Source organism: Lolium perenne, chromosome 3, assembly GCF_019359855.2.
Source record: "Lolium perenne isolate Kyuss_39 chromosome 3, Kyuss_2.0, whole genome shotgun sequence".
In the NCBI taxonomy this organism is placed as follows: domain Eukaryota; kingdom Viridiplantae; phylum Streptophyta; class Magnoliopsida; order Poales; family Poaceae; genus Lolium; species Lolium perenne.
In genome coordinates, this window is record NC_067246.2 from 10,307,802 (window position 1) to 10,379,890 (window position 72,089).

Here is a 72,089-nt window from a genome sequence, read left to right on the forward strand (position 1 = left end):
TCCTTGCCCGTCACCAGCTGGCTGTTCAGGGCACGTATCTCGGCCAGGTCAGTCTTCAGTTGAGCTTTAAGGCCTTTGGCTTCCTCTTGGGAGCGTGCAATATGGGCTTCCTTATCATGGATGAGCTGTTTGGTTGCCCGGACCCTCTCTTCAAGCTCCTCCAACTCCTTTCGCAAGGCCTCAAGTTCAGCAGTACTGACAGTAATGTCAGTTTTGACGTCCAAGGCTGCCTTTTTCTCATTGAGCCGCTGACATTTGTCTGCAATATCGGCTTTCAACGGAAGCTGGGCGCTGATGACCCACAAGTATAGGGGGTGTATCGTAGTATCTTCGATAAGTAAGAATGTCGATCCCAACAAGGAGCAGAAGGTGTTGACAAGCAGTTTCGATGAAGGATTCACTGTAAATGCTCACAGACAAGTATTCAGGGGGTTTTGATGTAACAGATGAATAAAGTACGAGTAAGTAAAGTGCGAGAGTAACAATTGCAGCGAGTGGCCCAATCCTTTTTAACACAAAGGACAAGCCGGTTTGTTTATTTATAATAACCAAACGCTTCCTTACAATCATCATCAAAAACAAAAGGTACATCTTTCTGAAGAAGATTAGTAAGAGGCTTTGAAATCTTGGAGAAGTCTTTAATAAACCTCCTATAAAACCCAGCATGACCGAGAACACTACGAATACCTTTAACATCCCTAGGATAGGGCATCTTCTCAATTGCTTCAACTTTAGCTCTATCAACTTCAATACCTCTCTCGGAAATTTTATGTCCCAATACAACTCCTTCATTAACCATAAAGTGGCATTTCTCCCAATTAAGAACAAGGTTAGTTTCTTCACATCTCTGCAAAACTTTATCAAGGTTCCGCAAGCAATTATCAAAAGAATTTCCATAGACAGAAAAATCATCCATGAATACCTCTACAATACTCTCACAAAAGCCATGAAAAATAGCAGACATGCATCTTTGAAAAGTAGCAGGAGCATTACATAAACCAAAAGGCATGCGTCTATAAGCATAAGTTCCATAGGGACAAGTGAAAGTGGTTTTCTCTTGATCCTTAGTTTTAACAGCAATTTGTGAAAACCCAGAATAACCATCAAGAAAGCAAAAATGAGTATTTTTGGATAACCTTTCTAACATTTGATCAATAAAAGGCAAAGGATAATGATCTTTCTTAGTAACTTTATTAACTTCACGATAATCAATGCACATTCTATACCCTACAACTACTCTTTGAGGTATGAGCTCATCATTATCATTAGGCACAACAGTCATTCCTCCTTTCTTAGGAACACAATGCACAGGACTAACCCATCTACTATCAGCAATAGGATATATAATACCAGCTTCAAGAAGTCTTAATACCTCATTTCTTACCACATCCTTCATCTTAGGAATTAAACGACGCTGAGGTTCAACAACAGGCTTTGCATCATCTTCCATATTAATGGCGTGTTGGCAAATAGAGGGAGAAATCCCCTTCAAGTCATCAAGAGTGTAGCCAATAGCACCTCGGTGTTTCTTCAATATTTCCAATAACCTTTCTTCTTCAAACTCTGTAAGCTTAGAACTAATAATAACAGGATATATTTTCTTATCATCAATATGAGTATATTTAAGATTATCAGGTAATGGTTTTAAATCAAAGACAGGATATTCCTTTGGTGGCGGTGTTGTACCCAGATCTTCTACCGGTAAATCATGCTTAAGAATAGGTTGATGGAGAAAAATTTCATCAAGCTCATTTCTTTCTTCCCTAAAAACTTCACTCTCACTATTCTCCAAATGTTGCTGCAAAGGATTATTAGGAGCAAGAGCAATAGATGCACACTGTTCAAATTTAAAATCATTATTAGGCGGATCAATTTTATAAGGAGTTTTGGCAAATTTAGAGAAGTTAAACTCATAAGATTCACCAGCAAATTTAGTCAAAATTTTCTCTTTCTTGCAATCTATAATAGCTCCACAAGTATTTAGAAAAGGTCTACCAAAAATGATAGGACAATATTTACTAGCAGCAGAACCAAGTACCAAAAAGTCAGCAGGATATTTAATCTTACCGCATAGAACTTCCACATCTCGAACAATACCAATTGGAGAGATAGTCTCTCTATTAGCCAGCCGAATTACCACATCAATATCTTCAAGTTCACAAGAACCAATTTCATGCATAATCTCCGTGTAAAGCTCATAAGGAATAGCACTAATGCTTGCACCAATATCACATAAACCATAATAACAATGATCTCCAATTCTAACAGATAGCATAGGAACACTAGCTTTCTTAGACTTATTAGGATGTGAAACAATATTAGAAGCATCTTCACAATGATCTCCACATTTTCAGTCACAAGATCTTTAACTATTGCAACAGCAGGTTCAACTTTTATTTGTTCTTCAGGTTCTATAGGTTTCTTTTCACTTTTATGAACCGCACTATTTATAACAGAGTACTCCTTCATTTTAGCAGGGAAAGGAGTTTTTTCAATATAAGCTTCAGGAATAACATGATCAACAGTTTCAACTACAGCACATTTATTTATAGATGAATCAATTTTATCTTTATATGGTTCATGATACTTATCAAAATTCTTCCTAGGTAATTCATAATGAGAGGCAAAAGCTTTATAAAGATTTGCAGCAACTTGAGAATCAAGACCATAAGTAGCACTCATATTACGAAATTTATCAGTATCCATAAAAGCTTCAATGCATTTGTAATCATAATTTATACTTGATTCTCTATCTTTGTCGTTCTCCCATCCTTCAGTATTCTCCTGGATTCGATTAAGAAGGTCCCTTTTAAACTCTTCTTTGTTGCGTGTAAATGATCCAGAACAAGAAGTATCCAGCAAGGTCTTGTCTTCAAAAGAAAGTCTTGCATAGAAATTATCAATAATAACATTACTAGGAAGCTCATGAATGGGGCATTTGAGCATTAAAGACTTCAATCTCCCCCACGCTTGGGCAATACTCTCTCCATCATGAGGCCAAAAATTATATATGCGGTTCCGATCCTTGTGAATTTTACTTGGAGGATAGAACTTAGAATAAAACCGGGGCACAATATCATTCCATTCAAGAGAATCCCCATTATCCAGTAATTTATACCAATGCGCCGCTTTACCAGACAGCGATATAGAGAATAGTTTCTTCCTCACTTCATCCATAGCAATACCTGCACACTTGAATAAACTGCATAATTCATGTAAGAACAGTAAATGATCTCCAGGGTGGACAGTTCCATCTCCTGTATAACGGTTATCCACTACACGTTCAATAATTTTCATAGGTATTTTGTATGGTATCTCTTCCTCACCTGGCGCCTCATCCACTACCTTTGCAGTAGTAGTAGATTTCCCAAATAAACACTCAAGAGAAGATCTCTCCATAATGAATTATGGCAGCAGGCAGAAATAAAATCAGCACAAACAGTAGAAATTTCCCTTACCAATTCCACTTACCAATAGCGCTTCACTCCCCGGCAACGGCGCCAGAAAATAGTCTTGATGACCCACAAGTATAGGGGGTGTATCGTAGTATCTTCGATAAGTAAGAATGTCGATCCCAACGAGGAGCAGAAGGTGTTGACAAGCAGTTTCGATGAAGGATTCACTGTAAATGCTCACAGACAAGTATTCAGGGGGTTTTGATCTAACAGATGAATAAAGTACGAGTAAGTAAAGTGCGAGAGTAACAATTGCAGCGAGTGGCCCAATCCTTTTTAACACAAAGGACAAGCCGGTTTGTTTACTTATAATAACCAAACGTTCCTGAGGACACACAGGATTTCAGTCTAGTGCTTTCGCTACATACGGCTAATTAATCTTCATTGTTTTGATAAGTGTTGTGTGGGTGAACCTATGCTAATGTACCGCCCTTCCTAGGACTAATACATACTTGTGATTATACCCCTTGCAAGCATCCGCAACTACAAGAGAGTAATTAAGATAAATCTAACCACAGCCTTAAACTCTGAGATCCTGCTATCCCTCCTGCATCGATATACCAACGGGGGCTCAGGTTTCTGTCACTCCGGCAACCCCGCAATTGGCAAACGAGTACAAGATGCATTCCCCTAGGCCCATAAAGGTGAAGTATCGTGTAGTCGACGTTCACACGACACCACTAGAAGAATAACACCACAACTTAAATATCATAACATTGAATATTACTCAACCATACTTCACTACTAACATTTAGACTTCACCCATGTCCTCAAGAACTAAACGAACTAATCACGAGACATCATATGGAACATGATCAGAGGTGATATGATGATGAATAACAATCTGAACATAAACCTTGGTTCAACGGTTTCACCCAATAGCATTAATAACAAGTAGAAATCAACACCGGGAGAGTTTCCCCTATCAAACAATCAAGATCAAACCCAAATTGCTACAGCGGTGGCGATGTGCAGCGGTGGAGATGGCGGTGATGATGATGAAGATGATGATGATGGTGATGGAGATGATGTCCAGCTCGATGACGGTGACGATGGCGTCGATTTCCCCCTCCGGGAGGGAATTTCCCCGGCGGATCTCAGCCTGCCGGAGAGCTCTTTTCTCTCTGGTGTTCTCCGCCTCGCAGAGGCGGCTGTGACTCCTCGCGACTATTTCCCTGGGGCTTAGGTTTTCGGGACGAAGGAGTACGCGAAGAAAAGGAGGCGAGAGGGGGCTGTGGGCCCCCTCCTCACAGGGCGGCGCGGCCAGGCCTTGGGCCGCGCCGGCCTATGAGGTGGGCCCACCTCGGGTCCCCTCGGCTCCCCCTTCTGGCTCCCTTCGTCTTCTGGAAAAATAGGATTTTTCATATAATTTCCATCGACTGTTGATCTTCCGAAATATTGCATTCTAATGGCGCTTTTTCCAGCAGAATCCTGACTCTGGTGCGCGATCCTCCAATAATCATGAATCATGCAAAATAGATGAAATAACATAAGTATCATCTCCAAATATGAAATATATCAATGAATAACAGCAAATTATGATATAAAATAGTGATGCAAATTGGACGTATCAGGCGCGGCGTAGGTCGATTCGCTGACGAGCCAACTTCACCCTAGACTTGAAGGCTGACAGAGTAACAACTGACCAGAGTTTCACCTGCAACGTCACCGGGAGATGGGGCTGGTTGTCTTCGAGTATGCTTTTCACTTCCTCGGGGTTTTCAACCAATGCCTCAATTGAGGAGGAGAGCAGGACCTTGAGACGCTGGAGTTGACCATGGGTAGCGCTGGGCCCCGACTCTTCACTTGCCCTTGAAGTAGCTGGATCGATGGATTCAGGGTCGAACGTTAGCAAGCTTGAGAGGTCATAACCCTGACAAACAACAAGAACAGCGTTAGTATGCAGCAAAGGAGAAGGGTAGAGCCAAGGGGAAGGAGTGTACCTCTCCTAAGACCAGAGGGACAGCCGATGGTGAGGTGATCGGCTCCTGCGTTTCCGCTGAAGGCTTAGCCAAGCTGGCAACCTGGTCAGCTACGCTCTTAGAGGTTGCTAGATCCAAGGTGGCGGGTGGCATCAGTATCTCCTCAACCTCCCCACTAGAGGTGTCATCAGTCTGCAAAAGGAATGGTTAGCCAATGCGAGCAGTGATAGGTCAGCATAAAATATGAGCCAAGGGAGGTATGAAGAGTAATTACATTTGAAGCCTCTTGATTTGATGAAAGGGCTTGCGGCTCCTTTCGAGCCCTCTTGATACATCGGCTCTTCATGCGTCCACCACCCTGCCCCACTTGGGTGAGAGTTTGGGAGACAGCAGGTTCAGGGACTGGTCTTTTCTTGGAAGCCGATGGTGGCGAATATGGCTGACGTTGCCTGGTGATCCTCCCAGAGTGGCCCGAGCTTGAGTGCCCTCGGCTAGTTTGCGTTTCCTCGCTGGAGTTGTCATCAAGGGAGGTCTGTAAGAGAAGAGTTACGTGTGAGATAGATCAGTTTGCCCCCAACATATTTACAACCCATAAAATAGATCAGTCAGGGCATGAGCCGACTTACGTGTGAACTCTCCTGAATTGGAGTAGGGTTTTGGCGCTTCAGGGTCTTCCTGGCAGCTACTTTCCTCACTGCTGCTCTTGGGACTCGGGGGGCCGCCGGCTCGGAAGATACTCTGCTCTTGGAAGCCGATTTTGGTGAAATCGGCTGGCTCTGCATCACCACCTTTTTCAAGGATGGCGAGTTCTTGCAGAAGAGGACCACCGGAGCTGGTGGGAGAAATGTGAAGGGGGAGCCGTCATCATGTGTAGGATCTGGACCGTCCTGTTGCTGAAAAAGACAGGGTAAAGTTATGTAACCAATCTAGTTGCCTGGTATGGACTACTTCAATACAATTCACGGGTAGTGGTACCTGTTCTGCGGGGATACCATATTCAGCATCGAGTTGTTTCAGCAGTGGTCCCAGAGCTCTCCTAAAGGCATGAGTCCTCCACATTGACCACCAGGCCTCGAAACCATCAGCCGATGAGGTGAAAGAAAGGTTGTGAGGAACTGGGATGGCTAGAGCGTCAAAGAAGGAGTAACACCTCTGGCCAGTGAGGACATCAGGCAACTCAGCTCTGCTCTCCGTTAGGTGGTGGAGGAAGAGATGGGGAGACACTTGCCCAAGACCAAACTGCCGGGCTGCTATGAGCGGCTGGTAAGATTCGTAACCAGGTTTGATGACCCGGTTGGAGGAGCTCATGCCAACTGGAAGGAAGCAGGGACGGATCATGATGGAATACAACTGTCGGGTGCTGGCGTCATCGGCAAAGCTGTCTAGCCTAAAGGAGACTGGATTTTCAAAAATTTCAGACTCCCTGTAAGGGAAGAAGAGAGGGTTGTCCAAGCCTTGGTAAAACACTCTGAACCATTCTGCCGCTTCTTGGGGAATCAGTTTACTACCCGGAAGGCTATACAGAGCCTGGCCATAGCTGGTGCATCGAATTGGCTTCCCATTAGTATTTGGAAAGGAGCAGGTGGCCAAAGGTGGGAAGTTCGGGATGCGATTCTGGAAATACAGCTGAGCCCATAGCTGAATAAACCACCAGGGACCACCTTTTTGACTGTCTTTTGGGAGAATAAGTTGACAGACATCAGTTGGAGATATCGATAGACTTCTCCAAGGAACAGTTTGCCGATACCAAGCTGAGTGCCTCTGGCGAGTTCATAGGCCAAGGAAAGGTAATTCTTGGTTGGAGCAAGTGAAGGGCCACAGAATATGAAGTGTTCTAACCAGAAATTCAGAAAAGTTGTGTGCTCTTTCTCTGTTACGGGGCCTTTAGTTTTCATGTGGCGTCTAAGATAAGCACCCCAGTTTGTGCACTCTGTTTTGGAAGAGAGTTTGAAGGGGACCTTTGGCAGCCTAAAGGCAGAGGGGCTGGGGGATGCAATGTCTAGACCAGTGATCATGGCCACATCTAGTAGAGTTGGTGTCATGGGGCCGTGGCCGAACATGAAACAGTTCAGGGCATCAGACCAAAAGTAGCCGATGGTTTTCAGAAGGTTTTCATGTTTCTCAAGCGGAGACAGCGATAGAGATAAAGCATCGGCTATTCCTGTGGTTTCCCATTTGGCTTGTTGGGACTTAGATACCCTATTGTACCATGATACCCAATCTTCAGGAGGGTTAGGCCAGGCTCGTAAGCAGTCGGCCCAAGAAGTCAGATCTAGGTTTTGGCTCACAAAAGGGATCCTGTTGGTCTCGCAAGAGATTAGATCGGTAGGACTCTCGATGGAACAAGGGCCAAGACAGAGGAAGTTTGGAAGAGACGGATGCGGTAAAAGAATGTCTGACACCTAAGGATTAGTGGTGAAAATGGAGCATTAATTCAGGTGTTTTGCAATTAGTTCTAACTCTGTGCGGGCAGTTAAGGATTACCTTCAAACCAAAGACCGAGGCGTTGGCGTTGGATGATTCCGCCATCAGATTTACCGGCGGAAATGAGCTTGCGCGGTTTAGGATCTGGGATTTGCGGTGCCGCAAGTTGTATCTGCTTGGTGGGTAATTGGGGATCTGAGTTCGTTCACCGCTGGAAGGGCGCAGGTTACCGTTTGAATAGGCAACTGAGTTTGGCCTTATTAGCGTTTTATGGTAAGGGCCGATGCATTGCCATCGGCTGTTTGGGCGTTGACTTACTTTGACTATCGGCAAAATCAGTTGGAAGCAGTTTTCTTTGATAAAGGGGATTTTTTACAGTGAAGAGCCGATTGCTCGAGGAAAGGAAGAACAAAAGAAGAGCCGATTACTACTGCTAGTCCTATGCTAGTAGTCCCTAATCTAGGGGCCGTCGCTGTCTTCGTCGTCGCCGTCGTAGCTCTCGTCGGCGCTGCTGCCGGCGACGTCCTTGTCACTGCTGCCGAAGCCCTCGGCAGGGGCTCCGTATTCCTCTTCGTCATCATCATCGTCGTCGTCGTCCTCCGACCCGGCGCGGAAGCGCTTCGCCGGCGGGTAGTCCTCGAGGGAGTCGTCGTCCTCTTCTTCTTCCTCCTCGTAAGAGGAGGTGTAGTCTCCCAGGAGAAGCGGTCATCTTCGCTATCCGCCTCCATCTCCCCGTCGATGAGGAACTGGAGGTCTTCTTCTCCGTCTGTCAAGGACCTGTTGTCCTCAGACCAGATGGAGGAGTCGTGATCCTCCTTGTCCCACGTGGTTGGGGCGAGGAGATCGTGCACCGCCAGCGAGCCCCATTCTGGCGTCGGCTCACGGAAGGGAGAGGACTGGTAGGAGAGGCCAGAGGAAGCAGAGGAGGATGAGGAGGAGTCCATGGTGTAGAGGGGGTTTTTTGACGATGGCTAGTACGGAGCAAGGGGATGAAGAGGCGAACTGTTCGGCGCGGTTAAATAATGGGGATATAGTGGAGATTTGATGATACCGCGGTTTCCGAGGAAGTGGTGCCAAAAAACTGTCTAATCGTGCAGAGAAGTTGAGAAGGCGAGGCATCATGATGAAGGATACTGCGACGGTTCTGCCCTGCCACGACATGACCCTACAAAGAAAAACAGAGTGGTTTTGGAATTACCATTGCCAAAACCAGGGGGCATGTGTTATCACCAGATTTTAACCGGATCAAGAGGTGGGCCGTGATTTAAATGGGCTTGGAAGCTATGCACGTAAAACGGGCATGAATCGGCCTCGTGCAAGAATTTGGGCTAGATTGCCCGTGTATCTGTAAATTATAGTAGTTTCCGTGTCGGTTAGAGTTAAGGTAGAGTTTAGCTCGTACACGGTTGGGATTATTCCCAAGTTAGAAAGTCTACGGACTATAAATATGTATCTAGGGTTATTGAGAAGGAGGACGAACACGTTCATAACAAATCAATCTAGGCGCATCGCCACCCCTTGTTTCGAGGGTTTCTTCCGGGTAAGCGTCATGCTGCCTAGATCGCGTCTTGCGATCTAGGCAGTAGCTGTTTATTCGTTACCTAGTGTTGCTCGTGCTGAAGCGTTTTTGATGGCGAGCAACACCGTTATCGTAGATGTTTGAGGGCTGACGTGGATGCTTTTCTAATATACTTGCTTAGCTATGCCACCCTTCAACGTCTAGCTGCCTTTACACCTATCTTAGGTGTAGGGGTAGCATCTTGCTTAGTCTTCTCTTGGTAGATCTGATCTGTTATAGTTGCTCCTTGTTCTTCAAGGATTGGTTTGATATCTGCATGGTTAGGCCTTGCAAACGGGTTGAATGATCCGGTAGCGCGTAAGGTGTAGTTTTGCTGTTCCTAGAGGGATTGTTCCGGGGATCGACTTTATGTTGGTTTTTAGGCCTCTTTAGGGATAGTTTTTTCCTATTATCTTACGTATCTGCTAGGCTCAATTACGTGTAGGACGTTCCGGTTATGCGGTGAAAACCCTAAACTGTCGTAGATTGATTCATCTTGGTATCGATTAAGCAGGAGTCCCATGTTATTACAAATCTAACATGAACCATGGGACAATCGGCTCTTTGAGCCGATCCACAGAGCAACCTAAGAGCCGATCGGGGCTCGTATTTAATGTTTACGTGTTTACCATGCAGGAAGCTAATTGAAGCAATCCAACACCTTCCTGACCAGGTATAGGTCAGGTGGCACGCCCTTGCATTTAGCTGGGACGTGTGCCAGAGGCATTGCGGGCCGTCGCCCGAGGGACCAGGGCCAACCGTAGTTCTGGGAGCCTCCCGGCTCTACGGTGTTGATCGTCGCCAGCTCGCCGGTGGGTTTTGGCAGGCAACAGTGCGACCCTCTGAAAGTAATGACGGGCAGAAAAATCAATAGACCTGCTAATGTGGATACACTAGTGGAAAATGGGGCTTTTGCACCGGTTGGTAAGGGCCATATCCACCGGATGCCCAACCGGTGCAACGCATGCGGTGCAAAAGCCCCCCCCCCCCTTTGCTAAAGGGGACACCACGTGGCGGATGCCGGGCGCCCGATCGAGAGGACCTTTAGCACTGGTTCGTAATACGAACCGGTGCTAAAGGGTCTGCCGCTGCAGGAAAACGCCCCAAATCGCTGCCGCGGTAGAACCCCGCTACTGTAAAAAAAATCAAATTATTTTCCACTTCCTATTTTTTTCTTTTTCTCAGAATTTCTAATATTTTAGTTATTTCACAAGTTTAGTCTCTAACTACCCTTATCTCTAGTCCAATTACTTACTCGTGCTCAAACTTCCCGCTCGGTCACCCATCCTCCCACACTACTCTAGCACTAGCACGCTTAACTTCCAAGTTCCTTTCCGTCCCGCATCCAAGTGCTTCGCGCGCATGTATGTGATACTACTATCATATCAATCCTATTAACATGTCGGTCGACGTCATATTTCTTTATTATTTGAATTTCAAATAATTCTTTTCATAAACAAAAGTAATAATATAATAATAATCTTGAATAAATAAATAAACATTAACTTTATAATTTGTAATATTTTTAATTATTTTCAATTTTTAAATTTTTTAAATTTTTAAGTAATAGTAATCTTTATGCATGACCCATTTATTAATTTTAATTTTAAAAATAAAAAATATAAATCCTAAATTTCTAGCAAAAAACTAAAATCTTCCTTCTTTCATATTTAATTTGGAATTTTGAGAATCTAAAAATTGGCTAACCGGGTAAACTCGGGTGAAATCGGATGTAACTTTTTCCCACGATGATTTTGATATATTATACGTTTTCTCCCGACGTCGTATGCAAAAGTTAATGCGGTTTTACCATTTTTCAAACTATTTTTGCAAAAAAAGTGAAAATTTGAATTTCTTAATTTCACCGAATAGTAGGTTGCATAACATACAAGAATCTGAAAATAATTTATTTTCTGAATTTTCTATCATTTTCTTTTGTATTTTACAAAAGAAAATGATAGAAAATCTTTAGCACCGGTTCGCGGCTGACGCCAACCCTTTAGCACCGGTCCATGGCATGAACCGGTGCTAAAGGTCCCGCACGAACCGGTGCTAATGTCGTGGCTGGTCCCCTGGACGTCCAGACCGCACGAACCGATGCTAATGACCCCTTTAGCACCGGTTCGTGCCAAATCCGGTGCTAATGCTCTTTGGAGCAAAAAACAGATGGCCATCAAGCATGGAGGATCTCAAGCCAGAGTTAGAGGCCCTCCGCGCGGGTGATGATGTACACCGACCAGTGCGGTGCTCGCACAGCACCGCACACCTCTACAGGCGTGAGGTGGGTTGCTGGGTCGCGGCCCAACAGCATTAGGTAACTGATTTTCCTTTTTGTTTTTTTTATTTTCTGTTTTTTGTAGAATGTGAATACTTTTGGAGAAGAAAAAATTCCAAATTCTGAACATTTTTAACTTGGAACAATTTTGAAACTAAATGTTTTTTAAATTTGAATTTTTTTAAAATGATTTTTTAATTAATTTCAAAATTGTTCAAAATTTAAAATTTGTTCAAAATTCAAAATTCTTTCAAGATTAAAAATTTGTTCAAATTTTAAAAATTGTTCAAAATTTAAATATTTGTTCTGATTTTAAAATTCGTTCAAGATTAAAAATTTGTTCAAATTGCAAAATTCGTTCAAATATAAATTTATAAAATTTCAAAATTCGTTCAAGATTATAAATTTGTTCAAATTATAAAATTCATTCAAATTTAATAATTTTCGAAACAGAAAAAAGAACAAAAAGAAAAAGAAAACAGAAAACAAAAACAGGAAAATAAAACAAAAAAGGAGAAACAAAAAAAGAAAAGAAAAAACATAAAAAAGAGGAAGCCCGCATCTAACTGGGTCGGCCCTTACCGCGCGCGGGGTGTGCGGTGCGCGGTACGCACCGACCTGGTCGGTGTATAGGGTTTGTCCCTCCGTGCGAGAACTCCCAGCGACGCAGAGGCGCTGGAGCGGCGAGAACGGGCTAATTATCTCGGTCCGTAAGAGCCTTTTGCTTCGGCTAGGCAACCCGGACAACGGAGATGGCCCTTTTGTCCCGGCCCGCTTATCAGTCGGGACATATAGTTCACTACGTGGTTGCGATACAGGGTTTGGGCTGGAGGACATTTAGTCTCGTAAGTCTAATCTGGATAAAAGATTTTCTTTTTCTTTTTTCTATTTTTTATTGGGATTTCTAGTTTCGTGCCCCTGCTTCGTTAGTTGTACTCAGTTTTCCCCAGCTCGTTAGTTTTTCCTCAGTTTTCCCCTCCCTCTAGTTTGAAACCCCTCGAAGACGCGGGTTGCCGTCAGGTCAGAGGCCTTACCGTTACCGTGAGGTCAGTTCCTCGCTGACCGTCTCGTGCTGACGGGTGGATCCATCTACCGCTGACGCGTGGGCCGTTTTATTTCCTGATTGTATACGCGGTGCTGCCAATGACAAATGGGGCCGCTCTATGGGGCTGCCGCAGCCAATGACCAGTGGGTCGTCTATTTATTTATAGAAAATTATATATTGCCGCTCTGTGGGGCCTCCGCAGCCAATGACCGCTGTGGTCGTCTATTTTATTTAGAGAATATAATATAGAGCCGCTCTGTAGGGGTCGCCTCAGCCCATTTTCGCAGCTTAATCTAAAGTGACTCTTATGCTAAACATTGTGTATCCCGACGTTGACCTAGCAGTGGCGGCGAGCATAGCCGTTCTGACCATGCCGATATCGGTGGAATAATAGTGGAAATGCGATATTATTTTTTACATGCATAATATATAGAAAATAGCTAGATCTCTAAATCGATGCATATGAAGCTACATATATATTCTTGGTCATAATCCCCTTAATTATCTAAAGGGGATGGATGCATGGCTTCACGTCGTCGTCGCTTTCATCGTCAGTATCTTCGTCGTCTGAGTAGTAGTACCTCCTGCACATTGTTCCGTCGAACACCTTCACTGTGAGCACATCATCGCCTTCATATTTGAAGTGTACGAACCAGCCGAAATCCACACCGTGCGCGATGGCGAATTTCTCCCAGCCCTTGTCGAGGTACATCCGGCCTTGTCCGTCAAATAGGACCTCCACGGTCCGAGACGAGGACCATGATCAGCTGCTCGCAGATACACCTTAGCTGGCTCCTTGCCGTCAAGATAGTCCGCAAATTTTTTTGGGAGTTCCTGCAAAGAGATCGAGCGCCGATCGTTTGAAATTAGGGAACCCTTGAAATTAAAGGTTTTTTAGAACATGCCCATAATTAATCACATGCATCATATATGTGGGAACACGTACGTACCTTCTTGACCAAAGGGTCTTCATAGACGACGATGAAGAACTCCTCTATGATCAATGGCAGTGTTGACGGTGGTGGTGGCAATGATGATGATCCACTTCCCCTTCCCCTTCCGGTCCGCGTCCGAGACGTGGAAGCCATGGCAATGGATAAAGTGTATGTGAACGAAAAGAAGAGAGAGGCAGAACCTATTGACACAAGGGATGGCCGTGTGGGTGTTTATAAGGGAGAGATGACCGTTGTAGGGTTTACACAATAAAATAAGGAGGAGATGACCGTTGTGGGGGTTTATACACACTAAATTAAGGAGGAGTCGACCGTTGTGGGGGTATAGTTTATCATTTTACCGTGAAAAGTAATGCCTAAAAGGAAAGTAATGGCTAGAAGAAATCGGTGATGGTTTATCGTTTTTTGCGTGAAAAGTAATGGGTACAAGAAATGGGTGATGGTGTATCATTTTTTGCGTGAAAAGTAATGGCTACACGAAATGGGTGATGGTGTATCATTTTTGTGCGTGAAAAGTAATGGCTACAACAAATCGGTGATGGTTTATCATTTTTGTGCGTGAAAAGTAATGGCTACAACAAAATCGGTGATGGTTTATCATTTTTTGCGTGAAAAGTAATGGGTACACGAAATGGGTGATGGTGTATCATTTTTGTGCGTGAAAAGTAATGGCTACAACAAATCGGTGATGGTTTATCATTTTTGTGCGTGAAAAGTAATGGCTACAACAAAATCGGTGATGGTTTATCATTTTTTGCGTGAAAAGTAATGGGTACACGAAATGGGTGATGGTGTATCATTTTTGTGCGTGAAAAGTAATGGCTACAACAAATCGGTGATGGTTTATCATTTTTTGCGTGAAAAGTAATGCCTAAAAAGAGTTTATAATTTAGCTCGTGAAAAATAATGCAGAAAACCAAACTTTGCGTGAAGCTAACCGACGACAGAGAGAGAGAGGGTGGTGGCCCCGACCCGAGAGAGAGAGATAGGGGTTATCCTGCCCGTTAGATCATACGATCAACGGTCGTCGGGCACGATCCGCGTGACATGGGCTAGACCAATCAGGGCAATGTTGGGCGTCTGTGAGAGTTTGTGAAGGGAGAGGGCAAAACTGAGTAGTATCAAGAAACCAAGGGCAAGTGAGTAGTAAACAGACTAAGGGATTCAAATATGAGATTTAAAAAATGGAAAATGCGTGTTTTGTACAATGAAACCCATCTTGGCCTACCTCAAACTATTTGCAATACAAATCTACATGAGTGTGAAAATTATGGTCTCATTCAGACAAAGTATGTTTTGGGGAAAGCTGTTTTGGGTAGGGCTTATTATGGAAAACCATGCACCTTCATAGCTACTAGGTGATTTGAGAAGTGGCAATTTGTGGTGAAACTTGATTTATCTACGATTTATCTATGATTTGAGAAGTGGAAATTTGTGGTAAAGACTCCATGAGTAAGTGCCACTCCTTTTCGGAATTTTTTGCACATTAAATAACTCATTTAACTAGTTAATCCCATTTGTTGACTCTCTGTTGACCAGCCACTTGAGGGTAAAACTGAGTATATTGCACTAGCCAGTATTAGCACTCAAGGTGAAAACTGAGCATACAAAAAATGCTAGTATATGACTCGAGGGTATACATGAGTATATCTAAATTTCCAGGGTTAGACTCGAGGACGCGTGTTGCGGTGCAGAAGTGGAAGACGTGCCATTGTTGACGCGTGTCGCGGTGCAGACGTGGAAGACGTGCCATTGTTGACGCGGGTCGCATTTAGGACGCGTAAGCCCCTCTCTCCCTCCCTCTGCACACAGTACGTCTCATTATCCCATCAACTTCTCCAAAAAACCCCAACCGCCGTACGAGCCCTCCCCTGCCGGCGATGGAGAAGAAGAATGCGCCGGCGGCCATCGCCCCCGAGCCCGTCGCCTCCGAGCCCGTCGCCGCCGAGCCCGTCGCCGCCGAGCCCGTCGCCTCCGAGGGCGGCGCATCCGAGGGCGGCGCATCCAAGCGCGGCGCCTCCGTGAACTGGGCTGGTCTCACGGCTGACGGACCACTTCACAAGATCGGCGAATGCTTATTGGCGAAAGAGGAGTACGTGGACAGCTACTCTGCTATGAGGCAAGTCTGTAGAAATTGGCGCTCAGGTTTACCTGATCCCGACGTGCACCTGCACGAATGGATCATGCTACACCACGCCCTTCCACGCGCCGCTGAGTTCACCTTCCTCCATCTCGGCACATCCCGCTACGTCACCATAGATCTATCTACAGTTCGTGCAAGGTTCAAATTCCTCGGCTTTTCCCGTGGCGTCACCATAGATCTTATTTTCAATCTTAGTGCTGAATGTTATCTTTTCAATATATTTTAGATTCTACTTCGTCGGCTTTTCCCGTGGCGTCATCGTGCTTGCCCAGAAGAACCCGCCGCACAAGATACGGCTGCTGAACCCACTCACAAAGAAATCGAACACGATGTTTGAGGCGCAGATGCCATCTGTTTTTCTGAAATCAGTTGATGTTATCAAATCCCCGACTATGGTCTTCGTTGCCACACATTACCCGCCGGAAATTGGTTGGGTCGATGAGAGCACTCCAACTAAGGATATAAATGAAGATTGGGGAGTAGGAAGATTTTCGATCAAGAACCATTGTCTGCGTTGCATTACCCCGTTCAATGGTGAACTGTATGCAGTAGCTGCGGACAATTTTGAGATCGGAAGAATAGTGTGCACCAATATACAGTTGTAGCAGCGCACGAGCACTGTCAAGATGGAGACACTAATTTCATTTCCAGAACTTGGACGTCAGAAGTTCTACCTTGTGAAGTCGGATGGTGATCTGCTGCTTGTGTTGTTGGTCAGCGCGGCTTTGGCGGGCAAACCATTGGTGTACCGTGTGGACACTCAGAGCCGCTCTCTCCATCCGGTCACTAACATTGGCAGTAATGCCTTCTTCGTGAATTATATCCGGTGTATCTCCGTCGACACCAGAGTGTACCCGACACTTCAACCTGGCAGCATCTACTACACGGATTTGGGTTATATCAGAGCGTACTCTCATGATACAAATGCCTGGGATGAGTGGCCACTACGTGTGGATAGAATAGGACTCTACGGTTTGAGAAATGAACACAGGCCATACCGTTTGGAGGATGTATTGGCCTCACACTGCAGACGGAAGGAGTTCAATGAATATTTCCTTGGGGAATTGCACGAATGGGGCGACGGAGAAATATATGAGGAGGAATGAAGAACAAATTCATTCATCCTAATCTTCTTGTTGTCCATACATTGCGTGCGTGATCTTGTATATTTTTGCAGCTTAGTTTGTCGTGAACATTAACAATGTTATTGGCTGCTTTTGGCTGCTGTATGCAGTTTACCTATGTATTATACTTAGTTTTCTGATTATGCTGCTGTGAATTTATCATATAATAGCTTCTAGATTTGCTACTAGATTTGCTGCCATATTGGGCAAAAAATGAGGGCCAAAAGGCATAAATAACCCCAGAGATTTGCTACTAGATTTGCTGCCATATTGAAGAAAGACAGAAATAGAAGCTTCTCTAGATTTGATACTAATTTGGTGAAAAAGACAGAGAGAGAAAGAGGGGAAAAGGTGCTCTTAAAAATGCCAATTTGGGCCGAGAGAGACAAAACCCAGCTCCTGCTCACGTGCAACCAAACGCTTCTCGTCCTGTCCCACGCGGTCCCTTTCTACCAGCCCCACGCGACGCGGCCCCACACGACGCGGCCCTACAGACGACGCGGTGCAACACGTCAGCACAGAACGTCCAAATAAACGGATTCCTTCCGTCTGAGCTCCTTCTGCGGGTCTTCAGACAAAGGCTAGGGTAAAACTGAGGAAAAACTAAGGGGCTGGGGAAAACTGAGCACAACTAAGGAACCGAGGGCACGAAAATAGAAATCCCTTTTTTATTTGGTCACTTACCGGTCGATCACCAATCCCCACACTACTTCACCCTCAGCACGCTTAATTTTTTGGTTATTTCTTGCAGTGCTCCCACGAGTGAGATTGTACCTTGTTGTAAATACTACCACAAGATAATAATATCAAATTCCAATATGAGGAATTTGAATATTCATATCATGTGGCCAAATAATTAATATCTTTAAATGTGTAAACCATAATCGGACAAATAATATATGCATTACTATTAAAAAAATGTGAGGAATTTGAATATAAAATAATTTTGTTTTTATTCATTTATTATTATTATTATCAAATAATATATGCATTATTCATATAATATGGCCAAATAATTAACATCTTTAAATCTATAAACCGCAACTGGACAAATAATATAGGCATTACTATTAGAAAAATGTGAGGAATTTGAATATGAATTAATTTTGTTTTTATTAATTTTTATTAGTATTATCAAATAATATATGCATTATTCATATAATATGGCCAAATAATTAATATATTTAAATTTATAAACCGCAACTGGACAAATAATATAGGCATTACTATTAGAAAAATGTGAGAAATTAGAATATGAAATAATTTTGTTTTTATTATTATTATCAAACAATATATGCATTATTCATAATATGGCCAAATAATGTGGGGAATTTGGATACGACATAATTAATATGTGAGGAATCACTAAACCGCAATTAGAAAAATATGAGAAATTTAAATAACAATAGAAAGATTCGATATATTGAAACTATTCATAGTTCATGTAAATATAGAAGACACACACCATACCACACACCACACCACCATCTACTCATCATCTTTAAATATTGAGACGGTCAACATGGCTATTGTAGCCAACTAGCCTCCCAGCCATCTCTAAACGCAAGCGAGCGTCTAGAGCGGCATAGTACACTTGCTCGTAGCTCAATGAAACATTGGCCCATCCAAAAATAAGTTAATCTTCTTTTTCTTACGCGGCGTCCTTATTCTTGTACTTGTTCATCATCTTCTTCTCAAGGTTTGTCCCAATGGTAGAGTTTGCCAGATCATATAGACTCGAAGTGGGGTTGTTGGTGGGGCTCGGGAGTATCTTCTGGAGCTCGAACGTAGAAGTAATATTAATACCGTAGGGACTCAGCATTTTCACATATTTGTCGATAGCCACGCTGCAGGATCTGATGTTCTCATCCTGCAAGAACTCCTTGAGAACTTGTGGCACTTCATCATCCCAAAAAATTTGGAATACCAAAGTCTCGGTGGCGTTGAAGGATGGCGACAGGCTGATCACCCTTGCGAGGGTTGGTGAACTCACAGTCCAAGCTGATGCACTTGGTTGGTGCGGCATCGAGAAAGTCCATCTTGACGGTGCGGATCCACTTCTCCACTCTTGATGCACGGAGAGCGACCGTGACCTTGAAAGACATCCCTTCGGCCATGAGGTGCTATATCCGAGATCGAGGAGACGGGGCGCTCCATTGAGGCCGGAAAGTCGACGGGGAGAGAGCTTTTGTGGGAGAGACGATGGAGATGTGAGAAGATATGTGTGGAAATGGTAAGGAGATGTGAAGCATATATGAAGGTGAGGAAGGTGAAGATGAACATACCGGCCACCAGGTGATCAATTCTCGTGGCCGGCGCCGGCGGCCCAAATTCATGCGCGTCGATCGATTTATGTGCCAGTAATGGCGACGACGATCGGGTTCCGTGCGGGAACGAACCGTTCGACTTTATGTCCAGGCTCGTGTCACCAGCCAGGAGAAAAGGGCTACCAGCAGGCCGTAAAAAGCCTCAGACCTTTTTATCCCGATTTCAGGCTCCAATCGGGACAAAAGGTCCTTAAAGAACCAAGACAAAAGGCCTCATACCCTCTCGCGGGTTTCGGGGCGACGTGGCCTAACCATTTGTCCCGGCTCCAGACTGAGCCGGGACAAAAGGCCTGATACGTCTCAAACGTATCTATAATTTCTTATGTTCCATGCTAGTTTTATGACAATACTCACATGTTTATATACACTTTATATCATTTTGATGCATTTTCCGGCACTAACCTATTAACAAGATGCCGAAGCGCCAGTTCCTGTTTTCTGCTGTTTTTGGTTTCAGAAATCCTAAACCGGAAATATTCTCGGAATTGGACGAAACAAAAGCCCACGGTATTATTTTCCACGGAGCCTTCCAGAAGACCGAAGAGGAGACGAAGAGGGGCGACGAGGCGGCCACACCCTAGGGGAGCGCGGCCCCACCCCTGGTCGCGCCGCCCTATGGGGTGGGCCCCTCGAGCGTCCCCCGACTCTGCTCCTTCGCCTATTTATTCTCTTCGTCGCGAAAACCCTAGTACCGAGAGCCACGATACGAGAAAACATACTGTGACGCCGTCGCCGCCAATCCCATCTCGGGGGATTCAGGAGATCGCTTCCGGCACCCTGCCGGAGAGGGGAATCATCACCGGAGGGCTCTACACCACCATGCCCGCCTCCGGACTGATGCGTGAGTAGTTTATCCTTGGACTATGGGTCCATAGCAGTAGCTAGATGGTTGTCTTCTCCTCTTGTACTATCATGTTTAGATCTTGTGAGCTGCCTATCATGATCAAGATCATCTTATTGTAATGCTACATGTTGTGTTTGTTGGGATCTGATGAATATGGAATACTATGTCAAGTTGATTATCGATCTATCATATATGTGTCGTTTATGATCTTGCATGCTCTCCGTTGCTAGTAGAGGCTCTGGCCAAGTTGATACTTGTAACTCCAAGAGGGAGTATTTATGCTCGATAGTGGGTTCATGTCTCCATTGAATCTGGGGGAGTGACAGCAACCCCTAAGGTTGTGGATGTGCTGTTTCCACTAGGGATAAAACATCAATGCTTTGTCTAAGGATATTTGTATTGTTTACATTACGCACAGTACTTAATGCAATTGTCTGTTGTTTGCAACTCAATACTGGTAGGGGTGCGGATGCTAACCCGAAGGTGGACTTTTTAGGCATAGATGCATGCTGGATAGCGGTCTATGTTCTTTGTCGTAATTCCCTAAGTAAATCTCATATTAGTCATCATGATATGTATGTGCATTGTTATGCCCTCTCTATTTGTCAATTGCCCAACTGTAATTTGTACACCCAACATGCTATTTATCTTATTGGAGAGACACCACTAGTGAACTGTGGACCCCGGTTCATTCTTTTACATATGAAATACAATCTACTGCAATCATTGTTCTCTGATGTTCTTTGCAAACAAACATCATTCTCCACACCATACGTATAATCCTTTGTTTACAGCAAGCCGGTGAGATTGACAACCTCACTGTTAAGTTGGGGCAAAGTATTTTGATTGTGTTGTGCAGGTTCCACGTTGGCGCCGGAATCACTGGTGTTGCGCCGCACTACACTCCTCCACCAACAACCTTCACGTGGCCTTCATCTCCTAGTGGTTCGATAACCTTGGTTTCTTACTGAGGGAAAACTTGCTGCTGTACGCATCACACCTTCCTCTTGGGTTCTCAACGGATGTGTGCTTTACCGTCACAAGCAAGGCCTGGACGGAAGGTCCGTTTTCTACTAGTGGTGGTGACTAGACTCCGGCAAACGGTCGGCACACCACTCGGATACGCCTTCTAGCACGCACGTGATTGGGCCGGCAGCGGTTCCTCGCACTCAGCCGCACCGAGGCTGGGGGAGGTCATCAGAATCCCTCGCCTTGGCATCTGGCGCGCTGTCCTCCGCTCCTCGTGGTCGCGAGCTGCCGGCTTTGGAGAGAACCAACCTATACGCACTAAAGTTCAAATCACAGATTTAACACTTCGGTGTCTCATAAAGGTGGAATATTTTCATTGGGAGGCGACATTCCCGTCGACAGCGAGGCGTGTGTAGTGACTTCTTCAATATCAAGACCCGTCGGATCAGTTCTTCGTCGCAGTCTCTGGAGGTGCTCACAAGGGTAGGATGTACGTGCGTTCATAGAGGTCCTTGCCCAGTTGTTTCTACGTGAATCTGGGCCATCCAGACTGTTTTAACGAACAGGGTTGAACACAGAGGAGGATCATTTAGGTAAGAGAACCGCGAGCTTAAGGCTGATATCCTTGCTCGCATCCAGACTATCGATGGCGAGGCGGATGGGAGTGGTCTAGATGATGAGGGTTGGGCCCTTCGCTACCATCTGGAGGACCAACTCACCCACCTTTCTAAGGTGGAGGAGGAATATTGGCACCAACGTAGTAGGGTCACCTGGCTGACCAAAGGGGACGCTAACACCGCGTTCTTCCATGCCTTTGCCAATGGGAGACGCCGCAAGTGTGCCATTACCAGGCTCACCATGGATTCGGGAATCCTTGTCGAGCCTCTTGAGCTACAGGCGCATATCTACGATTTCTACCGTGCCCTTATGGGGTCTACAGGCGAGCCACCCCTGTTACACCTCTCCCCCTCCTTCTGGCACACGTCGGGGCAAGTGTCGGGAGGGGAGAATGATAGCCTCATGGTCGCCTTCTCGGGGGAAGAGATCGATGCGGTTCTTGCGAGTATGAAGGTGGACACTACCCCGGGACCAGACGGTTTCCCTGTGGCCTTCTTCAAACTTTTATGGCATCTGGTGAAGCCCTTCATCATGGACATCGCCAATGGCTTTGCTCTGGGGAGAGTTGACATTGCTACGCTCAATTTCGGGATCGTCTCGCTGATTCCTAAAGTCTCCGGGGCGGAGGACATCAAACAGTTTAGGCCGATTGCTTTGATTACTGTGATCTTCAAGTTTGTTGCCAAGGCCTATGCTACTAGACTATCCCCTATCGCTCATAGGACTATTAGCCGCTCGCAATCTGCGTTTATCAAAGGGCGGCACATTCATGAGGGAGTCATCTCCCTCCAAGAGATCATCCATGAAACCAAGTCGAGGAAACTTGTGGGAGTTTTCCTGAAATTGGACTGTGAGAAAGCATATGATCGGATGAACTGGCCCTTCCTCCGTGAGGTTCTTCTGGGCAAGGGATTTGAGCCCGCTTGGGTCCATAGGGCCTTGAGTTTGGTCTCGGGAGGCCAGACTGCCATCTCCATTAATGGACAGATAGGGAATTATTTCCGCAACGGGCGCGGGGTGCGCCAGGGTGACCCCCTATCCCCTATCCTCTTCGACTACGTCGTTGAGGCTCTTGCGTCCATCCTGGACAAAGCCAGAGGGGCGGCCCACATTGTAGGAATGATTCCCCACTTGATCCTTGGGGGGTCTCTCATTTGCAATACGCAGATGATACCATCATCATGTTCCAACCTGACGATTTGGCGGTGGCCAATCTTAAGTATATTCTACTTTGCTTTGAGAGCATGTCGGGACTGCAGATAAACTTCCATAAGAGTGAGGTCATGGTGATGGGTGTGGACCAGGTGGAAGGTCAACAGATAGCCCACATGCTCACTTGTAAGGAGGGTTATTTTCCGTTCTCCTACCTTGGGTTACCGATTAATAATCGAGCCCTTACCGCTACAGACTGGGGTCCGTTGACGGCTAAGGTGGGCAAGCGCACCGACCCCTGGATGGGGAAACTCATGTCCTCGGCAGCCAGGCTTATTCTCATCAACGCGTGCTTATCTAGCATTCCACTCCATGCCATGGCTGTGTGCATGCTCGGGGATGTGACACATGGTGATATGGATCGACATCGTGCCCGCTTCTATTGGGAAGCCAACAATGCTAAACACAAGTAACACTGGGTGAGGTGGTCGGCGATATGCAAGCCAAAAATCCTAGGGGGGCTGGGTATTGTCGACACGTGCCTTATGAACGCTTGCTTAATGGTCAAGTGGATTTGGAGGATCTACTCTGGTGACCAAGGCCTTTGGGCGGATATCCTGAGGAGTAAGTACCTCAGGGATAAGGACCTTATGTTGGATGTGCACCGTCCAGGATCTCAGTTCTGGAACTCCATCCAGAAACTTAAACACCTATTTCGCTTGGGAGCTAAACATCGTGTGTTCGACGGCAAGGCGACTGGGACTGGTGGCAGGGGTTGGGACCCATGTGCGAGCGATTCCCCCACGCTTTTCGCCCTTGCCGCTGACCAAGATATCTCGGTAGCTTCTGCACGCCATGGCGAGGCTTGGCACCTCCCGCTTCGCCGTGAGTTGGGGCTTGGTGATCGGGTGGCTTGGGTCAATCTTATGAGGGAGGTTGTGGTGCCTCAATCCTCGACCTTGCCAGATCAGGTGACTTGGGCCCTAGAATCCTCGGGGAGATTCTCTGTGCGCTCGCTTTACGTCAAGTTATGCCAGGGTACCCCCTCGAAATACTTTAGTGACCTATGGAAGCTCACGATCCCCATGAAGATTCGGATCTTCCTTTGGCAGCTGGCTAGGAAACGCCTGCCGTCTAATGATAATATCTGGCGGCGTAGGGGGCCTTCCTTATGTGGGGAGGTTGAAGGTAACAATCACATCTTCTTTGACTGTCCCCTATCTAGGTTCTTGTGGAGTGCAGTTAGGGAACTGCTCGGCCGCTCTTGGAACCCTTCTTGTTTCGCGGATGTCTTTAGGATCCTCCACGCTCAAGAGGGGCAATCCAAACGGGTTCTTAGGATGGCGTTTTCCGCTTTGCTTTGGACGCTGTGGAATCTTAGGAACAAGTTCTCTATTGACGGGGTTTTCCCTCGCCAACATGATGATGCTCTTTACAAAATGTCTATGTACTTACAGGTGTGGAAGCTAGTGGCTAGGAAGAAGGACCGCGAGGCTGTGGAGTGGGCGGTTAGCCGGATCCGCACTCTCCATTCGACCATCAGAGATAGCGACTAGCAGCCTTCCTCTTGTGGACATGTATCTCCGGTGTTAGGCTTCGGCGGTGTTGGGGCACCTTCCGGCCTTGGGGTGTGTTTTAGTTTGTGTTGATTGCTCGTATTTGTATGGCTGTTGTGATACCTTTCTTGTTTCTCTGTTGATGTTGGCTATGTATTCTACTGTTGGGGCTTTATTAATTTAAAGTTGGACTCCCTTCTGTCCATAAATTATTTGCACATAAGACCTTTGAAGTTTTCTGAATTGTGATCAAAGGTCCACTTTATCCCCAAGTCGGCTCTCTACCTGGAGATGCATTTGCAGATTGATCGTCGCTGCAGCCACAAATCTGTACCCGTGCTTGCATCCTCTAGAGCAACGCCCGCTGCTGCCTTTTGAGGAGATGCACCAGTTGTGGCTAGTTCTCACAACAGCAAGCGACATTATGTCTAGTTCTGTAGATCCCGTTTTGTGATGTACAAATGGACCACCCGTGCAGGTTTCCTGCATCTTCTGATTCGAACACCAATCTTCACAAAAAAAAAAAAAAAAAAAAAAAAAAAAAAGATTCGAACACCAAATAGTCTAGTTTGCGTCTTCTGATTTGACCATTTTTTTGGCATCTGAGCTCTGCATCGCATTTCTAAGAGTATTTGACAAAACCAGAGCTCGTCGGCCGTCGCATTCCGCTGGCGCCGCCACGAATGGGGGCTTCTCCAACACGGCCGCGCAATGGAGCTCCTCCAGCAAGGCGCTGACCATAGGACACGCCAGAGATCCTCATCCGCCTGGCCGCGAAGAGAAGCCAGCGAGCTGCACTTCGCCGGCGCGACAGGATGCTCTGCACTGCACGATGGGATTGGAAGAGCATCCAACCAAACCAGTTTTTCTTTGACTGCAGGGTGCCACGTAGGCAATACCAGTTTCAAATACCGCTTAAAATGGCTCCAGGGGGTCATCTGTCCGGTTTTACAAACTTGAGGGGTTATGTAAGCCACTTCTAACTTAGGGGGTCCTCTGTCCTTTTTCTAAAACTTGTGGGGGGTTATCTATACTTCTCTCAAACTAAAATCACAAATAAGATAAAAAATGTCTTCACGGCAGCCGCGCCAAAGAGACTAGTTGTCCGGTCACTGAGCGCTCTCGACCATGGTTTGGTCTAGTTGGCACTATGCCGGAGGACCCACGAAATTTGTCCAATGCCATGTTAGCGGCGGCGGCGATCTCAACCTAGAGGAGTTCTGGAGCGGAAAGAAAGATGATGTTAGAATAGTGATTTCTGTGTTGTAATTATTAGATTGTTAGATGTATATATATCTATATATTGTAGTTTTCTCATATGTTAGGGGGCTTCCTGCATATTTGCACATGTACATGTACTATATATCGTGGGCTTTGGCCCCCTGGTAATACAACAAGCATATTGCCCTAACATTGTATCAGAGAAAAATTTGGTCCTCTAGTCCGTACGGTCGCCATTGCTTGTTCCGGCCGCCGTCTTCCGGCCGTCGTCCGCACCTCCTCCGGCCGCCGCCGGCCTTCCTCCTCCGGCCGTCGCCGGCCTTCCTCCGCCCCGGCCCTCTTCCAGTGGATCGATGAGGATGCTTGTGCTGCTGCTGTTCTCACATCCAGTGTTCTGCCTCAGTATGCTGATGAGTTCATGGGTCTTCCCACTGCTGCGCTTAGTGGGATTTTCTTCGTCGGCGCTATCAGCCGTCTGGGGATGCTCTTTACCTGTCTGTGGTACGCCAGGACATGCCCTTCAACAGGGTGATTCTACTATTGATGAGTTCTACACTCAGAGTGCTGCTATTTGGCGTCAGCTTGATTCTATTCGTACAGTTGTGTGTGCCACATGTCCCTGTTGTCTGACTGTGCGCGCGGATCTGGAGTTTCAGCACGTTTTTGAGTTCTTGTCGCGGCTTCGTAAGGAGTTTGAGCCGCGCCGTGCACACAGCTGCCTGCCCGTGGTCGTGTTCCGCTCTCTGAGGTACTGGCTGAGCTTCGTGCTGAGGAGACTCGTCTTCGTGGTGCTGGTCTTCTTGAGGTTTCCTCTGTACTTGCTGCTCGTGGCCCTCCTGTGCCGTCTGCTCGTGGACCTCCTACGCCGCCGGCTTTGTTGCGGTCTCCAGCACCGTCGATACTCGCTACTCCTCCAGTCCAGGGCCAAAGTCAGCCTCAGCAGCCTCGCGGTACGACAGCACCTCCCTGCACCTACTGTGGCAGGTCTGGCCACACTGTCTCTAGCTGCTGGCAGAGGGATCCCAGCTTACGTCAGCGGCACTATACTCGTCGGCAGGGTGGTTCTTCCGGATCTTCTGCTGTTGCGCTCTCTGATCAGGACATTATCCGTGGTCTTCGTGGTCTACTCGCTGCTACAGGCTCTTCCTCGACGGGTACTGCTGGTTCTGTGCCTGGCTCATCTGGCACCGCGCGACCACCACCTTCTACACAGTCAGGTACGTCATCCCCGTGGTATCTGGATTCTGAAGCTTCTTTTCATATGACTTCTACGTCTTCTATTCTCTCTGCTCTTCTCTCTCTTGTTTCTCATGTCCATGTTATCACTTCTGATGGTACCTCTCTTCATGTTTCCAGTCGAGGCACCCTTTCTACTTCCTTTTTCTCTGTTTCTGATGTTTCTCATGTTCCTAGTCTTAAGATGAACCCGTTTTCTGCTAGTCAGCTTACTGATTCTGGTTATCGCGTCATTCTTGACGCTGATTCTTGTGTTGTTCAGGACTGCCGTACACGGGCCCTGGTTGGAGCTAGCCCTCACAGCCTTGAGTCCCCGGGGCTCTGGGAGTTAGACTGGCTTCGCGTTCCTCCTGCTGACACTTCATCTGCCAGCTCTTCGGCGGTTGTTGCTTCTGTCACTGGATCTTTTCAGTAGTGGCATCATCGGCTGGGTCACCTCTGTGGCTCACGTTTATCGTCATTAGTTCGTAGTGGTCTTCTGGGGTCTGTCTCAGTAGACGTGTCTTTGCATTCGTGTCAGGGTTGTAGGTTAGGCAAACAGATTCAGCTTCCCTATCCTACTAGTGCGTCTGTATCTCAACGACCTTTTGATTTAGTTCATTCAGATGTTTGGGGTCCGGCTCCCTTTCCTTCGAAAGGGGGTCGTCGATACTATATTTTGTTTATTGATGATTTTTCGCGGTACACCTGGTTGTTTCTTATGCACTCTCGCAGTGAGGTGCTCTCTATTTATCAGCGCTTTGCAGCCATGGTTCGTACTTAGTATTCCACGCCTATTCGTGTGTTTCGTGCTGATTCTGCAGGAGAGTATATCTCCCAACACCTGCGTGGTGTTCTTGCTGAGCAGGGCACCCTTGCTCAGTTCTCGTGTCCCGGCACCCATGCTCAAAATGGTGTCGTCGAGCGTAAGCATCGTCATATTCTTCAGACTACCCGTGATATGATGATTGCTTCCTCTCTTCCACCGCATTTCTGGATTGAGGTTGTCGCTACATCGACTTACCTCATTAACATTCAGCCTTCTGCTGCCCTTCAAGGTGGCATTCCTCTTGAGCGTCTTTCTGGTCGCTCTCCCGATTACTCGACTCTTCATTTATTTGGTTGCGTTTGCTATATATGTCCTTCTCCCTCCTCGCGAACGCACCAAGCTGGCCGCTCAGTCTGTTGAGTGTGTTTTTCTCGGATACAGTGATGAGCATAACGGCTATCGCTGTTGGGACACTATTGGTCGTCGGATGCGTATCTCTCGTGACGTCACGTTTGATGAGATGCGTCCCTTCTATCCTCGCCCCACCTCGGGTACTTACCCGGTGGATGATATCTCTTTTCTTCTTTTTCCGTATGCACCCCTGTTGTCCCTTCTCCTCCTCCTCCTCCTCCTAGTTCTGATGTGTCTCCTTCGGCTTCGGCGCCATCCTCTCCTCCGTCTAGTTCCCCTAGTACTTCCCGTTCTTCGGCTTCGGATCTTTCCGATGTTTTCCCTTCTTCCTCTTCTTCTGATTAGTTGTCTTCCGCCGATGAGCTCCCTCCTTCACGGCCTGTTCGTCAGCGTCGTGCTCCAGCCCATTACTCTCCCAGTAAGTATGGTCTCTCTGTCGTTTCTGAGCTGACTTCTTATCGGGATGGCGAGCGTCATCCTGAATGGCAGCTTGCCATGGCTGAGGAGATCGTTGCGCTTGAGCGCACTAGCACCTGGGATCTTGTTTCTCCCCCTTCTGGTATTCGTCCTATCACGTGTAAGTGGGTCTATAAAATTAAGACCCGCTCTGATGGATCTCTTGAGCGCTATAAAGGTCGTCTTGTGGCTCATGGCTTTCAGCAGGAGCACGGCCGTGACTATGACGAGACTTTGCCCCTGTGGCCCATATGACCATTGTGCGTACTCTTCTTGATGTTGCTTCTGTTCGACGCTGGTCTGTGTCCCAGCTTGATGTTCAGAACGCTTTTCTTAATGGCGAGTTGAGTGAGGAGGTTTACATGCAGCCTCCTCCTGGGTATTCTGTTCCCGATGGGATGGTTTGTCGTCTTCGACGTTCTCTCTATGGTATGAAATAGGCCCCTCGTGCCTGGTTTGAGCGTTTCGCCTCTGTGGTGACTGTTGTTGGTTTCTCTCCTACTTTTCATGATCCAGCACTTTTCGTTCACAGTTCTTCTCGTGGACGCACTCTTCTTCTTCTCTATGTTGATGATATGATCATTACTGGTGATGATTGATGGCGTGTAACACACACGTTCGTTGGGAACCCCAAGAGGAAGGTATGTTGCACACAGTAGCAAGTTTTCCCTCGGAAAGAAACCAAGGTTATCGAACCAGTAGGAGCCAAGAAGCACGTTGAAGGTTGATGGCGGCGAGATGTAGTGCGGCGCAACACCAGGGATTCCGGCGCCAACGTGGAACCTGCACAACACAACCAAAGTACTTTGCCCCAACGAAACAGTGAGGTTGTCAATCTCACCGGCTTGATGTAACAAAGGATTAGATGTATAGTGTGGATGATGATTGTTTGCAGAAAACAGTAGAAACAGTATTGCAGTAGATTGTATTCGATGTAAAAGAATGGACCGGGGTCCACAGTTCACTAGTGGTGTCTCTCCCATAAGAAATATAGCATATTGGGTAAACAAATTACAGTTGGGCAATTGACAAATAGAGAGGGCATGACAATTCACATACATGACATGATGAGTATTGTGAGATTCAATTGGGCATTACGACAAAGTACATAGACCGCTATCAAGCATGCATCTATGCCTAAAAAGTCCACTTTCAGGTTATCATCCGAACCCCTTCCGGTATTAAGTTGCAAGCAACAGACAATTGCATTAAGTATGGTGCGTAATGTAATCAATAACTACATCCTCGGACATAGCATGAATGTTTTATCCCTAGTGGCAACAGCACATCCACAACCTTAGAACTTTCTGTCACTGTCCCAGATTTAATGGAGGCATGAACCCACTATCGAGCATAAATACTCCCTCTTGGAGTTACTAGCAAAAACTTGGCCAGAGCCTCTACTAACAACGGAGAGCATGCAAGATCATAAACAACACATAGGTAATAGATTGATAATCAACATAACATAGTATTCTCTATTCATCGGATCCCAACAAACGCACATGTAGCTTTACAGATAGATGATCTTGATCATGATAGGCAGCTCACAAGATCAGACAATGATAGCACAATGAGGAGAAGACAACCATCTAGCTACTGCTATGGACCCATAGTCCAGGGGTGAACTACTCACACATCAATCCGGAGGCGACCATGGCGGTGTAGAGTCCTCCGGGAGATGATTCCCCTCTCCGGCAGGGTGCCGGAGGCGATCTCCTGAATCCCCCGAGATGGGATTGGCGGCGGCGGCGTCTTAGTATGTTTTCTCGTATCGTGGCTCTCGGTACTGGGGGTTTCTCGACGAAGGCTTTAAGTAGGCGGAAGGGCAACGCGGGGGGCCACACGAGGGCCCCACACGCCAGGGCCGCGCGGCCTAGGGCTTGGCCGCGCCGCCCTGTTGTGGCGGCGCCTCGTGGCCCCACTTCCTTTCCCCCTCGGTCTTCTGGAAGCTTCGTGCAAAAATAGGACCCTGGGCTTTGATTTCGTCCAATTCCGAGAATATTTCCTTACTAGGATTTTTGAAACCAAAAACAGCAGAAAACAGTAACTGGCTCTTCGGCATCTCGTTAATAGGTTAGTGCCGGAAAATGCATAATAATGACATATAATGTGTATAAAACATGTTAGTATCATCATAAAAGTAGCATGGAACATAAGAAATTATAGATACGTTTGAGACGTATCAAGCATCCCCAAGCTTAGTTCCTACTCGTCCCGAGTAGGTAAACGATAACAAAGATAATTTCTTAAGTGACAATGCTACCAACATAATCTTGATCAATACTATTGTAAGCACATGTAATGAATGCAGCAATCAAAACAATGGTAATGACATGAGTAAACAACTGAATCATAAAGCAAATACTTTTCATGAATAGTACTTAAAGACAAGCATCAATAAGTCTTGCATAGGAGTTAACTCATAAAGCAATAATTCGAAGTAAAGGTATTGAAGCAACACAAAGGAAGATGAAGTTTCAGCGGTTGCTTTCAACTTGTAACATGTATATCTCATGGATAGTTGTCAATGTAAAGTAATATAACAAGTGCAATATGCAAGTATGTAGGAATCAATGCACAGTTCACACAAGTGTTTGCTTCTTGAGGTGGAGAGAAATAGATGAACTGACTCAATCATAAAAGTAAAAGAATAGTCCTTCAAAGAGGAAAGCATCGATTGCTATATTTGTGCTAGAGCTTTTATTTTGAAAACAAGAAACAATTTTGTCAACGGTAGTAATAAAGCATATGAGTTATGTAAATTATATCCTACAAGTTGCAAGCCTCATGCATAGTATACCAATAGTGCCCGCACCTTGTCCTAATTAGCTTGGATTTACATGGATTATCATAGCATAGCACATGTTTCAACCAAGTGTCACAAAGGGGTACCTCTATGCACTTTGTACAAAGGTCTAAGGAGAAAGCTCGCATTGGATTTCTCGCTTTTGGTTATTCTCAACTTAGACATCCATACCGGGACAACATAGACAACAGATAATGGACTCCTCTTTAATGCATAAGCATTCAACAACAGATAATATTCTCATAAGAGAGTGAGGTTTGTTGTCCAAACTGAAACTTCCACCATGGATCATGGCTTTAGTTAGCGGCCCAATGTTCTTCTCTAACAATATGCATACTCAAACCATTTGATCATGATAAATCACTCTTACTTCAGACAAGACGAACATGCATAGCAACTCACATGATATTCAACAAAGAAATAGTTGATGGCGTCCCCAGAAACATGGTTATCGCACAACAAGCAACTTAATAAGAGATAAAGTGCATAAGTACATACTCAATACCACAATAGTTTTTAAGCTATTTGTCCCATGAGCTATATATTGCAAAGGTAAAGAATGGAAATTTTAAAGGTAGCACTCAAGCAATTTACTTTGGAATGCCGGAGAAATACCATATGGTAGGTAGGTATGGTGGACACAAATGGCATAGTGGTTGGCTCAAGGATTTTGGATGCATGAGAAGTATTCCCTCTCGATACAAGGTTTAGGCTAGCAAGGTTATTTGAAACAAACACAAGGATGAACCGGTACAGCAAAACTCACATAAAAGACATATTGTAAACATTATAAGACTCTATACCGTCTTCCTTGTTGTTCAAACTCAATACTAGAAATTATCTAGACCTTAGAGAGACCAAACATGCAAATCAGATTTTAGCATGCTCTATGTATTTCTTCATTAATAAGTGCAAAGTATATGATGCAAGAGCTTAAACATGAGCACAACAATTGCCAAGTATCACATTATCCAAGATGTTATACCAATTACCACATATATCATTTTCCAATTCCAACCATATAACAATTTAACGAAGAAGAAACTTTCGCCATGAATACTATGAGTAAAGCTAAGGACATATTTGTCCACATGCAACAGCGGAGCGTGTCTCTCTCCCACACAATGAATGCTAGGATCCATTTTATTCAAACAAAACAAAAACAAAAACAAACGGACGCTCCAAGCAAAGTACATAAGATGTGACGGAATAAAAATATAGTTTCAGGGGAGGAACCTTATAATGTTGTCGATGAAGAAGGGGATGCCTTGGGCATCCCCAAGCTTAGACGCTTGAGTCTTCTTGATATATGCAGGGGTGAACCACCGGGGCATCCCCAAGCTTAGAGCTTTCACTCTCCTTGATCATAGTGTATATCATCCTCCTCTCTTGATCCTTGAAAACTTCCTCCACACCAAACTCAAAGCAACTCATTAGAGGGTTAGTGCACAATTAAAATTCACATATTCAGAGGTGACACAATCATTATTTATACTTCTGGACATTGCACAAAGCTACTGAAAGTCAATGGAACAAAGAAATCCATCAAGCATGACAAAACAGGCAATGCAAAATAAAAGGCAGAATCTGTCAAAACAGAACAGTTCGTAAAGACGAATTTTTAACAGGCACCAGACTTGCTCAGATGAGAAAACTTAAAACTAATGAAAGTTGCGTACATATCTGAGAATCACTCACGTAAATTGGCATAATTTTCTGAGTTACCTACAGAGAATTAGACCCAAATTCGTGACAGCAAAGAAAACAGTTTCTGCGCAGTAATCCAAATCTAGTATCATACTTCTATTAGAGACTTTACTTGGCACAACAATGCAATAAAACTAAGATAAGGAGAGGTTGCTACAGTAGTAAACAACTTCCAAGACTCAAATATAAAACAAAATTACTGTAGTAAAAACATGGGTTGTCTCCCATAAGCGCTTTTCTTTAACGCCTTTCAGCTAGGCGCAGAAAGTGTATATCAAGTATTATCAAGAGATGAAGCATCAACATCATAATTTGTTCTAATAATAGAATCAAAAGGTAACTTCATTCTCTTTCTAGGGAACTGTTCCATACTTTTCTTGAGAGGAAATTGATATTTAATATTACCTTCCTTCATATCAATGGTAGCACCAACTTTTCGAAGAAAAGGTCTTCCCAATATAATGGGACAAGATGCATTGCATTCAATATCCAAGACAACAAAATCAACGGGGACAAGGTTATTGTTAACGGTAATGCGAACATTATCAACTCTCCCCAAAGGTTTCTTTATAGAGTTATCAGCAAGATTAACATCCAAATAACAATTTTTCAATGGTGGCAAGTCAAGCATATTATAGATTTTCTTAGGCATAACAGAAATACTTGCACCAAGATCACATAAAGCATTACAACCAAAGTCATTGACCTTCATCTTAATGATGGGCTCCCAACCATCCTCTAGCTTCCTAGGAATAGAAGTTTCGCGTTCTAATTTCTCTTCTCTAGCTTTTATGAGAGCATTTGTAATATGTTTTGTGAAAGCCAAATTTATAGCACTAGCATTAGGACTCTTAGCAAGTTTTTGTAAGAACTTTATAACTTCAGAGATATGACAATCATCAAAGTCTAAACCATTATAATCTAAAGCAATGGGGTCATTATCCCCAATGTTGGAAAAAATTTCAGCAGTTTTATCACAGGCAGTTTCAGCAGTTTTAGCAGTTTCAGGCAGTTTTTCGCGCTTTGCATTAGGAGTAGAAACATTGCCAACACCAATTATTTTACCATTGTTAGTAGGAGGTGCAGCAACATGTGGAGCATTAGCATTACTAGTGATGGTAATAGTCCAAACTTTAGCTACATTATTCTCTTTAGCTAGTTTTTTATTTTCTTCTCTTTCCCACCTAGCATGCAGTTCAGCCATTAATCTTATATTCTCATTAATTCTAACTTGGATGGCATTTGCTGTAGTAACAATTTTATTTTCATTATCCCTATTAGGCATAACTTTCAATTTCAAAAGATCAACATCAGCAGCAAGACTATCAACTTTAGAAGCAAGTATATCAATTTTCCCAAGCTTTTCTTCAACAAATTTGTTAAAAGCAGTTTGTGTACTAATAAATTCTTTAAGCATGGCTTCAAGTCCAGGGGGTGTATTCCTATTATTGTTGTAAGAATTCCCATAAGAATTACCATAGCCGTTGCCATTATTATACGGATATGGCCTATAGTTGTTACTAGAATTGTTCCGGTAAGCATTGTTGTTGAAATTATTATTTTTAATGTAGTTTACATCAACATGTTCTTCTTGTGCAACCAATGAAGCTAACGGAACATTATTAGGATCAATATTTGTCCTATCATTCACAAGCATAGACATAATAGCATCAATCTTATCACTCAAGGAAGAGGTTTCTTCGACAGAATTTACCTTCTTACCTTGTGGAGCTCTTTCCGTGTGCCATTCAGAGTAATTAATCATCATATTATCAAGAAGCTGTTGTCGTCAGAAACCCACCGGCGGGTAGCGGCAGGCAACACAGTAGAGCCGGGAACAACTTAGGGCTTCGGCTGGCCCTGGTCCCTCCGAGCGACGGCCCGCAAAGCTTTCTGGTCACACGTCCGATGCTGATGCTAGGGCGTGCCACCTGATCTATACCTGGTCAGGAAGGTGATGGAGATGCCTCGCTTAGTTTCCTGCATGGCATACACGTAAACATTAAATACGAGCCTCGATCGGCTCTCAGGTTATCCTGCGAATCGGCTCATGGGAGCCGATCCACCCATGATTCGTACGAGGTGCACGAATATATGGTGGTCCTGCTTGATCAAGATAAAGCTAATAAGATCTACGACGATTTGGGGTTTTCACCGCATAATCGGAACATCCTACTCAGGATTGGGCCTCGCGGCCACGCACGATGATCGTAAGCCGATCCTAGACGAGGCCTAAAAACCAACACGAGGTTGATCCCCGGAACATCCTGTCTAGGACTTGCGAACGACACCCTACGTGCCGCTGGATCCTCCAGCCCCTTATAAGGCCTAACTATTGCAGATATTAAACTAATCCTTGAAGAATCAAGGAGCAACCGTAACGGATCGAATCTACTAAATCATGATCAAGCGGGGTGCCGCCCCTACACCTAAGATAGGTGTAAGGGCGGCGAGATATGCTAGGGGTTGCACTACGCAAGCATATGATACGAAGAACTATGCTAACCCTAACACATCTATGATAACTACGTTGCTCGCCATCAAAAAGGCTTCAGTACGAGCAACGTATGAACAACGTGGAGCTTGTGCTGCCTAGATCGCAAGATGCGATCTAGGCAGCATGTCGCTTACCGGTAGAAACCCTCGAGACGAAGGAGTTGGCGATGCGCCGAGATTGATTTGTTGGTTGAACGTTGGTTGTTGTTTATTCCATAAACCCTAGATACATATTTATAGTCCGTAGACTTTCTAATCGTGGGAATAGTCCCAACCGGGCACGGGCCCAACTCTAACAAAATCGACACGTATCCTACTATGTTACAGATACAAAGGCAAACTAGCCCAAACTTGCTATTCAAGGCCGATTCACGTATATTCTTCAATACATAATCTTCAAGTCCACTTGGATCGCGGCCCACCTCTGACTTGGTCAAATTCGGGTGATAACACATGCCCCCCTGGTTTTGGAATTAATAATTCCAAAATCACTCTGTCCTTTCTTCGTCGGGTCATGTCGTAGCAGAGCAGTACCATCGCAGTGCCCTTCATCATGATGCCCTGCCTTCTCAACTTCTCCGCGTGACTTGGCAGTCTATTCTCTTTAGGCACTACCCCCTCGGGAACTGCTGTGGCATTGAATCTCCACCATATCCCCTTTATTTAACCGCTTCGAACAGTTCACCTTTTCATCCTCCTCGCACCAGTCTTCAAAAAGTCCTCTTGTGCCACCATGTCTTCTTCCTCCTCTTCCTCTTCCGATCTCTCCAATCGGTCTTCCTCCTCCCGCGAGACGCCACCGAACATACGCGCACCAGAAGAATGGGACCAGGAGGACCATGCCTCCTCCGTCTGGTCCGAGGATGATAAGTCCTTGACCAGCGGGGATGAAGACCTCCAATTCCTTGCCGATGGGGCACTGGAAACGGAAAGCGAGGATGACTTGTTCCCCTGGGACGGTTGTCCCTCTTCTGAAGAAGAGAAGGAGGAAGACGATGACGACTCCCTCGAGGGCTATCCGCCGGCGAAACGCCTCCGCATGTGGTGGGACGACGACGACAGCGATGATGACGAGGAGAATGAAGCTCCCGTAGAAGGCCACGGGAGCAGCGACGAGGAGCCCGTCGGCAGTAGTGCCGATGAGAGCTCCGAGAACGACGACGAGGGCGGCGACGGCCTGTAGATAGGATCTACTAGCGTAGGCATAGTAGTAGCATATTGGCCAACAGACCCTTCTTTTGTTCTTCCTCCTTTGAGCAATCGGCTCTTTATGTAAGAAATTTGGTTATCAATGGAGGACTCCCCTTTCGATTTGCTGATTTCCTTTCGTACTGACTTTGCCGCCTGCTTACTCAGTCAAGGCCCAATGAGCCGATAGCAACGCATCAGCTTTTCACAATCTATCCTTCGATTCTCCAAACGACTCTGGGTTCTGACGGTCAAACGTGGAAACCCCATACTTTTTAGGAGAACTCTAGGATCGTCGCTCGAAACTATTTGATGCTGAAGCCGATGTATCTACAGAACAGGTGTCCCTTGTTCGCCACCCTTCAGATTCCCTTCAGCAGCTCTGGTGATCTCCTCTTGCGACAAGGGACACCATAGCGGGCTAACCGATGAACTCTCAATTGCCCCCCGAGCCTCAATCAAGGCGAGAACAATGGCGAGTATGTTCAGATTATTGTGCCAAAGGTTGAAATTCCTTGAAGGAGAAATCCAGGCACCAAAATCAGCTCATGTGGTCGATCCTGTGTACTCTGTTCTAAAGTCGATGACTACGTATCGGCTCTGTTCCTTAGTTCTGATGTCGATGTCCGCATCGGCTGTATATATTTTTTTTTTACTGGCCGATTTGATATCGGCCCCCACATCTTACTGTCCATCATCCCACATGCTTGGGAAATACTTCTTGAGGTGTTGACCATTGACAGCTACAGGGAATTTCTCGCCGCTCAACTCTTCTAGCATGTATGCATTACCCTTCAAGGCTTGGACAATTTTGTACGGACCGTGCCAATTAGGAGACCATTTGCCATATGCCTTATCCCTGGTTCCCAACGGCAACACAGCTTCCCATACTAGATCACCAATTTGGAACTCTTTTGGTCTAACCTTTTTATTGTAGGCACGAGCCACCCTGGCTTTGTTCTCTTTAATCTTTTCCAACGACCAAAGCCTAAGCTCTGTTGCGTCCTCAATAGTGTCGCTCATCAAAGCTGCATATTCTTCAGCTGTCAGATCATTCTGAAACGTGACACGTCTTGATCCAGCCGTAATTTCCCAAGGCAATACGGCTTCCTGTCCATAGACGAGCTGGTACGGCGAAGTCTTTATAGCTCCATGGCATGACATGCGGTAGGCCCATAATGCTTCTGACAACTTCTCATGCCAATCCCTAGGGTTCTCGTCAATTTTCCTCTTGATCAGCTTGATTAGACTCTGATTGGACGCTTCAGCCTGCCCATTAGCTTGAGCATAGTATGGGGATGATCGGATCAGTTTAATCCCCATGTCATCGCAGAACTTCCTGAATTCTTTAGAAACAAAGACCGAACCTCCATCGGTCGTGATGGTTTGGGGAATCCCGAACCTATGAATGACGTGTTCTTTCACAAATTTGATCACATCTTCTGATTTCACCTTCTTCATAGGGACGGCTTCCACCCACTTGGTGAAGTAATCTGTGATAACCAAAATCCATTCGTGTTTTTTGCTCGATGCCGGATGGATTTTACCGATCATATCCATGCCCCACCCTCGAAACGGCCAAGGCTTGATGATAGGGTTCATCGCTGATGCTGGTACCATCTGAATCTTCCCGAACATCTGACACGCTTGGCACCCCTTGTAATAATTGAAGCAATCTTCAAGCATGGTGGGCCAATAAAACCCTGATCGTCTGATCAGCCACTTCATCTTATGAGCCGACTGATGCGTTCCACAGGCGCCTTCATGCACCTCATGCAAGAGCCGATTAGACTCAGTCGGTCCCAGGCATTTGAGTAGCAATCCTTCCAACGTCCTGTAGAACATGTCGTCTCCTATGAGGACATACTTCATGGCTTTGTATCTTATCCGCTTGGGTGCCCCCCGAGCCGAATCTTTTAAATAATTGAAGATTTCGGCTCTCCAATCATCCTGTTCCAGGAATTGTATCTGAACTTCTGACCCGTCGGCTGTATCTATGTAGCCTGACGCCATTTGTGCGAGACTATTGGCCTCGGTATTTTGGGATCTTGGGATCCAATTAAAGTTGATGTACCGAAACTGTGTCATCAACTCACGGCAGTCCGCCCAATATGGGAAAAGCGATTCACTTTCGCACTTATATTCGTCCGTGAGCTGGCTAATCACCAACTTTGAGTCCCCAAAAAGTTCTACTGCTTCTGCTCCGGCCTCCAGTAGCAACTCCATTCCCTTACGTATTGCCTCATATTCTGCTACATTGTTGGTGCAAGGGGTAGATAATCTGATGGAGAAGGAGTATTCTGCCCCCCGAGGCGATATGAGCAGAATGCCGATGCCGCAACCATCGTCACAAACCGATCCATCGAAGAACATAGCCCATGCACGTATAGATAGTGTTGCTATATTGGTACTGATCCGTTCAGCGATAAGATCGGCCAACGCTTGTCCCTTGACTGCTTTCGCAGGTTGATACCGGAGATCGAACTCTGACAACGCAAACATCCACTTACCAAGCCGGCCTTTCAGAACAGGGGCCGACAACATGTGCTTGACAACATCTGACTTGCATATAACGATGATCTCTGCCGTCGAAAGGATGTGATGGAGCTTGGTGCAGGTAAAGAACAGGCAAAGGCAAAGTTTCTCGACCTCAGGATATCTTGTCTCTGCGTCCAGCATCCTCCTGCTGAGGTAGAAAACGACCTTCTCAACGCCCTCATAGAGTTGCACCACTACCGAAGCGATGGATGTGTCAGCTACTGATAAGTAGATGTAGAACGGTCGGTCTTGCTGGGGCGGAACTAGCACAGGCGGCGCCGTCAGATACCGCTTAATCTCGTCAAATGCCTGTTGCTGTTCTGCCCCCCAGTGGAACTCGTCGTCAGATTTAGTTTTCACCAGCGCCATGAACGGCTCGATTCGCCCTGACAGATTAGAAATGAATCGTCGGACGAAATTGATTTTGCCGATGAGACGTTGGAGCTCCTTCTTCGTGGTTGGCGGTTGCATGGTACGCACCGCCTCCTGACTTTTCAGGCCGATCTCAATTCCCCGTTCATGAACCAGAAAACCTAGGAACTGACCAGCCGTCACGCCAAAGGCACACTTCTTCGGATTCATTCTCAGTCCGAATTTTCGAGTTCGGTCTAGGACGCGTCGTAAATCATCCAGGTGTCCTTCCATGGAGACAGATTTGACTACCACGTTGTCGATATAGATCTCTACCAAATTCCCGATCAGATCATGAAATATATAATTCATGGCTCGTTGGTACGTTGCACCAGCATTCTTCAACCCAAAGGTCATGACCACATATTCAAACAAGCCTACTGCCCCTGGCACTCTGAATGCGGTCTTATGTATATCTTCCGGAGCCATGAAGATCTGGTTATAGCCGGCGTTGCCGTCCATGAAGCTCAACACCTTGTGGCCAGCAGCGGCGTTTATCAACGTTTCTGCTACGGGCATCGGGTACTCGTCCTTTGGAGTGGCTCTGTTGAGGTCTCAGAAATCGATGGCCACACGCCATCGCCCGTCCTTCTTCTCTACAGGAACGATACTGGAGATCCACTCAGCATACCTGCATGGCCTGATGAATCCGGCGGCCAACATTTTCTCGATCTCTTTCTTGACTTCTTCCAGAATTTCGGCCCTCATCTGACGTGCTCGTTGTTGGAACGGCCGAAATCCTTTCTTGAGGGGGAGCCGATGTTCAATGATGCTCCTGTCCAACCCAGGCATCTCCATGTAATCCCATGCAAAGCAATCTGGGTATTCTTTTAGCAGAGCTATCATCTGTCCCCTGAGCTGTGGATCAAGCTTCTTGCTGATAAAAGTTGGTCGCGGCTTATCTCCAGGACCAATGTCGACTTCCTCCAGCTCGTCAGCCGATGTAAACCCATACCCGAGCTTTCCGTCCCCTGTGAGGTCGACGCCATATACTGGGAGAACAGGTGGTACGGATGATACAGGCCGATCGCTAGAATCGGCTTCCATCTTGATCATCACCAGGACCTTTCGACAGTGTCGGGGCCGATCGCGTGGAGCAGCTTCCTCCTTATCTTCACTGCGAGAGCAGTTGCCCTCGCCTCCACCCTCATCAAGGGGGTGCCCCAGTTCTATCATGTTGATGTTGAACGAGTATTCTGACTGGCACCCCCCAGGGTAAGTGTCGTTAACCCTGTCAACGGCGCCTGACGGTGCATCAGGCACTTTTCCTTGGTAGGTCCCGAGAGCCGGCTCTGATAGAGAGTGCTGATGCTTCACGACCTCCTTGATCATCCGAACGGCGACATGCTCCAAAGTATTCACCAGGCTCTCAGAATGGAGGCGCAACGAGTGAGCCACCATGCCGCTAATCTCCTGGCGCACGGCCCTGGTTCGTCCTTCTGACGGGACGGATAGGTCCACTCCATCGAGCGCGCCTTCCGGTGAGAACCCCTTCCACCTGATGCCATGTGAACGGGTTCTGTGATATGAGTGTAACATCCCAAAATTTTCAAAGTTCAAAAACATCATGCATTCATTTCATCCATTCATTGAAAGACAAATAAAAACAAACAAAACCCAAAATAGGTCAAAACCCTAATAAATCAACCCTAGTTGTTTTATGTTGCAAATAGCCTAAGTGCTAAAATTATTATTTTTTATTTTCAAAATGAGTCTTTTTCTTGTATCTTTTAGTCCTAAAACAATCCTCTGGATTTTACAAATTTTTAGAAAAAGATTTGAGGTCATTCGGAGGTTTTAATCAAAAGTTATGAATTAAATAGAAAAAGAAAAAGAGAAAAGAACAAAAAAAAAGAAAACGGACCTAACCAGCCGAACTGGGCCAGCCCAGCCCGACCGGCGGCCCAAGCTGGCCAGAAGTGGCCCGCGCCGCACCACTCTCCCCTCCCCCCTCGCTGACAGGCGGGACCCGCCTTGTCAGCGCGACCTCCTTCAACCTCCGGCTCTGGCCACGCCCCCACGTCTGAACCGTCCGCAGCACCCGCCTCCCCCACTCGCCCCTCACCCCCACGACCCCCAAACTCGGCCCCGAGCCCTCCACTACAAAGCCCCTCTCCCCCTCTTCATTTTGCCCCGCTCGCCCGCTCAAAACACGCCGCCAGGCTGCGGCGATCTCTCGCCGGAGCAGCTCGCGCGCCGCCCCACTCCGGCCGCTGCCCCCGGCCTCTCCAGACAGCAGCAGCACACCGCGCCGCCGCCATTCGCCTCGCCTCGGCCGGGCGCACGCCGTCCGCACCTTCGCCGCCGCGGGAGCTCGCCGTAGCGCCGCCGGACACCACCATCCGAGCTGCCGCCGCCGCCATCCGCCATTGCCGGCCGGCCGCAGTGAGCAACCTCCTCTTATCCCCTTTCTTTTCATTCCTTTCGTTTTGCATCGTAGGATCTACATCCAGCGACCCAGATAGAAACACTTAAATGAAAGGGTATCAGCCAATAGGAATCAGCCGCGTGGCGCCCAGTCAGCTGCACTGTCAGCAGCCCCGGTCAAACCCAGTCAAACCCAAATTTGAATTGTATTCAAATGTCAGAATCTGTGTCCAACTTGTAAAATCAATATAAAATCAACCGTAATCCCAAATTTAGCAAATTTTATATTGTTGGAAAGCTTGAAATCTGTAGAATCCAACCGTGGCATAATACTGTATATGTTGTGTGATTAATTTTGCACCATAATTCAAAATAGAGAATTAACCCGCTAACACTATAAAATTCGTGTAAATTAATCCAGTGGGCCAAAATTAACAAATTTGTAGTCTCTGAAATCCTTAGAACATGAAGATCATCATGGAACCAGAGTTGACCAAAGTTGATACGTGCACAAACTTGCTTGTGCAAATATGCTCAAATCAGTAATCTGACAATAATTCAAATTCTATAAACTATTTTTGAATGAATCCAATTGCTATGGTCTTGTATTACTGTACCCTATCCAGTGATGTTGGGTTAAGATTTTTACAAAACATAAACACTACAGTACCTATTTTAGTTGACGTATATGCAATTGTTAACTGATTAATAGCGCTATAAATAAAACTTCAATAAAATAAATACAACCAGAGATCATTACCAACATTCTAAATACCAGAGGACACTTAATATAACATTTTCACATCATACCTATGTGTGAAATTAAATCTTGCATATCATGCATGCATACATGTCTATGGTTGTGAATTCAGAATGTTGTGTTTATTTGGCTCCTGTTTGTCTTGTTTAGATTGTGAGGAGGACTAGGGTCTTGCTTGTGATTGCTGTGATTGTTCAGGTTGCTTTGACCAAGGCAAGTGACACTCATCTTCTCACCCAGTTTTATTCAATGCATTAGTGATTTTCTAGTAGTATGCATGATAGGTTGTTATTTGTTTTTCAAAGTGAATGCAATGCTAGAATTCCTAGTAGTGGATAGCCACCCTGAGCCCCCTGCTAGGTAAATGCTTTGCCGCACCTGGCTACTATCAAAATTACCGCCGCTCTTGTATTTGTTTGGTGGTTTACAAAAGTTTACAAAACTTTGAAAACTAACAACCTTAATGCACACCTGGGTGGATTGGCTGATTGGTGGGCGGCTACTCAGGGCCACATTGTGGTTGTCTTCGCCTGAGGGTGCGCATTGTTGAGTGGCTACTCAGGGCCACATTGTGGTTGTCTTCGCCTGAGGGTGCGCATTATTGCGTGGCTACTCAGGGCCACATTGTGGTTGTCTTCGCCTGAGGGTGCACTTGTGGATCGCCACCCAGGAACAAAGAGATTTGTAGGTCTTCACTGTTTTAGATAGCTTCCAGTGCAGCCTTATGGTATATGGCTCTGCCAAGATTCTTAAGTTGTGGAGGTTCATCCTGTTGTCGGATTAGAGGGTGGTTGCAGAAATGCAAGAGAAACGGGTCTGGCTAGTATGGGTGAACTTCTCTTCCCAAAGGTCTTGTCTCATCTTACTCTTGGGTAGGATGGGTCTTAAGGTGAAAGTGCACAACCTCTCGAGAGTTAAATCTAAGATCTTAGCCGTGTCCCCGGTCATGGACAATTTGAGCTGCTAGGCAGGGATTGTACTGAAGAATCTCAACACCCCTTTTGTTTTCTAAAGTAAATTAAAAAGCGTAGAAACTCTTCATGGTGTGTCATGGTGAGCCCTCTGAACACCCATGAATGGATTTCAAAGTTACCCAAATAAACTTCGTGGTGTGTCATGGTGCGCCCTCTGAACACCCACGATGAATTTCAAAGATTTCAAATGTTTTATCAAATATAGGACAAAACTGGCTTTATGCAAATAGCCTAGCTCCACCAGCCAAATTCACGTAGTTAGTCTTTTCAAAACTGCCACCAAATAAGTGTCATTTGTCAGTACATCATTGTACTGACCTCCATTCGTGGGGCTGCATATTCAAACGTGCAGGTCGCTCTGATGAAGGTTACTGATAGGATCTCGAGTCTACATTCCAACATGTCTGCCTGTGGCGCATGATGAAGATGGAGGCTCCATGCTACTTTATTTCCGCTGTGATAGATATTTGAACTTTATTTGAATGCTAGTCATTTGGACTATGCAAGTTGTATTTCCCTTAATTGCCGTACCGGATCATTACGTTGTAATGTTGATACTATTGCTATGAATGTTATATTTTGTACTGTGGTGCTATCAGTGATCCAGGGAGTAGCACTGAACACAGGTGTTCTACCTTTGTTAAAAGGTAGGACGTTACAATGAGCCGATGAGGTCGGCTTCGAGGATGACTTTGATCTCGTCATACTTCTTCTTGAGCTCCTCGGTTAGGTCATCGTATGTGACTGGCGTGCCGTCCGCCATCTCAGATGTAGATGGCGATGTGGTTGATGTAGAAGCTTGTCCCACCGGGCGTGCCAGAATGTGTTGTCGTCAGAAACCCACCGGCGGGTAGCGACAGGCAACACAGTAGAGCCGGGAACAACTTAGGGCTTCGGCTGGCCCTGGTCCCTCCGAGCGACGGCCCGCAAAGCTTTCTGGTCACACGTCCGATGCTGATGCTAGGGCGTGCCACCTGACCTATACCTGGTCAGGAAGGTGATGGAGATGCCTCGCTTAGTTTCCTGCATGGCATACACGTAAACATTAAATACGAGCCTCGATCGGCTCTCAGGTTATCCTGTGAATCGGCTCATGGGAGCCGATCCACCCATGATTCGTACGAGGTGCACGAATATATGGTGGTCCTGCTTGATCAAGATAAAGCTAATAAGATCTACGACGATTTGGGGTTTTCACCGCATAATCGGAACATCCTACTCAGGATTGGGCCTCGCGGCCACGCACGATGATCGTAAGCCGATCCTAGACGAGGCCTAAAAAACAACACGAGGTTGATCCCCGGAACATCCTGTCTAGGACTTGCGAACGACACCCTACGTGCCGCTGGATCCTCCAGCCCCTTATAAGGCCTAACTATTGCAGATATTAAACTAATCCTTGAAGAATCAAGGAGCAACCGTAACGGATCGAATCTACTAAATCATGATCAAGCGGGGTGCCGCCCCTACACCTAAGATAGGTGTAAGGGCGGCGAGATATGCTAGGGGTTGCACTACGCAAGCATATGATACGAAGAACTATGCTAACCCTAACACATCTATGATAACTACGTTGCTCGCCATCAAAAAGGCTTCAGTACGAGCAACGCATGAACAACGTGGAGCTTGTGCTGCCTAGATCGCAAGATGCGATCTAGGCAGCATGTCGCTTACCGGTAGAAACCCTCGAGACGAAGGAGTTGGCGATGCACCGAGATTGATTTGTTGGTTGAACGTTGGTTGTTGTTTATTCCATAAACCCTAGATACATATTTATAGTCCGTAGACTTTCTAATCGTGGGAATAGTCCCAACCGGGCACGGGCCCAACTCTAACAAAATCGACACGTATCCTACTATGTTACAGATACAAAGGCAAACTAGCCCAAACTTGCTATTCAAGGCCGATTCACGTATATTCTTCAATACATAATCTTCAAGTCCACTTGGATCGCGGCCCACCTCTGACTTGGTCAAATTCGGGTGATAACAGAAGCTTTGTTGCTTCACCAAGAGTGATGGACATAAAGGTACCTCCAGCAGCTGAATCCAATAGGTTCCGTGAAGAAAAATTCAGTCCTACATAAAAGGTTTGGATGATCATCCAAGTAGTCAGTCCATGGGTTGGGCAATTTTTAACCAAAGATTTCATTCTTTCCCATGCTTGTGCAACATGCTCAGTATCTAATTGTTTAAAATTCATTATGCTACTCCTCAAAGATATAATTTTAGCAGGGGGATAATATCTACCAATAAAAGCATCCTTGCATTTAGTCCATGAATCAATACTATTCTTAGGCAGAGATAGCAACCAATCTTTAGCTCTTCCTCTTAGTGAGAAAGGGAACAATTTTAATTTTATTATGTCACCATCTACATCTTTATACTTTTGCATTTCACAAAGTTCAACAAAATTATTGAGATGGGCAGCAGCATCATCAGAACTAACACCAGAAAATTGCTCTCGCATAACAAGATTCAGTAAAGCTGGTTTAATTTCAAAGAATTCCGCTGTAGTAGCGGGTGGAGCAATAGGTGTGCATAAGAAATCATTATTATTTGTGGTTGTGAAGTCACACAACTTAGTATTTTCAGGAGTATTCATTTCAGCAACAGTAAATAAAGTAAACTAGATAAAGTAAATGCAAGTAACTAATTTTTGTGTGTTTTTAATATGGCAAACAAGATAGTAAATAAATTAAAACTAGCAACTAATTTTTTTGTGTTTTGATTTAGTGCAGCAAACAAAGTAGTAAATAAAAATAAAGCAAGACAAAAACAAAGTAAAGAGATTGGATTGTGAAGACTCCCCTTGCAGCGTGTCTTGATCTCCCCGGCAACGGCGGCAGAAAAAGAGCTTGACGGCGTGTAACACACACGTTCGTTGGGAACCCCAAGAGAAAGGTATGTTGCACACAGTAGCAAGTTTTCCCTCAGAAAGAAACCAAGGTTATCGAACCAGTAGGAGCCAAGAAGCACGTTGAAGGTTGATGGCGGCGAGATGTAGTGCGGCGCAACACCAGGGATTCCGGCGCCAACGTGGAACCTGCACAACACAACCAAAGTACTTTGCCCCAACGAAACAGTGAGGTTGTTAATCTCACCGGCTTGCTGTAACAAAGGATTAGATGTATAGTGTGGATGATGATTGTTTGCAGAAAACAGTAGAAACAGTATTGCAGTAGATTGTATTCGATGTAAAAGAATGGACCGGGGTCCACAGTTCACTAGTGGTGTCTCTCCCATAAGAAATATAGCATATTGGGTAAACAAATTACAGTTGGGCAATTGACAAATAGAGAGGGCATGACAATGCACATACATGACATGATGAGTATTGTGAGATTCAATTGGGCATTACGACAAAGTACATAGACCGCTATCCAGCATGCATCTATGCCTAAAAAGTCCACTTTCAGGTTATCATCCGAACCCCTTCCGGTATTAAGTTGCAAGCAACAGACAATTGCATTAAGTATGGTGCGTAATGTAATCAATAACTACATCCTCGGACATAGCATCAATGTTTTATCCCTAGTGGCAACAGCACATCCACAACCTTAGAACTTTCTGTCACTGTCCCAGATTTAATGGAGGCATGAACCCACTATCGAGCATAAATACTCCCTCTTGGAGTTACTAGCAAAAACTTGGCCAGAGCCTCTACTAACAACGGAGAGGATTGATACGTCTCAAACGTATCTATAATTTCTTATGTTCCATGCTACTTTTATGATGATACTCACATGTTTTATACACATTATATGTCATTATTATGCATTTTCCGGCACTAACCTATTAACGAGATGCCGAAGAGCCAGTTGCTGTTTTCTGCTGTTTTTGGTTTCAGAAATCCTAGTAAGGAAATATTCTCGGAATTGGACGAAATCAACGCCCAGGTCCCTATTTTTCCACGAAGCTTCCAGAACACCTGCGGGGAAAGGAAGTGGGGCCACGAGGTGGCCACACCACCAGGCGGTGCGGCCCAGGCCCTGGCCGCGCCGGCCTGTGGTGTGGGCCCCTCGGGCGCCCACTTGACATAATTCTTTCGCCTACTTAAAGCCTTCGTCGCGAAACCCCCAGTACCGAGAGCCACGATACGAGAAAACATACTGAGACGCCGCCGTCGCCAATCCCATCTCGGGGGATTCTGGAGAACACCTCCGGCACCCTGCCGGAGAGGGGAATCATCTCCCGGAGGACTCTACACCGCCATGGTCGCCTCCGGATTGATGAGTGAGTAGTTCACCCCTGGACTATGGGTCCATAGCTGTAGCTAGATGGTTGTCTTCTCCCAATTGTGCTTCATTGTCTGATCTTGTGAGCTGCCTATCATGATCAAGATCATCTATCTGTAATGCTACATGTGTGTTTGTTGGGATCCGATGAATAGAGAATACTATGTTATGTTGATTATCAATCTATCTATGTGTTGTTTATGATCTTGCATGCTCTCCGTTACTAGTAGATGCTTTGGCCAAGTTGATGCTTGTAACTCCAAGAGGGAGTATTTATGCTCGATAGTGGGTTCATGTCTCCGTGAATCTGGAGGAGTGACAAGAACCTCTAAGGTTATGGATGTGCTGTTGCCACTAGGGATAAAACATTGATGCTATGTTCGAGGATATAGTTATTGATTACATTACGCGCCATACTTAATGCAATTGTCTGTTGTTTACAACTTAATACCGAAAGGGGTTCGGATGATAACCTGAAAGTGGACTTTTTAGGCATAGATGCATGCTGGATAGCGGTCTATGTACTTTGTCGTAATGCCCAATTAAATCTCACAATACTCATCATGTCATGTATGTGCATTGTCATGCCCTCTCTATTTGTCAATTGCCCAACTGTAATTTGTTTACCCAATATGCTATTTCTTATGGGAGAGACACCTCTAGTGAACTGTGGACCCCGGTCCATTCTTTTACATCGAATACAATCTACTGAAATATTGTTCTACTGTTTTCTGCAAACAATCATCATCCACACTATACATCTAATCCTTTGTTACAGCAAGCCGGTGAGATTGACAACCTCACTGTTTCGTTGGGGCAAAGTACTTTGGTTGTGTTGTGCAGGTTCCACGTTGGCACCGGAATCCCTGGTGTTGCGCCGCACTACACTCCATCACCAACAACCTTCAACGTGCTTCTTGGCTCCTACTGGTTCGATAAACCTTGGTTTCTTACTGAGGGAAAACTTGCTGCTGTACGACATCATACCTTCCTCTTGGGGTTCCCAACGGACGAGTCCTTTACCGTCACAAGGAAGCTACTACGCCCACGTCAACTGTGCGCAAGCAGCTAGTTTTCTGGCGCCGTTGCCGGGGAGATCAAGACACGCTGCAAGGGGAGTCTCCACATCGCAATCTCTTTACTTTGTTTTTGTCTTGCTTTATTTTATTTACTACTTTGTTTGCTGCATTATATCAAAATACAAAAAAATTAGTTGCTAGTTTTACTTTATTTACTGTCTTGCACTCTATATCAAAAACACAAAAAAATTAGTTACTTGCATTTTATTACCATGTCTAGCTCTACACTTGTTACTTCTTCGCCTGAAGAATTAGTTTTCACTTTTAAAAAAGGGGATGAGGAGAGTTTTAAGGATGCTTGGTCTAGAATTTTTACTTCTTATCGCAAAACTGAACCACAAATGACTCTAAGTTTACTCCTTAGTAACTTTTATTTTGGGCTTATGATTCGCTATAGATATGCTTTGGATGCTTTAGTGGGAGGAGATTTTCTCCATTGCAATGGGGATCAAGCTTTTAATGCCATAAAGAAGTTGGTTGCATCACATGATTCAGCTAATAACTTTGATTCAGCCCTTATTAGCATTTATAATAGATTAAACAATCTTGAGACAAGTGCATCCTGCTTGAATGAAAATTATAGATATGTTCGTAACCGTCTTGATCAAGTTTTAGTGAACTCTGAACCTTCATTATGGGATCCTACTATTAAAATTGTTATCGGTGACCAAACTCTTCATGCCAATTGTGATATTATGTCTGAATTTTGCCTAATGCCTAAGAGTATTCATGAATCTTTGAAACTTTGGGATTTCATCGAAGGGGGAGAAGGAATAACTCTTATTGATAATTCTGTTATAAATCCTAAGGGAATAGCTGCAGGTGTGCATACAACCATTCTTGGAAGAACAATATCCATTGATTATCTTGTTATTGAATGTGTAGGAACAGGACAAATCACACTTGGAAGATCCCTGCTGAAACTTTTGGGAGCAGTCATAGATATGGGAGAAGGCACCATGAAATTCACCTCTACACCAGGGGGAAGACATATATTCCCTAAAGCAAAGGGTAAGAAAAAGAATAAGAAAGGTAAGGGCAAAGCCCAAGGTAAGGTTGATACACCACCCTCTGATGTTACTTGATGCACTCTTTCTGCGCCTAGCTGAACGGCGTTAAAGAAAAGCGCTTATGGGAGACAACCCATGTTTTTACTACAGTATTTTGTTTTATATTTGAGTCTTGGAAGTTGTTTACTACTGTAGCAACCTCTCCTTCTTAGTTTTATTGCATTGTTGTGCCAAGTAAAGTCTCTAATAGAAGTATGATACTAGATTTGGATTACTGCGCAGAAACAGTTTTCTTTGCTGTCACGAATCTGGGTCTAATTCTCTGTAGGAAACTCAGAAAATTATGCCAATTTACGTGAGTGATCCTCAGATATGTACGCAACTTTCATTAGTTTTAAGTTTTTTCATTTGAGCAAGTCTGGTGCCTGTTAGAAATTCGTATTTACGAACTATTCTGTTTTGACAGATTCTGCCTTTTATTTTGTATTGCCTGTTTTGCTATGCTTGATGGATTTCTTTATTCCATTGACTTTCAGTAGCTTTGTGCAATGTCCAGAAGTATAAAGAATGATTGTGTTACCTCTGAATATGTGAATTTTAATTGTGCACTAACCCTCTAATGAGTTGCTTTAAGTTTGGTGTGGAGGAAGTTTTCAAGGATCAAGAGAGGAGGATGATATACACCATGATCAAGGAGAGTGAAAGCTCTAAGCTTGGGGATGCCCCGGTGGTTCACCCCAGCATATATTAAGAAGACTCAAGCGTCTAAGCTTGGGGATGCCCAAGGCATCCCCTTCTTCATCGACAACATTATCAGGTTCCTCCCCTGAAACTATATTTTTATTCCGTCACATCTTATGTACTTTGCTTGGAGCGTCTGTTTGTTTTTGTTTTTGTTTTGTTTGAATAAAATGGATCTTAGCATTCATTGTATGGGAGAGAGAGACACGCTCCGCTGTTGCATATGGACAAGTATGTCCTTAGGTTTTACTCATAGTATTCATGGCGAAGTTTCTTCTTCGTTAAATTGTTATATGGTTGGAATTGGAAAATGATATATGTGGTAATTGGTATAACATCTTGAATAATGTGATACTTGGCAATTGTTGTGCTCATGTTTAAGCTCTTGCATCATATACTCTGCACTTATTAATGAAGAAATACATAGAGCATGCCAAAATCTGATTTGCATGTTTGGTTTCTCTAAGGTCTAGATAATTTCTAGTATTGAGTTTGAACAACAAGGAAGACGGTATAGAGTCTTATAATGTTTACAATATGTCTTTTATGTGAGTTTTGCTGTACCGGTTCATCCTTGTGTTTGTTTCAAATAACCTTGCTAGCCTAAACCTTGTATCGAGAGGGAATACTTCTCATGCATCCAAAATTCTTGAGCCAACCACTATGCCATTTGTGTCCACCATACCTACCTACCACATGGTATTTCTCCGCCATTCCAAAGTATATTGCTTGAGTGCTACCTTTAAAATTTCCGTTCTTTACCTTTACAATATATAGCTCATGGGACAAATAGCTTAAAAACTATTGTAGTATTGAATATGTACTTATGCACTTTATCTCTTATTAAGTTGCTTGTTGTGCGATAACCATATTTCTGGGGACGCCATCAACTATTTCTTTGTTGAATATCATGTGAGTTGCTATGCATGTTCGTATTGTCTGAAGTAAGAGTGATTTATCATGATCAAATGGTTTGAGTATGCATATTGTTAGAGAAGAACATTGGGCCGCTAACTAAAGCCATGATCCATGGTGGAAGTTTTAGTTTGGACAACAAACATCAATCTCCTATGAGAATATTATTTGTTGTTGAATGCTTATGCATTAAAGAGGAGTCCATTATCTGTTGTCTATGTTGTCCCGGTATGGATGTCTAAGTTGAGAATAATCAAAAGCGAGAAATCCAATGCGAGCTTTCTCCTTAGACCTTTGTACAGGCGGCATAGAGGTACCCCTTTGTGACACTTGGTTGAAACATGTGCTATGCTATGATAATCCATGTAAATCCAAGCTAATTAGGACAAGGTGCGGGCACTATTAGTATACTATGCATGAGGCTTGCAACTTGTAGGATATAATTTACATAACTCATATGCTTTATTACTACCGTTGACAAAATTGTTTCTTGTTTTCAAAATAAAAGCTCTAGCACAAATATAGCAATCGATGCTTTCCTCTTTGGAGGACCATTCTTTTACTTTTATGTTGAGTCAGTTCACCTATTTCTCTCCACCTTAAGAAGCAAACACTTGTGTGAACTGTGCATTGATTCCTACATACTTGCATATTGCACTTGTTATATTACTCTATGTTGACAATATCCATGAGATATACATGTTACAAGTTGAAAGCAACCGCTGAAACTTTATTTTCCTTTGTGTTGTTTCAATACTTTCTACTTTGAATTATTGCTTTATGAGTTAACTCTTATGCAAGACTTATTGATGCTTGTCTTTAAGTACTATTCATGAAAAGTCTTTGCTTTATGATTCAGTTGTTTACTCATGTCATTTACCATTGTTTCGATCGCTGCATTCATTACATGTGCTTACAATAGTATGATCAAGATTATGTTGGTAGCATTGTCACTAAGAAATTATCTTTGTTATCGTTTACCTACTCGGGACGAGTAGGAACTAAGCTTGGGGATGCTTGATACGTCTCAAACGTATCTATAATTTCTTATGTTCCATGCTACTTTTATGATGATACTCACATGTTTTATACACATTATATGTCATTATTACGCATTTTCCGGCACTAACCTATTAACAAGATGCCGAAGAGCCAGTTGTTGTTTTCTGCTGTTTTTGGTTTCAGAAATCCTAGTAAGGAAATATTCTCGGAATTGGACGAAATCAACGCCCAGGTCCCTATTTTTCCACGAAGCTTCCAGAAGTCCGAGGGAGAGACGAAGTGGGGCCACGAGGTGGCCACACCATAGGGCGGCGCGGCCCAGGCCCTGGCCGCACCGCCTGGTGGTGTGGGCCCCTCGGGCGCCCCCCTGACCTAATTCCTTCGCCTACTTAAAGCCTTCGTCGAGAAACCCCCAGTACCGAGAGCCACGATACGAGAAAACATACTGAGACGCCGCCGCCGCCAATCCCATCTCGGGGGATTCTGGAGATCACCTCCGGCACCCTGCCGGAGAGGGGAATCATCTCCCGGAGGACTCTACACCGCCATGGACGCCTCCGGATTGATGAGTGAGTAGTTCACCCCTGGACTATGGGTCCATAGCAGTAGCTAGATGGTTGTCTTCTCCCCATTGTGCTTCATTGTCTGATCTTGTGAGCTGCCTATCATGATCAAGATCATCTATCTGTAATGCTACATGTGTGTTTGCTGGGATCCGATGAATAGAGAATACTATGTTATGTTGATTATCAATCTATCTATGTGTTGTTTATGATCTTGCATGCTCTCCGTTGCTAGTAGAGGCTCTGGCCAAGTCATTGCTTGTAACTCCAAGAGGGAGTATTTATGCTCGATAGTGGGTTCATGCCTGCATTGACACAGGGACGTGTGAGAAAGTTCTAAGGTTGTGTTGTGTTGTTGCCACTAGGGATAAAACATTGATGCTATGTCTAAGGATGTAGTTATTGATTACATTACGCACCATACTTAATGCAATTGTCTGTTGTTTACAACTTAATACCAGAAGGGGTTCGGATGATAACTGAAAGTGGACTTTTTAGGCATAGATGCATGCTGGATAGCGGTCTATGTACTTTGTCGTAATGCCCAATTAAATCTCACAATACTCATCATGTCATGTATGTGCATTGTCATGCCCTCTCTATTTGTCAATTGCCCAACTGTAATTTGTTTACCCAATATGCTATTTCTTATGGGAGAGACACCTCTAGTGAACTGTGGACCCCGGTCCATTCTTTTACATCGAATACAATCTACTGCAATACTGTTTCTACTGTTCTCTGCAAACAATCATCATCCACACTATACATCTAATCCTTTGTTACAGCAAGTCGGTGAGATTGACAACCTCACTGTTTAGTTGGGGCAAAGTACTTTGGTTGTGTTGTGCAGGTTCCACGTTGGCGCCGGAATCCCTGGTGTTGCGCCGCACTACACTCCGTCACCATCAACCTTCAACGTGCTTCTTGACTCCTACTGGTTCGATTAAACCTTGGTTTCTTACTGAGGGAAAACTTGCTGCTATACGACATCATACCTTCCTCTTGGGGTTCCCAACGGACGAGTGCTTTACCGTCACAAGGAAGCTACGACTCCCACGTCAGCACCATACAAGTTAGAATTAATGAGAATATAAGATTAATGGCTGAACTGCATGCTAGGTGGGAAAGAGAAGAAAATGAAAAAACTAGCTAAAGAGAATAATGTAGCTAAAGTTTGGACTATTACCACCACTAGTAATGCTAATGCTACACATGTTGCTGCACCTCCTACTAATAATGGTAAAAGAATTGGTGTTAGCAATGGTTCCACTTCTAATGCAAAGCGCGAAAAATTGCCTGAAACTGCTAAAACTGCTGAAACTGCCTGTGATAAAGCTGCTGAAATTTTTTCCAACATTGGGGACAATGATCCCATTGCTTTAGATCATAATGGTTTAGATTTTGATGATTGTCATATCTCTGAAGTTATAAAGTTCTTACAAAAACTTGCTAAGAGTCCTAATGCTAGTGCTATAAATTTGGCTTTCACGAAACATATTACAAATGCTCTCATAAAAGCTAGAGAAGAGAAATTAGAACGCGAAACTTCTATTCCTAGGAAGCTAGAAGATGGTTGGGAGCCCATCATTAAGATGAAGGTCAATGACATTGGTTGTAATGCTTTATGTGATCTTGGTGCAAGTATTTCTGTTATGCCTAAGAAAATTTATGATATGCTTGACTTGCCACCATTGAAAAATTGTTATTTGGATGTTAATCTTGCTGATAACTCTACAAAGAAACCTTTGGGGAAAGTTGATAATGTTCGCATTACCGTTAACAATAACCTTGTCCCCATTGATTTTGTTGTCTTGGATATTGAATGCAATGCATCTTGTCCCATTATATTGGGAAGACATTTTCTTCGAACTGTTGGTGCTACCATTGATATGAAGGAAGGTAATATTAAATATCAATTTCCTCTCAAGAAAGGTATGGAACACTTCCCTAGAAATATAATGAAGTTACCTTTTGATTCTATTATTAGAACAAATTATGATGTTGATGCTTCGTCTCTTGATGTTACTTGATACACACTTTCTGCGCCTAGCTGAAAGGCGTTAAAGAAAAGCGCTTATGGGAGACAACCCATGTTGTTTTTACTACAATAATTTTGTTTTATATTTGAGTCTTGGAAGTTGTTTACTACTGTAGCAACCTCTCCTTATCTTAGTTTTATTGCATTGTTGTGCCAAGTAAAGTCTCTAATAAAAGCATGATACTAGATTTGGATTACTGTGCAGAAACAGTTTTCTTTGCTGTCACGAATCTGGGTCTAATTCTCTGCAGAAAACTCAGAAAATTATGCCAATTTACGTGAGTGATCCTCAGATATGTACGCAACTTTCATTAGTTTTAATTTTTTTCATTTGAGCAAGTCTGGTGCCTGTTAGAAATTCGTCTTTACGAACTGTTCTGTTTTTGACAGATTCTGCCTTTTATTTTGCATTGCCTGTTTTGTCATGCTTGATGGATTTCTTTATTCCATTGACTTTCAGTAGCTTTGTGCAATGTCCAGAAGTATAAAGAATGATTGTGTCACCTCTGAATATGTGAATTTTAATTGTGCACTAACCCTCTAATGAGTTGCTTTAAGTTTGGTGTGGAGGAAGTTTTTAAGGATCAAGAGAGGAGGATGATATACACCATGATCAAGGAGAGTGAAAGCTATAAGCTTGGGGATGCCCCGGTGGTTCACCCCTGCATATATCAAGAAGACTCAAGCGTCTAAGCTTGGGGATGCCCAAGGCATCCCCTTCTTCATCGACAACATTATCAGGTTCCTCCCCTGAAACTATATTTTTATTCCGTCACATCTTATGTACTTTGCTTGGAGCGTCTGTTTGTTTTTGTTTTTTTTTGTTTGAATAAAATGGATCCTAGCATTCATTGTATGGGAGAGAGACACGCTCCGCTGTTGCATATGGACAAGTATGTCCTTAGGCTTTACTCATAGTATTCATGGCGAAGTTTCTTCTTCGTTAAATTGTTATATGGTTGGAATTGGAAAATGATATATGTGGTAATTGGTATAACATCTTGAATAATGTGATACTTGGCAATTGTTGTGCTCATGTTTAAGCTCTTGCATCATATACTTTGCACCTATTAATGAAGAAATACATAGAGCTTGCTAAAATCTGATTTGCATGTTTGGTTTCTCTAAGGTCTAGATAATTTCTAGTATTGAGTTTGAACAACAAGGAAGACGGTATAGAGTCTTATAATGTTTACAATATGTCTTTTATGTGAGTTTTGCTGTACCGCTTCATCCTTGTGTTTGTTTCAAATAACCTTGCTATCCTAAACCTTGTATCGAGAGGGAATACTTCTCATGCATCCAAAATCCTTGAGCCAACCACTATGCCATTTGTGTCCACCATACCTACCTACCACATGGTATTTCTCCGCCATTCCAAAGTATATTGCTTGAGTGCTACCTTTAAAATTTCCATTCTCTACCTTTACAATATATAGCTCATGGGACAAATAGCTTAAAAACTATTGTGGTATTGAATATGTACTTATGCGCTTTATCTCTTATTAAGTTGCTTGTTGTGCGATAACCATGTTTCTGGGGACGCCATCAACTATTTCTTTGTTGAATATCATGTGAGTTGCTATGCATGTCCGTCTTGTCTGAAGTAAGAGAGATCTACCACCTTATGGTTAAGCATGCATATTGTTAGAGAAGAACATTGGGCCGCTAACTAAAGCCATGAATCATGGTGGAAGTTTCAGTTTTGGACATACATCCTCAATCTCATATGAGAACATTAACTGTTGCTACATGCTTATGCATTAAAGAGGAGTCCATTATCTGTTGTCTATGTTGTCCCGGTATGGATGTCTAAGTTGAGAATAACCAAAAGCGAGAAATCCAATGCGAGCTTTCTCCTTAGACCTTTGTACAGGCGGCATAGAGGTACCCCATTGTGACACTTGGTTAAAACATGTGTATTGTGATGATCCGGTAGTCCAAGCTAATTAGGACAAGGTGCGGGCACTATTAGTATAATATGCATGAGGCTTGCAACTTGTAGGATATAATTTACATAACTCATATGCTTTATTACTACCGTTGACAAAATTGTTTCTTGTTTTCAAAATAAAAGCTCTAGCACAAATATAGCAATCGATGCTTTCCTCTTTGAAGGACCATTCTTCTACTTTTATTGTTGAGTCAGTTCACCTATTTCTCTCCACCTTAAGAAGCAAACACTTGTGTGAACTGTGCATTGATTCTTACATACTTGCATATTGCACTTGTTATATTACTCTATGTTGACAATATCCATGAGATATACATGTTACAAGTTGAAAGCAACCGCTCAAACTTTATCTTCCTTTGTGTTGCTTCAATACTTTCTACTTTGAATTATTGCTTTATGAGTTAACTCTTATGCAAGACTTATTGATGCTTGTCTTTAAGTACTATTCATGAAAAGTCTTTGCTTTATGATTCAGTTGTTTACTCATGTAATTTACCATTGTTTTGATCGCTGCATTCATTACATGTGCTTACAATAGTATGATCAAGATTATGTTGGTAGCATTGTCACTAAGAAATTATCTTTGTTATCGTTTACCTACTCGGGACGAATAGGAACTAAGCTTGGGGATGCTTGATACGTCTCAAACGTATCTATAATTTCTTATGTTCCATGCTACTTTTATGATGATACTCACATGTTTTATACACATTATATGTCATCATTATGCATTTTCCGGCACTAACCTATTAACGAGATGCCGAAGAGCTAGTTGCTGTTTTCTGCTGTTTTTGGTTTCAGAAATCCTAGTAAGGAAATATTCTCGGAATTGGACGAAATCAACGCCCAGGTCCCTATTTTTCCACGAAGCTTCCAGAACACCTGCGAGGAAAGGAAGTGGGGCCACGAGGTGGCCACACCACCAGGCGGCGCGGCCCAGGCCCTGGCCGCGCCGGCCTGTGGTGTGGGCCCCTCGGGCGCCCACTTGACCTAATTCTTTCGCCTACTTAAAGCCTTCGTCGCGAAACCCCCAGTACCGAGAGCCACAATACGAGAAAACATACTGAGACGCCGCCGTCGCCAATCCCATCTCGGGGGATTCTGAGAACACCTCCGGCACCTGCCGAGAGGGGAATCATCTCCCGGAGGACTCTACACCGCCATGGTCGCCTCCGGATTGATGAGTGAGTAGTTCACCCCTGGACTATGGGTCCATAGCTGTAGCTAGATGGTTGTCTTCTCCCCATTGTGCTTCATTGTCTGATCTTGTGAGCTGCCTATCATGATCAAGATCATCTATCTGTAATGCTACATGTGTGTTTGTTGGGATCCGATGAATAGAGAATACTATGTTATGTTGATTATCAATCTATCTATGTGTTGTTTATGATCTTGCATGCTCTCCGTTACTAGTAGATGCTTTGGCCAAGTTGATGCTTGTAACTCCAAGAGGGAGTATTTATGCTCGATAGTGGGTTCATGTCTCCGTGAATCTGGAGGAGTGACAAGAACCTCTAAGGTTATGGATGTGCTGTTGCCACTAGGGATAAAACATTGATGCTATGTTCGAGGATATAGTTATTGATTACATTACGCGCCATACTTAATGCAATTGTCTGTTGTTTACAACTTAATACCGGAAGGGGTTCGGATGATAACCTTAAAGTGGACTTTTTAGGCATAGATGCATGCTGGATAGCGGTCTATGTACTTTGTCGTAATGCCCAATTAAATCTCACAATACTCATCATGTCATGTATGTGCATTGTCATGCCCTCTCTATTTGTCAATTGCCCAACTGTAATTTGTTTACCCAATATGCTATTTCTTATGGGAGAGACACCTCTAGTGAACTGTGGACCCCGGTCCATTCTTTTACATCGAATACAATCTACTGCAATACTGTTCTACTGTTTTCTGCAAACAATCATCATCCACACTATACATCTAATCCTTTGTTACAGCAAGACGGTGAGATTGACAACCTCACTGTTTCGTTGGGGCAAAGTACTTTGGTTGTGTTGTGCAGGTTCCACGTTGGCGCCGGAATCCCTGGTGTTGCGCCGCACTACACTCCATCACCAACAACCTTCAACATGCTTCTTGGCTCCTACTGGTTCGATAAACCTTGGTTTCTTACTGAGGGAAAACTTGCTGCTGTACGACATCATACCTTCCTCTTGGGGTTCCCAACGGACGAGTGCTTTACCGTCACAAGGAAGCTACTACGCCCACGTCAACTATGCGCAAGCAAGCATGCAAGATCATAAACAACACATAGGTAATAGATTGATGATCAACATAACATAGTATTCTCTATTCATCGGATCCCAACAAACGCACATGTAGCTTTACAGATAGATGATCTTGATCATGATAGGCAGCTCACAAGATCAGACAATGATAGCACAATGAGGAGAACACAACCATCTAGCTACTACTATGGACCCATAGTCCAGGGGTGAACTACTAACACATCAATCCGGAGGTGACCATGGCGGTGTAGAGTCCTCCGGGAGATGATTCCCCTCTCCGGCAGGGTGCCGGAGGCGATCTCCTGAATCCCCCGAGATGGGATTGGCGGCGGCGGCGTCTCAGTATGTTTTCTCGTATCGTGGCTCTCGGTACTGGGGGTTTCTCGACGAAGGCTTTAAGTAGGCGGAAGGGCAACGCGGGGGGCCACACGAGGGCCCCACACGCCAGGGCCGCGCGGCCTAGGGCTTGGCCGCGCCGCCCTGTTGTGGCGGCGCCTCGTGGCCCCACTTCCTTTCCCCCTCGGTCTTCTGGATGCTTCGTGCAAAAATAGGACCCTGGGCTTTGATTTCATCCAATTCCGAGAATATTTCCTTACTAGGATTTCTGAAACCAAAAACAGCAGAAAACAAAGAATCGGCTCTTCGGCATCTCGTTAATAGGTTAGTGCCGGAAAATGCATAATAATGACATATAATGTGTATAAAACATGTGAGTATCATCATAAAAGTAGCATGGAACATAAGAAATTATAGATACGTTTGAGACGTATCAATGATCCTGAGTATATTGCCTTTGTCAAGGCTCGTCTTTGAGATCAGTTTCTTATGACTGATCTTGGTGTCCTCTTCGATATTTTCTTGGCATTGATGTTTCTTCCACTTCTGATGGCTTTTCTATCTCTCAGGAAAAGTATATTCAGGATCTTCTTGCCCGTGCTGCTCTTGGGGATGAGCGCACGGTTGATACTCCTATGGAGCTTAATGTTATGCTTCGTCCTACTGATGGTGATCCTCTTCCAGATCCCACTCGTTATCGCCATCTTGTTGGGAGTCTTGCTTATCTTGCTGTCACTCGTCCTGATATTTCTTATCCGGTTCATATTCTGAGTCAGTTTGTCTCAGCTCCTACCACTGTTCACTACAGTCATCTCCTCCGTGTCCTTCGTTATCTTCGTGGCACGATCACTCGTCGCCTTTTCTTTCCTCGTTCCAGCTCTCTTCAGCTCCAGTGCTACTCGGATGATACGTGGGCGAGTGATCCTACGGATCATCGTTCACTTTCTGCTTACTGTGTGTTTCTTGGTGGCTCGCTTGTTGCTTGGAAGAAAAAGAAACATGTCGCGGTTTCCCGTTCGAGTGTTGAGACTGAGTTGCGGGCTATGGCTTTGTTGATTGATGAGGTGACCTGGTTACGGTGGTTGCTTGCAGATTTTGGGGTCTCTATTACGACACCCACTCCACTTTTGTCTGATAGTACATGTGCTATCAGTATTGCACGTAATCCGGTCAAGCATGAGCTGACCAAGTGATGACCCACAAGTATAGGGGATCGCAGCAGTCTTCGCGGGTAGTAAAACCCAATTTATTGATTCGACACAAGGGGAGACAAAGAATACTTGGAAGCCTTAACAGCGGAGTTGTCAATTCAGCTGCACCTGGAAACAGATTTGCTCGCAAGAGTTTATCAGTAGTAACAGTTTTATAACAGTAGCAGTAGTAGAATAACAGCAGCAGAGTAACAAAGACAGCAGTAGTAATTATAGTAAACAGCAGGATTAAAATACTGTAGGCACGGGGACGGATAACGGGCGTTGCATGGATGAGAGAAACTCATGTAACAATCATAGCAGGGCATTTGCAGATAATAATAAAACGGTGTCGAAGTACAAAGCAATCAATAGGCATGTGTTCCAATTATAGTCGTACGTGCTCGCAATGAGAAACTTGCACAACATCTTTTGTCCTACCAGCCGGTGGCAGCCGGGCCTCAAGGGAATCTACTGGATATTAAGGTACTCCTTTTAATAGAGTACCGGAGCAAAGCATTAACACTCCGTGAACACATGTGATCCTCACATCACTACCATCCCCTCCGGTTGTCCCGATTTCTGTCACTTCGGGGCCATTGGTTCCGGACAGCGACATGTGTATACAACTTGCAGGTAAGATCATAAACAATAAATATCATGATGAAACAATAACATGTTCAGATCTGAGATCATGGCACTCTGGCCCTAGTGACAAGCATTAAGCATAACAAGTGGCAACAATATCATCAAAGTACCAATTACGGACACTAGGCACTATGCCCTAACAATCTTATGCTATTACATGACCAATCTCATCCAATCCCTACCATCCCCTTCAGCCTACAGCGGGGGAATTACTCACACATGGATGGGGGAAACATTGCTGGTTGATGGAGAGGCGTCGGTGGTGATGATGGCGATGATCTCCTCCAATTCCCCGTCCCGGCGGAGTGCCAGAACGGAGACTTCTGGCTCCCGAGACGGAGTTTCGCGATGTGGCGGCATTCTGGAGGGTTTCTGGCGACTTCGACTTCTCCCCATGCGTTTTTAGATCGAAGGCAATAAGTAGTCCGAAGGAGGGCGTCGGGGGCCAGCCGAGGGGGCCAGACGCTAGGGCGGCGCGCCCCCCTCCTGGGCCGCGCCGGCCTAGTGTCTGGGGGCCCTGGGCCCCCCCCCCCAGGCTTGCCCTTCTGGCTCCGCCAATATTCTGGGAAAATAGGACCTTCTGCATAAATTCCGAGGATTTTCCTGAAAGTTGGATTTCTGCACAAAAACGAGACACCAGAACAGTTCTGCTGAAAACAGCGTTAGTCCGCGTTAGTTGTATCCAAAACACACAAATTAGAGGCAAAACAATAGCAAAAGTGTTCGGGAAAGTAGATACGTTTTGGACGTATCAACTCCCCCCAAGCTTAGCTTATTGCTTGTCCTCAAGCAATTCAGTTAACAACTGATGCGATAAAAGAACTTTCACGAACACATTTGCTCATATGATGTATATATTCTCATGCTATGGCTAACACTTAGGCAGTTCATAATAAGATGCATGCAAATAAGATCATCTAACAGCTATGTCAATCATGGAGAAGTACCAACAATTAATAATAAGCATCATGAATCATGTCTATAAGTAGGATTGCAATGTTCATAAAAGGGTATGAAAAAGTGGTATCTCGCTTGCCTGTATTTGAACAGCAAAACATAAATGCTCAGGCACCTCTGAGGTTCATAGAAAGACTAGAAATAGAGATTGTCAAAGATAAAAGCATCAAAGTTATACCACAATCAATCATATTTTGAGACAAGCATATTGTACTAAGAATGACAGTTGTGCTCTCAAGATAGTGCTCAAAGAAAGGATGGAGACACAACATAAAAATAAAAGATTGACCCTTCGCAGAGGGAAGCAGGGATTAACATGCGCTAGAGCTTTTCATTTTTAAAACAAGAGTAAAATTATTTTGAGAGGTGTTTGTTGTTGTCAACGAATGGTAATGGGTACACCAACTACCTCGCCAACCAGACTTTCAAGAGCGGCTCCCATGAAGGACGTTATCTCTACCAGCAAGGTAGATCATCCCTCTTCTCTTTTGTTTACACACGTATTTTTGTTTTATTATGGGTTACACTCCCCCCAACCTTTGCTTACACAAGCCATGGCTAACCGAATCCGCGGGTGCCTTACATCAATCACATACCATGGAGGAGTGTCTATTTGCAAAATTAAGTTGCTTACTGATGAATCAGAGCAAAACATGTGAAAAGAATTATTAATGAAGTTTGATTAATCGGGGCTGGGAACCCCATTGCCAGCTCTTTTTGCAAAATTATTGGATAAGCGGATGTGCCACTAGTCCATATGAAAGTCCGTCAAGAGTAAATGACAAAGTTGAAAGATAAACACCACATACTTCCTCATGAGCTATAAAACATTACACAAATTGAGAAGCATTTTGAAGGTTTTAAAGGTAGCGCATGAGAATTTACTTGGAATGGTTTGAAATGCCATGCATAGGTATTTATGGTGGACACTTTGGAACAACTTGGTTTTCAGGAGTTTGGAAGCACGAGCGGTGTTCCCGCTCAGTACAAATGAAGGCTAGCAATAGACTGGGGAGCGACAATCAAGAGAGCAGTAACTGTCATAATCATGCTTGCGGCAAAATAAATTAACTGAGGCATAAAAGTGATACAAGAACTCTGAAGCAAATTAAATCATCGAGGCTTAGTTGACTTTTGTTCAGTCATATGCATGCGTGAGCATGTGCTAAGTCGATATAAATGAATTATTCAGAGGAGGATACCACAATGTCATACCTACTTATGAATAAATCAATGCAAGCAAACATCCATGACACGCTACTCATATTAATAAATTGGTGCTAATCATGAGAGATCATGAACTACTAGACTTTCTTAATTGGCATATACCTCACATGAACCAACTAAGCATGCTCACATGGATGAGTTTATGTACAAAAATGAAAACAAATAGAGTTCATACCAGCCTCTCACCACAGTCGAATTGTTGTAGATCGTCATTATTGCCTTTCACTTGTGTAGCTTGAATAATATGAAATGAAAACCATGCTCCAGCCACCGAAGACCATTGAACTCAAAATGAACTTTACAAACCAAAGAAGAACAGCAAATATTTTTGGTGTTTTCGAATTGGAAACAAGAACAAGAGGAAACAAGCAAATAAAGCAAAATCTTTTTGGATTTTCTTATAGCAAACCAACGATAGCAAATAAAGCAAGATAAATGCAAGAAACCAAAATAAACAAATGGTGAAGAGAAACAACAGAAATATTTTTGGTCTTTTTATGTTTTAGGAAAGAAACAAAGCAAAAACAAGAAATGGCAAACTAGAAGAGTCACATAAACACAAAGCAGCAGAAATTCGTCAAACTTGACAGCAGTACAGTACTCGATTTTTAAGAAATTCTTCCACTGCTCAAATCGAAAAGTGTTCAACTAATGAAAGTTAGATAACAACCTGGGGAACATGCACAAAAATTGGCTTCGCAAAATAACATTCTGGCTGTTTTTGAGAATTTTTATGGTGACAGTCCAGAATCTGTTTTCAATCAGCACTTCCCCAAATATCATCTCCCTCTCATTAGAAAACCACTCAGACAAACTAAACAAGTATATACAAGTATCCAGCAACCATAATATGCAAATAATGAGTGATGCCGGTATACCTCCCCCCAAGCTTAGGCTTTTGGCCTAAGTGGAGATCAACCCCAGCGAGGGTCAGGGTTCCACGCCGGTGGATCGTACATGGTGTAGTCATAGTAAGGTCCCTGTGCAGAAGAAAAGCGTGTTGGCTCCACATGTCCAAAATGTTGATGTGAGGAACTTGCTGCATCGGATGACGAGTCGAGGTGTTCCTCGGCCTCCTCCGTGTTGCCTCTTGCATGATGGCCTCCTCCCTCTATATGTGCATTCAGTGCACCTTCTGTGACTGACCAATCCTCCCTGCAATCAAGGTTAAATAGAACAGGCGTAGGCAATCTTACTAGTTTTTCAGTTTTCTTAGTTGTTCTCCAAGTCTTCTTGTAAAATGTTATCTTGTAAGACAGGTTACCCAAATTAGATGAATCAGAAACAAATTCATGTTTAATCATGGAGGCTATGTCAAGTTTCTCTATGGAAAGTTGAATATCAAGATGGTGAGGTTCTACTCCATGCAAAGCTAGTAAACGAGAGGCGATGAGACCTCCACAAATTCCGCCCTTCTCACGGTTAGTAGCAAGTCTATAAGCTATCAATGCCCCCAAATTATAAGTCTTACTACCTTGCAGTGCAGCAGCTAGAAAAGCTAAATCATGGATAGATAGTTTACTACCATTCTTTCTAGCAAGAACGCATTTAGTAATGAAATAAGCAAAGTAGCGGATAGCTGGGAGTTGAATGCTACTGATTTTACCACCATCATCTGAGAAACTCCTTCCATGACAAATCATCTCAAAGAGGCTTAAGAGCTCTCGCGGCGATCCCCTTATCTTCTCGCATGGTCCCCATTGCGGTACTCTAATTGTTGTACAAAAATCATTGAATGGCAAGTTGACAGTTTTATTATAAATCTTATACTGAACCATGGGGTTAGATTGCGACCAATTGAATTTAAAATCCTGCACAACAGACATAGTCAATTTTGCATATTGACATGGTTCTCCATCAACGAAATCATTCAACCCTGCACGAGAAATTAGATTCTGAACATCTTCCAATATTCCTGCACTTCTCATGAAATCTGTGCACGGGTAGTAAGAGGGGTATACTCCCTCTTCGCGGTTCACTCTCATGACTTGTTGCACCTCCAATTCTTGTTGGTTTAGTTGATATCTATTCCACTCCATTTTCTGAAATTTTTCAACAATCATTATAAAATTCGATTTGGTGACATATAATCAAGGCGAACTACTATAGGAACTTGCTAGAGTACTAATCATGCATCAAAACTAGTTTTTACATCATAGAACAAGCATGCAAGCTCACTAAACATGTTACCTACAGCAGCAAAATATTCAAGATATACTCAACCAAACAAAATTCTACTTGGATCATTGGAGGAGTCCCATACCAAGGAGCAAATGTGCCAAATTTCAGCAAGAAATCTGGGCTGAGCAAAGAGATCGAAAAATCTGGAGCTCTTGAGCAGAAACACGAGTGAGAGGAAGCTGGTGTCGATTTTTTCGGGAGAGAGAAGAGGCTGGGAGGAAGAGATGCTAAAGTGGGGCAAAGGGGGGCCCACACACCAGGGTGGCGCGCCCCCCTTGCTGGCCGCGCCAGCCAGGTGTGTGCCACCCTGGGGTGCCCCACTGGTCATCCCCAGGTGTTCCCAGGTGCTTCGTCTAAAAATAGGACCAACGTTATAATTTTTGTGAATTTTTGAAAACTTTGAAAAATGCACATTTCTGGGTATTAAGTTTATTATTACTGTGCAGGAAAATTTTTGAAATCTCTATACAACTAAAGAACTTTGCAAAAAAAAAGTGCTACAGCAAGTAGGACAAGTGGAGGAAGAAAGAGATGTTGTTTACCCCCTCTATGCATATAAAAAGCATTTGTTAACAAGGTTGATCAAGTCTTGCCACCAAATAAATTTTACATAGCATAAGAAGAAATAAACCTCAAATCAATTATGTTACCTTGAATTGTATTGATATGGACCCAATAATAAGAGTTTGATATTCTTCTTTAGGCTCATATATTGGACAATCAATAGTTCCAACTTTGATAGTTCTCACATTAGAGATAGTATTAACTCCACATACTTTATCAATCCTCTTGGGGAAATAGACGGTATGCTCCTTATCATCAACATTGAAAGTAACCTTTCCTTTATTGCAATCAATAACAGCCCCTGCGGTGTTAAGAAAAGGTATCCCAAGAATAATATACATATTATCATCTTCAGGCATTTCCAACACAACAAAATCAGTTAATATCAAGCAGTTATTAGTAACTTGAACAGGAACATCCTCACATATACCAACAGGAATAGCAATAGATTTATCAGCCATTTGCAAAGATATATCAGTAGGTATCAACTTATCTAAATAAAGTCTCTTATAAAGAGTAAAAGGCATAACACTAACACCGGCTCCCAAGTCACATAGAGCAGTTTTAACATAATTATTCTTAATAGAACAAGGAATAGTAGGTATACCTGGGTCGCCCAACTTCTTTGGAACTTTGCCATTGAAAGAGTAATTAGCAAGCATGGTGGAAATTTCCTCATTGGGGATTTTCCTTTTGTTAGTAACAATATCTTTCATATACTTTGAATATGGAGGCAATTTAATAGCATCAGTCAGAGGGATTTGCAAGAATAAAGGTTTCATCCAATCACAAAATTTATTATAGTGTTCTTCTTCCTTTGATTTTAGTTTCTTAGCAGGAAAAGGCATTTGCTTTTGCACCCAAGGTTCCCTTTCATTACCATGTTTCTTAGCAATAAAATCTTCTTTAGTATACTTTTTATTTTTAGCATGCTTTTCAGGTTCATCTTCAACTTCTTCTTTATCAGAAGCGTCATTCTTATCATTATCATTACCATTATCATTACCACTTTCAGTTTCAGCATCGGAAATAGAAATACTATTAGGATCATTAACAGGTTCAGAGGATTCTACAACCTTTTTATGTTTCTTCTTCTTTTTCTTAGAAGGAGCACTAGGTTCAATCCGTTGAGAATCTTGTTCAATTCTTTTGGGATGCCCTTCAGGATATAGAGGATCCTGGGTAGAGACACCGCCTCTAGTTGTTACTTCATAAGCATGTTTCTCTTTAGAATTATTTTTTAACAAGTCATTTTGAACTTTAGTGAGTTGATCAATTTGAGTTTGAACCATTTGAAAATGTTTAACAAGCATCTTAACATCATTGGAGGTTCTCTCCACAATATCATGCAAATTGCTAATAGCTTGAGAATTTTCCATTAGATGATTCTCTCTCTCATATTAAAATTTTCTTGCTTAACAATATAATTATCAAACTCATCTAAGCATTGAGCAGGAGGTTTTGAATACGGAATATCTTCCTTAGTAAAGCGTTGAAGGGAGTTTACCTCGATCATGGATGAAGGGAGAATTATCTCACATATATCTTCTATGGGAGGTAGATTCTTCACATCTTCGGATTTAATACCTTTTTCCTTGAGAGACTTCTTAGCTTCCCTCATATCTTCATCATTCAATTCAATTAAACCCCTCTTCTTCAATATTGGCGTTGGAGTTGGTTCAGGTATATTCCAATCATCATGATTCCGGCTTATTCTAGCCAATAATTCTTCGACTTAAATGTCTGGAGTTCTTTTCCTGAAAACACAACCAGCACAACTATCCAAATATGCTCTAGATTCAATGGTTAGTCCACTATAAAATATATCAAGTAGATCATTATTTTCTAAATCATGTCCAGGTCGAGCTCTGATAAGAGAACAAAATCTTATCCAAGCCTCAGGCAATTTCTCTTCATCTCCCTGGTCAAACCTATAAATTTTCTGTAAAGAAATATGTTGAGCACTAGCAGGAAAGTATTTTCGAAAGAAAACATCACGCAGCTCAGTTGGACTTTTAATAGAACCAGGAGGCAAATTATTATACCAAGTTTTATCATCATCCTTTAATGAGAAAGGAAAAAATTTAGCGACAAAGTAAGTACGCATCTTGTCATCATCAGAAAACAAGCTACTCATAGAAGAAAGCTCAATCATGTGTTCTACAGCACTTTCTTTTTCAGTACCACAAAAGGGTGTTTTCTCTACAATAGCTATATGAGATAGATCAAGAGAAAAATCATAATCTTTATCCTTAATGCATATAGGAGATGTGGCAAATTCAGGATCAGGAGATAACTTATGTCTAACAGTATATTGTGCGAGAAACTTTTTAATTTTTCTTGCATCAGTAGTAGCATTGCATCTATTAATAAAATCATCATTAAGCTCCACATAATCCTCATCAGGATCATCACTAGAATAATCAAGTTCAGGTGAATTAACAGGTGTAGTAGCATTAGGAGTTTTAGCATTTTCAATTTGTCTAGACCTAGCAATTGTAGCATCTAGAAAGGATCCCAATGAACCACTATCATCAAGCACAGCAGAAACATTATCAATATTATAAGAGTTTTCAGATTCAGCAGAAGTACCAGCAAGTGAAACTTGCGGCGGTGAAACAAGTTGACTTATCACAGATGGTGAATCAAGTGTAGCAGAGGTACTCAGAGTTGTACCTTTTCTTGTAGTGGATGGTAATATGGCGACTTTAGGATCGCGAGTTTTACCCATGATGGAGAATTTGCAGCGAACAATATCAATCCAAGTGAACTTCCAAATAAAGCTATGCTCCCCGGCAACGGCGCCAGAAAACAGTCTTGATGACCCACAAGTATAGGGGATCGCAGCAGTCTTCGCGGGTAGTAAAACCCAATTTATTGATTCGACACAAGGGGAGACAAAGAATACTTGGAAGCCTTAACAGCGGAGTTGTCAATTCAGTTGCACCTGGAAACAGACTTGCTCGCAAGAGTTTATCAGTAGTAACAGTTTTATAACAGTAGCAGTAGTAGAATAACAGCAGCAGAGTAACAAAGACAGCAGTAGTAATTATAGTAAACAGCAGGATTAAAGTACTGTAGGCACGGGGACGGATAACGGGCGTTGCATGGATGAGAGAAACTCATGTAACAATCATAGCAGGGCATTTGCAGATAATAATAAAACGGTGTCGAAGTACAAAGCAATCAATAGGCATGTGTTCTAATTATAGTCGTACGTGCTCGCAATGAGAAACTTGCACAACATCTTTTGTCCTACCAGCCGGTGGCAGCTGGGCCTCAAGGGAATCTACTGGATATTAAGGTACTCCTTTTAATAGAGTACCGGAGCAAAGCATTAACACTCCGTGAACACATGTGATCCTCACATCACTACCATCCCCTCTGGTTGTCCCGATTTCTGTCACTTCGGGGCCATTGGTTCCGACAGCGACATGTGTATACAACTTGCAGGTAAGATCATAAACAATAAATATCATGATGAAACAATAACATGTTCAGATCTGAGATCATGGCACTCGGGCCCTAGTGACAAGCATTAAGCATAACAAGTTGCAACAATATCATCAAAGTACCAATTACGGACACTAGGCACTATGCCCTAACAATCTTATGCTATTACATGACCAATCTCATCCAATCCCTACCATCCCCTTCAGCCTACAGCGGGGGAATTACTCACACATGGATGGGGGAAACATTGCTGGTTGATGGAGAGGCGTCGGTGGTGAAGATGGCGATGATCTCCTCCAATTCTCCGTCCCGGCGGAGTGCCAAAACGGAGACTTCTGGCTCCCGAGACGGAGTTTCGCGATGTGGCGGCGTTCTGGAGGGTTTCTGGCGACTTCGACTTCTCCCCGTGCGTTTTTAGATCGAAGGCAATAAGTAGTCCGAAGGAGGGCGTCGGGGGCCAGCCGAGGGGGCCAGACGCTAGGGCGGCGCGCCCCCCTCCTGGGCCGCGCCAGCCTAGTGTCTGGGGGCCCTGGGCCCCCCCAGGCTTGCCCTTCTGGCTCCGCCAATATTCTGGGAAAATAGGACCTTCTGCATAAATTCCGAGGATTTTCCTGAAAGTTGGATTTCTGCACAAAAACGAGACACCAGAACAGTTCTGCTGAAAACAGCGTTAGTCCGCGTTAGTTGTATCCAAAACACACAAATTAGAGGCAAAACAATAGCAAAAGTGTTCGGGAAAGTAGATACGTTTTGGACGTATCACCAAGCATATTGGTGTTGATGTTTTTTATACACGTGCTCAAGTGCAGGATGAGGTTGTTGCGGTTCATTATGTGCCTTCAGATTTGCAGTTGGCGGATTTCTTTACAAAGGCACAGACTCGAGCGCAGATGACTTCTTACTCTCTAAACTCAGTGTTGTGGATCCACCATGAGTTTGAGGGGGGTGTTAGATGTATATATCTGTATATTGTATTTTTCCCATATGTTAGGGGGCTTCCTGCATATTTGCACATGTACATGAACTATATATTGTGGCATTTGGTCCCCTGGTAATACAACAAGCATATTGCCCTCACAGTAATGACACGGGGTGTAATGTGCAAACATGCCTTGGTGGGAGAAAGAACCTAGGCAGTGTTCAATCCTGTCCGCTGACCTAGACTGGATGGCCCAGATTCACGTGGAAACATGTATTTTTTGACGAAAGGCGACTTGGTCGCTTTCATTGCGATTAGGGAAGGGAAAGTACAAGCGGGAAGACTAGTTCCCGTGTATACCGAAAGGTTTAAGGATAAACCAAAAAGGAAAAGAAAAACCTTTCAAAGGAAAGGCACAGAGGAAGAACAAAAAAACAACAGGGAGCTTTGCACCCCAAGGCCGTCAGGTCAAGGCAGCCTAGTCCGGTTCTCTTGGTCTGTCTATTAGAGCTAAAAGCCTTCTTCTCCCAGCATGCACCCACGATCGAGCCTCCACTAAGATGGCTTGAACGACCGCAGCAGGAGTAGCCGATATATGCCTGAAGATCCTGTCATTTCGTTCCTTCCAAAGGCACCACCAAACTAGCGGGACCATCGATAGCCAAAGCTTGCGCCTCTCCTTGGTAAGTTGGTGAGTGGAAGTCCCTAGCCACGAAGCAAGGTCGGAGGACGGTCCCGGGGCCAAGGCCGCTGGCAGCACCGCATGGTCAAGAAGCCTCTTCCAGACGTCCTGCGCGAAAGGGCAGGTCACCAGGAGGTGCAAAGCCGTCTCGGGGTGCGCTCGACATAGGGAGCAGAGCGGGTCGTGAGGGCAGCCCTTCTTGGCCAAGACATCGGCTGTCATGCATCTACCTTGTACAGCCAACCAAGCATAGAACTTACACTTTGGTGGTGCATCCGATCTCCAAATCAACGGTGGGAAGTCAGGTTTTATCGAGCCAATGAACTGCGCCGCATAGGCCGAACTCGCGGAGTATTTTCCGTCAGCCGTCCACTTCCAGGTTACTTCATCAGGAACTCCGTCGGCGAGCTGCACATTACGCACCAGGTTCCATAGCATCACATACTGTTGT